Below are 72,089 nucleotides of genomic sequence, written 5' to 3' on the forward strand. Positions count from 1 at the left end.
ACCAGGGTCATGAACCCAAATGAAAAATAATATAAAATAAACCACTTCCTCTCCTGCCACTAACAATGCAACAATTAATAATAATTTAAAAACGCAAACCGCTAAAAGTAAACTCTTTCTTTTTTTTCCCCTCAGGCTTCATCCACTCATGGGCATCAAGAGAACAAACTACATACAAAAGCACAAGAAGAGCACCAAATCCCACCTAATCAAAATTAGCTTTTTAAAGAAGCACTTATTCTGAGTACCAAATCCTTTTCCCACCCCTCCACTCAACCATTAATTTAAAGTTGAAGTAATGTGTCCCCTTTATTTATCTTTTTTTCTCAACCAACGTTCAATTTTAGATTGTGATCTAGAGATACCGCTAATTATAGCACTTGTAATTATAACCAATGCTGAATGGTTGATTAACTTAACAAGGTGGATTCATTTTCACTTGTTATTTCTGTGTAAACAGTAATCAGTAAACAGTATGATACTACCTTATGGAAGTGTGTGATATTTCTTTGGCATTATGCTGATTTAACAATCATTATGCACAATTAAACCAAGTTATGGGAAGTGCTATCTCAATGACAAGTTTGATGGGCTATATACAAAACGTAATAGCTGACTGTGTAGGGATTAGATGATTGCGAAAGAGGCCAACAAATATAGCTGTAATTATACAAATTCCTGTGTCTTATTTTATCAACGGTGACATGTTTATCACAGCAAGGAGGATATGTATCGCAAATGTACAATGAAGCTTGCACTGTTGTGGGTCATGAGAAAGAGAAAAGAGCGGTCACATGAGAGGTGATGTGGGTTCAGACTTCAGCATCGTGGGATAAGGTACCATAATCAAGAGAACAAACTACATAAAAATGGTAACATGACCCTTTCCTCTTTGTTTTATTGCGCACTGGTAATAATTATATATTTTGGAAAAGTTACACAAGAAGAGCAAAGAATGGAGAAAAAATTGAAACAGTCATTTCAAAGGTTGATGTTGGGAATATGTACATGGTAAGGTTAGGCATTAAAAAAAAAACAACTACATACACATAGCAAGTGAAGAAACTCTTGAATTGCTCCCGGGAATCCAGAGAATAAACTACATACAAAAGCACAAATAAACTAAACTTTGAGTAATCAATTACATGTGAGTATACCAATCTAGGTCCACAACACGTAGCAAGTGAAGAAACTCTTGAATTGCTCCTGGGAAGCACAACCTACCAAACACGTTCCACCACTATTCAAAATCATTCCTACAAATTTTCACTCAAATTTATACCCAAAAATAAATAAATAAATAAAATTGATACCTTTCGAAAATCACGCGATTGTGCGGAATCAAAAATCGGCCAAACCTTATCGAAATCCTGAAAGATCCAAAACGGAAAAAAAGAATTACAAAATCACAGATCAATGGATGAATGATGAAATTGGGGAATTCGACAAGAAATTGTATTCGAAAGGTACCAAAATGTGGTAGCAGTAGCAGAAACCAGCACCGCAACTCCTCCACACCGAAAAGGTAAAGGATCGTAAAAGGGAATTAGATTGGGAACTCACACCGGAACGATGCACCATCGGCGGCGACGACAGTTGCGACCACGACGTCGGTGGTTGAAACAGCAGCAGCGAGGTGGTGGAAATTGGAATACGCTTGGGACTTTAGTTTTGGTTTAGCCGTTTAGGAAATTGGAAGGCCAGTTCTGATTTTAATGCTTCCTTTCAATTTTTCTTTTAATTTTTTAATATAAAAAATTGGTAATCCGGAGTCAACCTGTTTGATCTATTCGATTTTCTTTGTGTTATATTGGGTTGACAACTCATTTTTGTCAATTTAACCCGACTATTTTTTGCGAATTATGAATATGACGAATTGACTTATTTTTGTCATCTTTATATTATTTTTTATTTTTTCTTTCCTCCGATACTCATAGGCATAGTTGATACATCACTCTATTTACGTGCCCGTTTGGGTTAGGGGTGGCAAAAATGAGCCAACCCGCCATAAATGAGCCGGGTTGGGTTGGCCTAAATGAGCTACGAACCCGAGCCAACCCGACCCGCGCCAACCCGGACAAAAACGAGCCAGCTCGCGAGTCAAACAAGCAAGCTCGCGGGTTGGGTTGGTTTTTGTTTTTTTTTTTTAAAAAAAGCAATATCAAAAATTGCCCTAGCCGTACCCATCAACGCCATCGTTCTCACTTCTCACTTTCTTTCATCAGTCGTCACTTTCTTTTCTTTCATCGTTCCCATCCCTTTTTTTTCCTTTGCTCAGGTAAACGACCTTTCACTACCATGTTCTTTCACTACCATCGATGCATTGGTCCTAGATTCGCAGGGGAAAGGGGAAAAAACACCAAACATTGGTCCTAACTTCTAAGCTCTTTATCTGGGTTATTTTATTTGAAAGATATTCGGTTTTGTCTCTGAACTCATGTTTAGATTCATAACTTAATTTTGATTTATATACTACTTATGAGTGCTCTCTCTAGTTGATGTTGATTTTGAAATTGTGTACATGGCTATGATAGAATAGAATGCATATATGGATAACTTTGTGAAATAGTGTATGTCGTTGGTGACAAATCTATTCATTTTCATAAATTCATAATCCTAGGGTCTTGTAACTTTGTGTGTGTGTATAATTAGCTTAAAAGAATTTTCTGATAGTTACTTCTATTGAAATTAAGGTAGCTAGTGACAACGTATAGTATTGATGCACAAGAAGTGTATGTCGGAATGGTAACAAAATACTTAGAACTTTCTTCTTAACTAAAATTAGTAACTAAAAAGTTCTGCTCAATCCTGGACCTGTCTTTTCATTTTAAAATGAGCTTAAAAATCCATTGCATTTTTTTTAGTTTATGCACAAGGTATCAAATTATGGGATGAGTGATATAATGGGGCCAGTTCATATCAAGGAGCTGCCAAGTTCTGTAATGAAGTCAAGTATTGATGCAGAAGCTGAGAAGCAAGTGCTTTGAACCTATATCCTTTATATCGTTTGGTTAATGGATATTCATGTTCGGGTTATGTTATTTCCCCTTTTAGAAAAGTTAAAAATCTGTTTTGGATTTCAATTTCTTTACTTGTTCTGCAGGTTGTGAAACTTCTTAGAGAAGCATATGATCGGGTGAAAACCCTTCTAATGAAGGTTTGTCAAAATCAAGTTTTGATGTTTGATCTGTCACTTCTAGCACATTCTAGAAGATCTATCATATCCTCCTTAAAATCGAGCTTTGGCAGTGTTGATAATTTTGTGCAGTGTTGAAAAACAAATAAGATTAGTTCCACAAAAATCAATTTTTTTGAGCCAACTCGCGAGCTAACCCACTGGCAATATTTCGAGCTAACCAACTCTTGAGCCAGCCCACTGGCATCATTTTGAGCTAACCCGTGAGCTTTTTTTGAACCAACCCACGAGCTTTTTTCCGAGCCAACCCACGAGCTGATTATCAAGCCAACCCGCGAGCCAACCCTAACCCGGCTCGGGTCGGGCTGGGTTGAGTTTTCTGGCTATTTTTTTTTTCGAGCCAACCTTAACCCGACCCATTTTTTTCGGGTTGAATGCGGGTTGGGCCGTGTCGAGCCGGGTTGGCCCGTTTTGCCAACCCTAGTTTGGGCTATGTCTTTATCCTCATTCTTTTTTTTCTTCTACCCTTTATTTTTTGTTTATTTATTTTGTATCTTCTTTCTACCCATTTTCATTATAACTCCCCCACTAGTCCTTTTGATAAAAAACTTACACAATTTATTCATTTTATTCAATAATAATATAATGGTTATTAAATTTATCTTATACCTGAATTTAGGGGGGTTCATCAACCAATCCAAATCGATTCAAACCGCGGTGACCGAACCAAAAAACTGATAATCGAAAATTGAAAAACCGAAAACCGAAAAAAAACCGCAAATTTTAATTGGATTAGATCGGATTTCGGATTGGTTAATGAAAACTGATCCAATCCAAACTGACCCAATATACAAATTCCCCTCTACCTACTTAGGTCTTTCCCCAATCATAACCCAAAATTTCTAAACCCAAGACCCATTAACCCATCAACTAAACCTAAGAAAAAACTTAGTTACATCTCATCAACAAAATTTCATCTATGAAGAGCTTCATATCTCATTGTAAAAAAAAAATTATATTATCGTTTCCTAATGCTTTTGTATTTCAAAAAAAATAAAATTACAAAGTCAATATATACAAAAGATGTTATTTGCAGAATAATAATGAAACAAATTTTAAGATTTTCAAAAAACCGAAAACCGACCCAATCCAAAAAAAAAATCTGATTGGATCGGATCGGATTTGAAAAAAATCCAAACTGAATGGATTATTACATGATCAAATCGAATGGATTGGATCGGATGATTTTTGCTTCCAAAATCGATCCAATCCAAACCGCGAACACCCCTACTTGAATTAGATGATTTGATAAAAAAAAACTTCATTTTATTCAACAATAATTTACACACAATTTAAATTACCTTCTCTACCGTTCTTTCTCAAATAAGACAAAGTTTCATGTTTATCGAAAAAAATAAAAATAAAAGACAAAGTTTAATATATTCCCAAATATTGAAAAGAATATAGACATAAAATATAATAATCTCTTAATTTATATAACATTGTTTATTTTAAATAAAGCATAAGCATAAGCATCCCGAACTAAAGCATGAGCACCGCAAAGGCCAGGTCTGGATTTTAGCCGTCGAGCTTAGTGACCCTGCCTCAGTTCCGGGATCTCTTTCATTAGGGGATCCGATTCACCCAATCGAGCTCAGTGACGAGTCTTCTAACTCATCTGATTCTGAGCTTGGCTAGATATTACACAGGGATATGAAATTCCCAAAAAAAATTAAGTTTGGGTACGAGTATGGCTAGATATGTATAAAATTATTAAAAAAATTATATTTATCACACACAAAAACTTCAAATGAGATTATTATGGTTTATTAAACGATAATAAATTACTTTCATATTTGTATGAAATGAGATTATAATAAATAAGTTTTTGTTTATTTTTTATACAGGTATGTTCTAATCTGATATGATCTGTTAAATTATGTAAGGGTTTGCTAGAATCTGTCGTAAAAGATGTATTAGGATATGCCATATTATAATTGGTTATTATAGGTTATGTTAAGTTATGTAGGTTATGTCCACTAGGTTATAATGTATTGATTATGTTAAGTTGATGCGGCTAAGTTTAGTTATGCTATTATGTTCGGTATTATTAAGTTAGTTGGTAAGTTAAAATGGGTTATGTTTTGTTAAGTTGAAAGTGATGTTGTAAGTTGTACGCAGTTGATGCGTTCTTTATTATTTGGTTATGTTAAGATTATTCAGATATTTATATTTAGTAAAGACATGTTAAGTTTGATATGTAAAGTTAAGCTAAGTAAGATATGTTAGTTATGTTTAGCTCCGTAAGGACTTTTGTTCTAGGAGTTTATGTACGGGCGACCCGAGGAAGGATTTTAGGCTCCCGGATGTCTTATATGAATTATGTTTATAGATATGCAAAGGTTATGTATGAAATTATCCGTGGGAAGACTTAAGCTCCCACATGTTGTTATAAATTCTTATTAGATGTTATATGCATGTTGTGAACTTTATGATATTGTAGACTATATTGTGTTATCTGAATTTACATGCAAGAAATGAACTCATGGGTGGAGACTTCTCCACAAACCTTGAGTTTACTGAGATAGTTGAATCTCACCCCGTCTGGGGACTTACATTTCAGCTGCTTCATCAGCAGTAGAAGATTCTGCAAAGGACAAGGGAGTGTTTCGGACCAGAGTGCTAGGACAAGTATCTGATGTATAGACGTATATCTTTTATTTTTGTTATCTTTTTGAGGATGATTGTATATACTTTGGTAGCATGATGTAAGAACATGTACTTGTATATTATATTTTTTTGGATCTGATAGATGTGTTGATATGTTGGAGAGACATATCTATAAGTGATGGGTATTTTGATATGGATACATGGATATGTTCATGTTTTTATTATGTTGAGATGTTGACAGAAATGGCACGGAGCCATCTTCTGCATTATGTTTGGAATGGACTTTGCTGTATTTCAGGTACAGGATACTATTGTGGGTGTAATATCCCAGAAAAATAATAGTAATTTATAATAACAATAAATTAATAATAATAATAAATTATAAATTAGTAGTAATAATATATATATATGTATATATATATATATATATATATTATTAGGACTAATGATAAACTGTGATTAATTGATTAATCATTTATGCATTAATGTTTGATTGGTAATCTGATTGGATTAGGATGAGTTAATAATCTTTATTTGATTAGATATGATGAGTCAACAATATTTTGAGCTATAAGAAAATTAAAAAGAAAAAGAAAATAATTGTACGAAGCCCAGACCATATCTGAGCCCAGAACTCCAATTATATATAAAGGCCTAGTCTAACCAAACCAAATCACTTCTAACCCTAAGCAATTCTCCTTTTCTCCTCTACTATTCTCTTCTTACTTCAAAATTTTATTGTTTTATTTATTTTTATTTTATTATTTTTCTTTGGTTATCAATCGCTTTTCTGCTCAAATTATTATTTTCCTTTGGTTACCAATCGCTTCTGTACTCAAATCATCAGGTAATCCTAATTCCTAGACAGTCACATGATAGCTTGATATGAATCTTGTTTGATGTAATCCTGATGTTTAGGACACCATAAATTTGTTTTATATAAAATTATTATATAAATTTTATAAGGTGTGTCATAATCCTTTAGGTTTAATAGATTAATTTTATAAGATATTTTGTTTAATGTTATCTTGACCTTTAGGAAATAATACATTATATATAATCATTACTTTTAATTAATCATAAGGTAATTATATATGAATATTATTGGGAACTTTATTGGGTTTTAATCCCTAGAAAGTTTTGGGAATAATTTTAATGCTTTGATGGTGATAAGTGGAGAAGATAGACAACAAATTATATATAGTATAAATTTTACCTTTGATAAAATGATGAAAAATTGATTATGTGCGATATGAATCTTATCGAATAATTATGGATATTATAATTTTGATACCCTAGAATTAATGAGTAATTGATATGATGATTGGATATGAGCTTTACTCTGATAGATGTTGGATATTTGAATTATGATATTCTTGGATAATTGAATTTGGAAATTTTACTCTTAGTTATATTGATGTACGAAAACTATTTGCAAAATTTTCCAATTATGAGAATTGTGACAAGATTGAATTGATTGTGAGAGATTGTAATAAATAATGGTGAGAAGATAACTTTGGGATGATACCTCTTAAAGTGATGAATACAACTTTTGGGCTTTATGCCTGTAATATTACATGATGTGACAATGATGTTTCCGTTCTTTCCAAAGTGGTATCTGGCAACAGGGTTTCCCGGGGTACTAGTAGCAACTTTGGAAAGAGGTGTGCACGTTAGGATTTGATATTTTGATATGGCCAATATTGATTATACGTGGCTGGCAATAGGGTTTAGCAACAGGGTTTCTAAACCCTTTGGTTAAATTGATGTACGAAAACTATTTTGAAAATTTTCCAATTATGAGAATTGTGACAAGATTGAATTGACTGTGTGAGATTGTAATAAATAATGGTGGGAGGATAGTTTTGGGATGGTACCTCTTAAAGTGATGAACAAAACATTTGGGCTTTATGCCTTTGATATTACATGATGTGACAATGATGTTTTCATTCTTTCCAAAGTGGTATCTGGCAATAAGGTTTCGCAGGGTACTAGTAACAACTTTGGAAAGAGGTGTGCACGCTAGGATTTGATATTTTTATATTGCCAATTTTGATTATACGTGGCTAGTAATAGGGTTTAGCAACATGGTTTCTCGGGTCTACCATGGTTCTCTTCCCACTAAATGAACTTAATAAAGATTATGAATAATATTTGTTTCGATGTGAATATATATATATATTGAAGTTGATAATTTGATGTGATTATGATGGGAATATATATGATGAATATTGAAGTTGATATTTGATGTGATTATGATGGGAATATATTATATATATGATGAAGTTGACATTTGATTCAATTATTATATAATTATATATTTAATTTGATTATTATATTTGAATTTTATAAATTGTGTTTTGATTAGGATTACTAACATTGTTGACTTTTGTGTTTGTGTTTATTTGGCTGCAATGATCTTTCGGAGGAGCAGATTTTGAGTGATACAGGTTACAAAAGATGGGGCTAACAGTGGGAAGTGAGGATAACTACTCAGAGATTTTTAGCTAATCCTAAATTTTACCTTTAAGATATAGTCTCTGATTTTATTGTAATATTATGAATGTAAAAAGAGCCTTGCACTTGTCCCTGTTACAGGTGCAATGGTAACATTTCCCCAAATTAGTTGTAGATTAACTTCCGCAATGTAACACCCCGTGTATACCCATATTGATATCATATTAAAGTATTAAGTGTAGCTCAATTAAATGCAGAAGCTAAAATATATTAATCTTGCAGACATGCAAGATAACTTTTTCTTTAGTAACATAGCAATATAAAATCCATCTATATCCTTATGTAATTGCAAAACCACAAATAAAATCCTGAAATGCCTCCAATATCATAATAAATACTAAGTCATGAAGCTACATCATGTAGTCATGACCAACGTCCATATCTCATGGCGTATACAAAACATACATATCCAACGAAATAACAATATCAAATAAGGCATGGACAACCCCATGCTCATAAAAAACTTAACATAAGCATAATAGTCATATCTTAGGTACAATAATCATGTCCAAATGATATAAATAAAGCATGCATATAAATCAATTCTGCTCCGACCTCTTACCTCGGGAAGCATCCATCTCACGGACGACTACACCTGAAAATGTACCCCACACGGGGTGAGATCTCTAAATAGAAATCTCAGTAAGCAAGGGTTCTCGAAGAGTTCCTTCGCCCCAAGCTCACTTCGGTATAACAGTTCAAAGATAGTAGTTCAACGGTAATAATATAATCACATGATGCAGCAATATATATATATCATGCATGTGTGCTAATAAGTCTACTGGCCAGAGAACGGTATGATTTACACACGTCTGCTACATACATAAGAAGTATAAGGCTCTTGCCTTATACCCACACTCAGGGAATACAGTCTTGTGCAGCTCCACACTAGACTCATGTATTAGCCATCTTGTGTGTAATACACCACATAACATACATATATAAGAGTGCATCATTTCATCGTCTCAAATAACAGATAAGCACATATACCATATAAAACTACCATCCCTCGGAGTATGGTGAAATAAATGGGGATTAACCCTGAAAACACGAAACTTACCTATCAAGTAGTATACTCAAGATCCAAACAGCAGCTCACAGATCACCAAACAGCAGAATCACAGTCTTTTTTATGCCAAAAATATTATCAATATAAATATCCTAAAATTTCAAGTCAAATGGACTACGTTTTCTTTTTCATTTAGTGCTGCAAGTTTCTTCTAAAGCACTTAAGCACCAAACTGCGTTCACTCTTTTTAAAACGTTAATTGTAACTCTTTACCGAAAATTCTAAGATTTTAATATGTTAAACTATACATCTCCATCTTTACAAAGACATATTATATGTCTCATTTGGAGTTGTATAACTCCGGTTATGTTTTTCGCAAAGTTCCTATAACAAACTGAATTTCCAGCAATAGGGTTGCGAGTTCAAACATAAACTGTGACCAATCCACTCATCCAATGGATCTGACAATTTATAGGGTTGTAGCCCTATGTGTTAGATTCACATAGGTCCAAACCTCACTCAATTTAGAGCTCAATATATCAAGGTATTGTGATTTTACTAAACTAGGTCGCTGTTGTCTCCCAAAGTATTTAATTACTCCATTTTTCCAGAAAGTATTCGAATACTGCCCGAAAAGTATTCAAATACTTCTTCGACAGAATGCAGAAAATTGAGTTTTTAAGGTATAAATGACTTTAAATGATCTCCCAAACTTGTTTAGTCATTTAATTAACTTACCAACTTTTAAACAGAAAAACAACTTCAAGACTCAACATTTAACCTGAATCATGCTTTCTATCATGAAGAACAAAGTGAAGATCATTCTTTTCACATGGAACACAAGAAGAATGTTTGATGTATACCTTAGGCTCACTAAAACAGAGAAAGAAAAGGATTTTAAATGCTTAAACTCCACTCTTTACCACTGCCAAGTGATGTGCACGAATTGGGGTCATCAAGGTTGGTTCTTTTTTTCGCAAAGGCTTCAAACAAGGTGTGGAGATACGCCAACTCCCCCAAAATGAAATGGAACCTTTTAAATCCCCCAAGGCAGCAACCAAGGTGCTATTTTTCTCCCCACAATTCGAACTTTGTGGTGTTTACAAGATTAGAGATGAAGGAATGATGGTTTGTGGGTGTTAGATGTTTGCCTCAAGAGAGAAAGATGCAATATTGAGAGAAGATGAGTGTGGCTTCCATTGAAGAGTGTGTAGAGTTTCTAGGATTTCTAAAAGAGTAAAATGAGGCATAAGGTTCAGCAAGAAGGATTTTAGTCACTTTAGATGGTCTCACTAACCCAATTGTGCATTAATACACTTAAAACACTCGGTATTAATACTTTTACTTCTATTAATTATTTTTCTACCACACTTCATATTCTTAACCTAGACATAGTCGGTATTAGTTCTGACATCACTGCTTACTATTTTCATGTCAAATTTGATATTTTTAACCTAGATATTTTATAGGAATATTTATATTTTTATTATAATTTTTCAGAATACTTCACCAGTATGCATTTATACTGTAAAACAAAACCGGTATTTGAACTTTTCATCAAAAAGAGACTTAAGCATTATTCAACCTTCTAGATAATTATTTTACCATACTTATTCATAATCTTTATTAACTTCATGCTCAGGCATCAATAGTGTTATTTAATTAATTATTTAGCGGTGCGGGTTCTTACACGCAACATTTATTAGATTCAAATAAAATATAAAAATGTGAATTTTGGAAATTTATTTATTTTAAAAATTGTTAGAAATTTGGGGGTGTTACGGTGGGACTTGATCTTGCTTAAGTGTAATAACAGCTGTTATGCTGTCCATGAGATTCTATTCAAAATGATACAGGATTTCCTATTTGGATAGTTGTTGACTGTTAAGTGCGGTCATGGGTAAATTAAGTATGAGGTCGGTGCAGTTATGAGATTGTACAGATAATTATAATTGGTATAGGAATTAATAAGGCAATATGTAAAGATGAAGGAAAAGTTTATTCACATGTTCACATGCTATGAGAGTGATTCCTTCAAGGAAAGTCTTCTGCTTAAGCATATATTTTATGCTGTGTTTATTACCATATGTATGACCAGTTATAGATTGGGATCTTACAAACTGCATACTCAAGGTTAGACCTTTTAAAAGTAAATTTGTGAATTGTTTTTTTGAAATAAGTTTATTTTTAGGCTTAAACCTCACTTATTTTACTAAATAGGTTATGCTAGGCTACAGGTCACCAAACTTATTACACTCTAGCCACTAGTTAAATAAAATATAAGGGGTTGTATTTTCTCCTGTAATATAAAAGAAATATTTTTTTCTTGCAAATACAACCAAGTGGGCCCCACTATTTTAAGAAAAAAGATATTGACACGAAAAATCGAACTCTCATTAGCAATAGAGGAATCTTTTTTTTTTTTTAAATAACAGTAGAGGAATCTTGTTCCTGCAACACAAGACTTATTTATCCCATAATATAAATACAAAAATGAACGAGTATATAAATATTTTACATTAATATATATTAAAAATAAGGGTTTAATGTTTCTTATGTTGTAGAAGATAAATTTGATTTATCTCTTATAAATATATAAAAGCGTGTGAGTCTCATGTTGGTCCATGTGAAGAGAAAGGAGAGAAAGAAAAAATACATGTCCCACATATTTTTATATATGTATATGAGATAAATTTATGTCATATAATATGAGAAACATTAAATCCTAAAAATATACTCTCGTAGTAAAAACTCATGTGATATGAAATCAAAACTAAACTATTTAGTGCAATTTTTAAAAGGGGTTTATATTATAGGAGAAGTTTCAAGCTTGCGGCAGAGACAATAGAAAGTGAGCTTCACATTTTTAAAACAAAAAGGAAAATAAACAGGCAATCAAGTCGATGAGTTTATAATACGAGGTTAAACCTTTCTCTTATAAAAAAATGCAAAATCACTTCTTATGCAGCTGAAAAAATAAAAATTTTTGCTAATGAAGTTTATTATTTAATTAAAAAAAGAAAAAAAGAAAAGCATGACTCCCCGTGAATCTGTTGCAAAAATTTTGATCTTCTATTAAATGAGAAGTTGAAACCCCTAAAAAAAGAGAGAGTATAAAACCCGGCAAAAAAATTAAAATAATGTAATTAATTAAAATAATTACGCATTTAATGCTGTTTTGTTAAAAATTACACATCTGTTGCACAATGAGACGCCCTCTTTGGGCGTCACATGTGACGCCCCAGTGAGGCGTCTCTCTCCTAGAGAAGACGCCCCAGTGGGGCGTCACATGTGACGCCCAAAGAGGGCGTCTCATGTGCAACCTATATATACCCCACTTTCTTTTTTTTCACTCCTTACTCATTTACCTCTCCAACCTCTCTCTAACCTCTCTCTAACCGCGGTTCGTAGCGAAGCTCTGCCAACGTAGGTAAGGTCATAATACCTCATATGTATACATTTAAATTACAGTGCTAGTTAGTAATACATGTTATGATTGATTGTATATTAGAGACTTGGAACATTAGGATAGTCACTTAGAAATTTTATGTCATGCTATGAATGTTGTAATGATATAGTAATATTATTATTACGTAGTTATTATTATTACTGATTTTTAATTATGTATTAGGGTTTAGCATATTAATTAGTGATTTATAAATAGTGTTAGAGACTTTGTAAATTTCGTATGTATGATGTTATTAATGCGGGAGTGCATAACTTTGTAGTTAGTTAAGGATAATGGCTGAGTCATCATCTTCTTCGGGATCTGATTCGGATGTAGAGCCCACCGATCCCAGCATGTGGATCATACCTGGACCCTATAGGTGGGAGGTCCTTCGTCAGAGGACGCAGAAAGGTCATATTGCACGAACGTGGTGGCCTGTTGCATCTACCTGGTTCTTCTTGACCAATTCAACAACATGTTTGGAGTGACGATGAGCTGATTGAAGTTGTGCAAGAGCATTTGTTCCTCTCTCAACAAAATATGCAACCAATCTGCTATATGTATGCTTAACCAATGCTGTTATAGGCATATTTCTGGCCCCCTTCAAAACCCTATTGACAGATTCAGCCAAATTTGTTGTCATATGACCGTACCTCCGTCCTTCAATATCGTAGGCACGCGACCACTTTTCCTTAGGAATCGCATATATCCACTCAGCAATTTGAGGACTACTTTCACAGAAACTCGCAAGATTCCTTTCAAAATCAACCATTGCTGGAGTATAACCTGCACAAATTGGACATAAACGAATTAAACATAAATTGACAGTCATAATGGAAAGAAATAATTAAGCATTCAGTCAATGAGTATACCTAAATTCTTTAACATCCGCTTCAAATCTTCATTTCGAAACTTTTGATTGAAGTTGCTTGCAATATGACGAATACAGAATACGTGATACGCATTTGGCGGCTGCCAAGTAGGGTTATTTTCCACAGCAGATATTATGCTTCGATGCCGATCGGATATTAAACATATGTTTGACATCGTAGTCACATGAGCACGAATATTAACGAGAAAATAATCCCATGCTTCCAAAGTTTCGCCTTCTACGATGGCAAATGCGATCGGTAAACATTCATTATTACCATCTTGGGTTGTGGCCACCAACAATTTCCCTTTGTACTTTCCACATAAATGTGTTCCATCAATTTGGATGACGGGTTTGGCAAATTTGAACGCCTCACAACACTGTCTAAACGTCCAAAAAATGCGATGAAAAACCTTTTTTCCAGAAACTAAGCTCTGCTCGGCATAAAGATCATTAGTTTGTATATGATAAAATGAACCTGGAGAAAAGAGAAGCATGTATTCGCACCACCTTGGTAAAAAAGCATACGATTCCTCCCAATCACCGTACAGAAATGCCATCGCTTTCTGCTTCGCATACCACGCCTTTCTGTACGAAACTTGAAAGCCATATTTAGCAGTTATTCTTTCTTGCACCAAAGAGATTGACACAGATGGTTCAGACTTTATCATCCCTGCATTGAAGAGGATATCAGTGCCTCGATAACATCGAACGAATTTAATTAAACATTTGTGGTCAATCACACATTTAAAATACAAAAAGGTACCTATCACGAGATCTGCAATAACGTCCGCATCAAGCTGTCTATGACCCTGGGAAATGTGCTCATTCACACATTCGTGTTTTCCACCCCATCTCGTTATTTTCCAATTTTCACGAAACACCGGTTTGATCGCCCTTACGCGCCACGGACAACCTTGATCGTACGCACAACATTTCATGGACAACTTTGCAGGCGTGCTCTCAATTACAATGGCTTCTTGATGCTCCCTAATAAGGTTGTGCTTAAGTGCCATTTGGACATCTTTTTTTGTCGCAAATTCTTGATTGACAAATAACATGTCACCCAGTTGCCACGGACCTTGTATTGAAGCCGATCCAGACACCGAACCATCAGTACATGATTCTTGTTCGCTCTGATAACTCCAATCAATGTAAGAATAATGCGGAATTCCTTCCCAAAAAGGAATAACATCTGTGTCACCTGGAATTGCGGGTTATAATTTTTTAATACGAACTTACTACTAATTCAGGCAACATTAAATCAGTTATTTATTCACGCAGTATACAAATGGGAACAATTACCTTCTTGTGGAATACCAAACGGAGCAGACGCAACGTCATTCAACTGCGGCATTTGCGCGACGACTGGTTGATGGAATATTGGAATTTCAGACGCACCCATCTCACGAGATTCATCTCCTTCTGAAGCACTAGCATCCTCCGCCAGAAGATGTTCTTCCATTGCCATATTTTCATTGTCATCATCGTCATCTTCGTCGTGCATTTCCCAAGTCGGATCATTTTCATCTCCCTCAGAAAAGATACCAACTGGAGACGCATGAGCGGCATGAGAAGCTGGAAGACGGGGAGAATTTAAATAAACTGACCTCACCGGTATGGGAGCATTCTCCGTTGCAACGATGTCGACATACAACTCTAGAAAATCTGTCCTTGACTGGTTGCAAAATTCTTCCATTGTCATCTCCAAGTCTTCATCGTCAAGCACTTTCTAACTAATGTATTTATCACCTTGCCACACCCTTGTCGTGATCTCAGTGATACATTGGTTGTCTTGAAGACTTAACTTCTGCCGAATTCTCTGATGCAATTCGCCAATGGTTGTGTTGCGTTGGATACGTGTCGGCCTTTTTTCACCTTCGAATATGACACCTCGTCGACCTTCTACCTTCCTACCATTGTAATATAACACAACACGAACAGAATCAGGATTTGAACTCATTTTTAAATAGAATTACAACTAAAATTCAAATATTAAATTAAAGATAAAGGAATGTTGGTGGAGAAGAGAGATATGGAGAGTGAGAGAAGAGGTGTGAATTGAATGGAGGGGGTGAGGAAATATATAGAGCACACATGTGACGCTAGTTTTGGGCGTCACATGTGACGCCCCATTGGGGCGTCTCTCCCATGGATAAGACGCCCCAATGGGCGTCACATTGTGCAGTAGATGTGTAATTTTTTACGAAACAACATTATATGCGTAATTATTTTATTTAAATACAATATTTTAATTTTTTTTGCCTATAAAACCCTTTTTAAAACGTGAAAATAGGGGATGATTGACATTATTGTGGAAGATGTGACCTGTAATCTGCTCACATCAGTGTCGTTATTTGTACGAATGAAATATTCAATATTTAATATACTACTTTTGGTCTTTGTTGTCTGGTGATGGAAGAAGGATTACAATTCCTTTATTAAAATAAGAGCGAGCTATGGTCCACCGAATCTTGTTTCTAGATATTGGATCTTATATTTTGACCTTTATCCAAAGAGCAGCGCTAATCACATGAATAATTTGAATAAACGGTTTGCAAGTAGATTTGGGAAGATGGATAGAGAAATATTATTGTAGAAAGTGACTCTAAATTAGTTATTGTTCTGCTCACTAGTGATGGTGATGCAGTCCGCGAGAATCATCTACTTTCTTGATTACAGACATGAATTCAAAAGGATTGACGAGTTCATCTGATCTGCTGTGAATGTTAATTCTGATGATTTTTGTGTTTTTAACCTTTTATGAATGTTAATTCTGATGATTTTTGTGTTTTTAATTCCCCCTTGGAACTGATCTGCTGTTTGATGCAAATTTAACTTCTATTTGTAGAACTCGTCGTATTTCAGTTATTTAATTTGTGCTGTGGTGTGTTTTACCCAGCTTAAAAAAAAAAATGTACATGCATATAAATCACAAGGCTTCTTATTTAAATCAATTCCAAGATATGCTTTTAACAACTCCCACCTTCATGGTGGATTTGAAGTTTCGAATTACACAAAAATAATTTGAAAAAGTATGATAAAAGCGTTGGAGAAAAGGATGTAATTTTGTCATTATGGATAGATTGTAAGAACAGAAATGGCCAACAAAAAGTGATGCTTGACCATTTGAAATAAATATAGTACTTTAATAACCAAATATAGGAGTGGCAAATCATTATGGGTGGTTACTAAAAACAGAAATGGCCAAAAAAAAAGGATGCCAGCACGCACAAAGAGGTGCACCAATTCAAATAAATGAAGTACTTTCATTAACAAATCAAATCGTAATTTAGTTATAGTCTGGTGTTGGGTTGGCATAATGTGTTTACGAGTTGAGTCCAATCGTCTCATATCAAGGTTTAATTTGTGGATGAAATCATTTAACCTGAACACGACACGAATTTATTTACGGGGTAAAATTTTCAAGTAAAATTTTCAAATTCGGACACGACTAGCCGCACGTATTGACACACAAAAGTTTAAAAGTGTTTTTCTATTTTTTTTTTATAAAAAAATAACAAGAAAATTTGATTGAAATTTACAAGTTGATACAATGGGTAATGTCAAAATCAACAAAATTTCAACTTATTTTATTTTATTTTTGACAATATTGTTTTTGCAAATTGACATACAAATAAGGGTGTAAATAGACTAGACTTTGGCTTAAATAGGCCAGACCTGTATAAAAAATATTGGGTTTGACTTGGCCTGTTAGTTTATGTAGACCTCAAATTACAAGTCTGGTGTGACCTTATTTAAAAAATAAAAGTCTGGGCCTAGACCTGTTAGCCTGTTTAAGCCTATTAAACATTCAACAATTAAAAGAATAAAAAAATAATATTACTTTATTATTCAAAATTATTAAAATAATAATTTTATTTATTTATTTAAAATAAATAATATGATAGAGGCCGATCTATAGGCTTATAGGCCCGACATAATACAAAAAAAATCTATGGCCTGTTTTCTAAATAGGTTTTTTAAAAATCTATGTCTGTTCTATTTTACTATTTGTAATAGACCAAGTCTGACGTAATACAGGCTAAGTTGTAGGTCCCTGTAAGCCGACCTAACCCATTTACATCCCTGCACACAAGTCACACATGTCAACTCATAACACAACACAATATGATAATAATTCTTATCATTTTCTAAATCCAGACCGACCTATTTGAACTCTCAAGTTGACACGTCGCACATTTTAGTATATTATGTGCCTGTTTGGATCCTCTTTTTTTTAAGCTACAAGCTACTTATAAGCATAAGCTAGGCCAAACAGGTTTTGGGAAAAGCTCTTATAACGAAAAGCTCTTTTTTTTATAATGAAGAAAAAAGTTGAAAATTAAAAGCTCCTAGGAGGAGCTTTTTTTTAAGCTCTTATATGTTTTTCTTGAATTGTGTGCTTTTTTTAAAAAATAAAGAGTGATAAAGATAGAAAGAGATAATTTTCTTGAAATATGTGCTTTTAAGTAATTTTTAAGCTAAAACTTTTATGTAATTTCCAAACAGCTTTTAGCTTATTTTTTTAAGCTCTTTTTTTTAGCTTTAGCTTATAAGTAGCTTCTAGCTTAAAAATAAGAGGATCCAAACAGGCTCTATATCATGGGGAAGGATATTATAACAATTAAGTTGTGTTACTACTATGTTACTACCAATCAATCTCACCGTTAGATCGATTATGTTGATCCAACGATTATATTTATTTCCATCATTGTATGGTTATGATTTCTCATATTCAAAGTGAAAACATTAAATATAAGAAATTATAACCATACAAAGATGGAAATAAATATAAAGTATTAAATTTGGAAAATTATTACCATACAAAGATGGAAATAAATATAACCGTTGGATCAACATAATTTAACGGAGAGATTGATTAGTAGTAACATAGTAGTAACACGACTTGATTGTTACAATGTCCTTCCCCTTGTATCATAGGTCGACTCGTGGCTTACGTCACATTTTGCCACCTCTAATTTGGTATAAATATCTATCCTTAGACACCTTCTTTCCCAAACCAACCATCAGAGTTGAAGCAGAAGAGGCATTGATAAAACATCCATTTCATTAGAACAAGCTAAGAGGATGTCAATTGCATCTTCAACACTCAATTGCTACAACCGAGATACCAAATTGTCCTTACATCGACATACAGCAGATTTTCACCCTGACATTTGGAGGGATTATTTCATTCAATACGCTTCAGAATCTACAGTATATATATTGCCACTTAATGATTTATATTCCTCTTGCATGCAATGAACATATTCCTCTAACTGATCATTCCTTGCTCTTAATTCATTAGGCTGTTTAACTTCTTGATTGATAAGAATAGAGTATTTGTACCAAGTTTTGTTCATCGTTAATACATTCTAATGAGTATTGTCCTTAGCAGTTCGTTTTAAATTAAGTACGTTGAACATAGTTTTCTTCAAAACATGCAGGAACTTGATCATAAAACCGTGCCACAAGTTGAAGCAATGAAAAAAGAAGTGAGCAAGATACTTGTCTCAAAGGCTGAGAAGCCCTTAGCAAAAGTCGACATGATTGATTCAATCTGTCGTCTGGGTGTGAATTATCATTTTGAACGTGAGATTGAAGAAGTGTTGCAACAAATTCACAAGAACTATGTTGAAAATGGAGAAATAAATCTTGAAGAGAACCTTCGCTCTCATGCTGTGCTATTTAGGTTACTGAGGCAGCATGGATTCCGCGTTTCACCTGGTATGTATAAGCCTCAGTTTATCTACTTCGATTTCCTTTTATTTGTCTTCAATCACCTTATAGTTAGGGCCTAGTTGTGTTTTTTTATTTTCACAAACATTTTTTTCTTCAAATTAGAAGTGCTTTCCATTTTGTACGTGTCTCCGGATGCAACTTTTGAAAAAAAATAAAAGTGAGAAAAAATTTAAAATTATTTTTTTTAAAAAAGTTTTAAGATTTAATTTTATGCTTTTGAAAAAAAGTAAAAAACACTATTTTTGCTTAAAATTTTGTTTTTTTTTATCAATCCAGTTTGATTTGGTTGGAGTACTCTCAAACTTATATTTGAGACTGTTCTTCCAATACCATTTTGTGTATTCACAGGACTTGAATTGGATACCTTTGATTAAAAGGTTCTTTTAAATAGTGATTTAAAAGCAAAATAGGTCCACCTTTTGAAAAACAAAATTTAAGAACATTATGCATAAAAAGTTATTTTTTCCATTTTTGTTTTTAAGTACATCCAAATGGGGGTGCGTAAATTGAACGCTAGTGAAAAATTGGCCACAACAAAACCATAACGTAAGTACTTTCGCTTTGTATCATTTAATGTTCATCTCGTCAAATATTTGATTACTACTATCATCTTGCACTTTAATTACATTTTTGATACCACGACTGAAATCGTACACATTATTTCATTTCTGACTACTTGCTCTCTGAACTTTTTTTTATTTCATTTTTTTCAAAATTTTATTATCTGTAATGGCCTTACAATCTCGTGGTTGTTGAATAAAACACTAGATATCTTCAACAAGTTCAAGGATGTGCAAGGAAACTTTAGTGAAAAACTTACCACCGACATTGAGGGAATGTTAAGCTTGTATGAAGCCTCACATGTCAGGGTTCATGGAGAGGACATTTTGGACGAAGCATTGGCTTTCACTTCCACTCACCTTGAGTCCATTGTTACCCAACTTAGCCCTTCTCTTGCAACAAGTGTCAATCATAGCCTGAAGCAGGCTCTCCATAAGAACTTGCCTAGGCTAGAAGCACGACGCTACATACCTATCTACCAGCAAGATCCTTCGCACAATGAAATTCTACTCACTTTAGCTATATTAGACTTCAATATTCTGCAAAACCTTCATCAAAGGGAATTTGGCTACATATGCAAGTAAGGTCTTAACCATAAACTTCCTATATAAAAAGGAGAAAAAAAAATATTAATTTGGTTTCAATGAATGGTCCCTGTAATTGCTATTATTGTTTTTGGTATTTATAGGTGGTGGAAGGAGTTTGACGTCCCTAGAAATCTACCATATGTACGAGATAGGGTTGTGGAATGTTGCTTCTGGATTTTGGCGGTATATTATGAGCCACAATATTCTCAAGCAAGAAAAATAATGATGAAAGTAATCGCCTTGTTAACAATCATTGATGATACATATGATGCATATGGAACAATTGATGAATTAGAGCTATTGACTGAGGCAATTGAAAGGTTGATTAGCACATCATCAATACATAATTTTCCCTCTCTTTTCTCTGTCCCTTTTTGTAAAGAATAAAAAAATGTGCCAGTGATTGTAATGAAAGTGATTTTCAGGTGGGATATTAGCTGCTTGGATGATGGTCTCCCAGAATGCATAAAATTATCTTACAGGTCACTTTTGAAGTTTTTTGAAGAAATAGAGCAAGAAATGAGGACGGAAGGAAGGGCATACAGCGTTGAATATACCATAAAAGAAGTATGAAACTGTTTTCTTTTCCTTTTTTTTTCTAATTTCTTTTTTCTTGCCTTTTTATTGACTATTAACGAGGCATGAGTTACAATTTTGTTTCTATTTATTAATTTTTTTTACAGTAATACATTAGTTGATTTCACTGGAGTTAGGCCAACATTTTGGAAATAGCTTCAGTCAACTATTGAACTAACTTATAATTTTAATTTTGATAAAAAAAATTGATGTTTGATTAAATTCAGAAGTTTAGAAATATTTTCTCACCCTTATGGCTTGAAAAAAGAAAAAAGAAAAACGTCTCATCCTTATTTTATGAAGGTACAGAATTTTTCATGATTGTGCAAAACTCAATTCATATTAAATGGTCAAAGCAAATTTAAATTGTCTCTTAAACAATAACTTTCTTACTCTTATTAATTTGAAAACGTTTTGACTATAGTATAAACTATAAAGCAACGCTCTTGTTTTGGACCACCCTCACATCTTCATGCCAGGAATAGGCTCTTAGAAGCCCAATTAAGGGATCATTTCCCTGCCTTTCTATATTGAGAATTATATATCTTACGGTAAGATTATATTTACAAACTTTTTATTTACAAATTCTTACAGACTATACTAAGTATGATCCGTCATATTTCAATCAAGAGTGTATGAGCGGTCATACTTAGTGTAATTTGTAAAAAAAGTTTGTAAACGGATCCTTCGACTATATCTTATTGTAGAAGATTTCTCATCCACCAAATGGTGGTAACTCAGTTGATAGTAAAAGGGTCTTAGTTCGATCCCCTCATGCCATCTTTTGGAAGGATTTAAATATCTTCACCATGCACTCCGAATTAATCTTATAACCGACTCAAAGAGTCGAAGTTTGTGGAGAGACCGGGAGGTGTAGGGGTGATAAACGAGGCAGAGGCCTTTGACCGGGCTCATAAAGACTTGAGCTTACATGTTTAAATTGGTTGTTAAAATCAAACTAATTGGTCTTGTATAAAAGCTCGTTTAATAAAAAAACTTCAGACTTCAATTCAAAAGCTGGCCTTAAAGCCTCTCATGCTGGCTAGCTAGTATACTAACTTTTATTTTTTTAATATTTTTTATACTACTCATAATAGTTTTATCTCTCTCTCCTCATGCCATTTCATCTCATTTTATTGGTTAAATGAACTTTTTGAATGATTTTATTCTATATTATGCTTTTTAGATATACATTAAATTTATGAATCTTTGTAAAATTATTAGTGCTTTTGATCGTATATTTTATTTGAAATTTTTTTTGCTATCTTATTTTTTAAAACAGATTAAACTAGACTTTTATTTTTTATAAATAAGCTAGTTCACACGTCGATAATTATATTCAAAACAGATAACACAGACTTAGCCTTTTAATACCAAAGCTCAGCCCGTTAACACCCTTAGGGGACATCCAACTCACCTCGAAGAGATAATTAAAGTTGAGTTAACTAAAAAAAAAAGAACAAGAAGAAGATTTCTCATCCCCTTTAGTTCTCACCACATTACACGTAGTGAATCTCATATTCATTCATAGCAGTGTGATAGTGGACAAATAATTATGACTCATCTCTCGTCATTAGGGAATATTTTTCTTGTATATATCTTTACGTGTTTATTCATTGAAGAGGCATCTTGCATTCATTATTGTTCAAAGAGCTTTGGTACATACCACTCCCTGTATAAAGTCATCATGTTCGTACATATTTTTCCTAGAGATATACACACGGTAACTTCTTAGAGAACTTTGGTTCATACCACTCCATCTAAGAGCAGAGCACCTCCTTAATGACATACTTCACCTATTAAAGAATACACATCTAATTCTACTACACAACAAATCTCATTTCAAATTTTATTATGCGGTGATCGGGATTTTTAAAGTAAATACGGAGTTTGTCTGAACTATATCTGACCAAAATCCTTTTACTAAATATGCTAAAAACCAAACATGAAGGAAAAAAAACTTGACATTAAATGGGATTAAGACTCTAACGCAAAGGACAAAGACAAATATTTTGTAACTAATAAGTCTCTGAATAATTTTATCATATAATGCATGGTGATGGCAGCTCAAAAAGGCGGTCCAAGCCTACATGACTGAGGCAAGATGGCTCAACAGCAACTATGTTCCAACAACAGAGGAGTATACGCGCATATCAACGATGTCAACCTGTTACTTATTGCTCACAACAACTTCTTACATTGGCATGGGAGACATAGCCACAGAAGACATCTTCAAATGGGTAACAAATCAGCCCAAAATTGTTTATGCTTCTTGTCTTCTTTGCAGGCTAATGGATGACATTGTCTCCAACAAGGTATATATTATAATATATGTATATCATGTCATTGATTTTAAGAATTCTTCTCTTCTATGTCTTTTTTTTTGTTTTTTTGTTTTTGTTTTTCATATGATATAAATATAGGGTTTTGTTTTTCTCAAAGGTTGCATGAGAAAACAAACCCTTCCTACACACACCATAAAAAAGTGTGCCACCCATTTTTTTTTAAATAGGTGGATCCCACACTTGATGTATCTATGACATTGAAATTAGAATTCTCCTACAACATAAGATTTATTTGTCCAATAAATATATGACTAATATTTTTCATGTTATACGACATAATTTTATCTTCTACACACATATAAAAGTATGTGGGACCCATATTTTCTTTTTTTCTCTCTTCTTTTCACTTGGACACACCACTTTTTTATATGTGTTTAGGAGATAAAATTATCTCCTACAACATTAATCACTATAAATATTTGCTCAATTATTTCTCGATGTGTAGTTTGAACAGAAAAGAGGACATGTTTCATCATTCTTGGAATGCTATATGAGGGAATATGGTGAGTCCAGGGAAGCGGCCATTGAAGATTGCCGAAAGAGAGTTACGAACGCTTGGAAGGATATAAATGAAGAATGCCTAAGGCCAACCAAAGTTCCAATGCCTTTTCTGACGCGCGTTCTCAACCTATCACGTTTTATGGATGTGATTTACAAAGATGAAGATAACTTCACGCATGCTGGAGGAGTAATGAAGACATACATTAAAGCTTTGCTTGTAGATCCGGTGCCAATATGAGCATGAACTTCGGTCCTTTTATATGCTTTGTATTTCTAATTTAAATAAAAAAATAAAATAAAATGTCCACCTGTGGGATTAGCTTTCGCTGAATGTAAAATTGTGTAGAATTTTCAAGTTTGATGTGATTCACCTATTAAGTAAAGTTTGAAGTTGATTTTCATTTTATTTATTGCCAAATCTCTCCATTATAATGTTAGCGACTATTTATAAATTATTAATGTCTCCATTTTACTTGTTGATATGCGTTCATCTAAAAGAAGCAATGAATTAATTATAAATAGTTGAAAAATGGTCATAAATATTATAAATACTTATTATTCCTTTTCAATCATTCTCTCACTCAAATTCTATATTTTGACAGCAGGAAACATCAAAACGAAGAAAAAAAAGAGAAGTTGAAGTTCTCCAGCTAGCGCGTTTTGCTCTAAGCATGGCACAAATCGCGCCATTTTGACCTTGTGCTTCTGTATCTCTGCGCATTTTGCGCGGAGCATGGCGCAAATCGTGCCATTTGGAAGTTTCATCTCTGTTTCTCCGCGCAATTTGCGTGGCAGCTGGTGAAAATTGCGTGGGCGATACTTTTTATTTTTAATCTGATGCGAATTACACAAAAAAGAGGGCCCAATTGGAGGGCAATTGAAAGTAGGTTTTCCCAAAACCTAATAAAAGAATCAGAAACAGAGGAAAGAGCCACTTTTGACGACAAGGAAAAGAAAGATAACAAAGAGAGTGAGAATTCTTGAGAGCTTCTTGGAGTTTCAGAGATTCGAACGATCAAAACTGAAGATCTTCATCTTCTTTCTCTTCTTTAGGTTCTGAAATTTATTTTCTTTTATATTGATTTTGTCAGACATGAATATGTCTGGCTAGTTTATATTATTGTGGTAAGGTTCACAACCCTTGATGTGAACCCCTTGTAGTTTGGTTAATTTTTATGTTTAATTATTCCAATTGCATTTATTTTATCTTGTTCTTCATATTATAATTCTTCTAGAACCGATCATTCTATTAGGATTGCAAGGGTCAGGGTTTTCAATAGGGATATTGAGATTCTAGTTCCTCACAAAGGGTAAAATACGATTCATGTATGCACTAGGGATAGTCTATCTGAATCGCAAACGTGAAAGATTTATTGATTCTAAGGTTTAACTTGAAAAGAAATTTCTAAGAGATTAGGATTCTAATAGAGTTAATAAGGTTAAAGTCACTAAGGAATTAGGGTTTAACTAATCATATAAAAGATGATGAATCGTTTGATCAATTGAATAAGTAAACGTAAATGTAATCCAAGTTGCAAGGTGGGGATCATAAATGTGTTTGTCTTCTCTTTACCGCAATATTTTCTCAAATATTTTCTCTATCTTTAATCTTTTGTTCTTGAGTTTCTAAAAGAACCTTTGAATTGATTACATTTTCTTGAATTGTTCTCATTATTTAACAAACCAAAATTTTCTTTAAACCATCTTTATTAATCCAACAAGAGAGGAATAGTTATAATAAATTCAGTGCCTTAATCCTCGTGGAGGCGATACTCTACTTACCCCTTTTATTACTTGGAACGATCGGTACACTTGCCGATTGCGCAACAAGTTTTTGGCGCCGTTGCCGGGTATTAATATGCCAAGTTTATTAATAACTTTTGATTTTCTTGATTGGATTTTGTGTTACTAATCTGTTTGCTTTAGTTTATGCGTGGTAGAGTTGATCCTGAAACTTTGATCTACGATCCAGAGATAGAATGAACTGCAAGAAGGATAAGACAAATTACCAAGCAGAAATTTCTACTTCATCTTTTGAGGTAGAATCAGAGATGGCAGAAGCCAATCCACCACCGGAAGAAGAGTTGATGGAGTCAATCTTGGCTCCATTGTTTACAAGGCCAAACTCCAGCATTGTCAGGCCACCGATTGATGCCAACAACTATGACATCCATCCATCACTGATCACATTGGTGTATAAACTCAGTTTAGTGGGGAAGACTATGAAGATCCTCATGACTTCATGGACAGATTTTTAAGAATCTGTGATACAACCAAGCTCCACGGAGTATCAGATGACACAATCAAACTTCGGTTGTTTCCGTTTTCTGTGACCGGGAAAACTCTCAGATGGTTGGATCGACAAGCTCCCAACAACATCAGAACGTGGGATGAGTTGGCAGCTAAATTCTTTGTTGAGCATTTTTCTATGGAAAAGTACAACAAGTTGGTAAATGAAATTACCAACTTCACTTAACAATCGGGAAAGAAGTGATGCCTTTAGGAGTCATACAAGTGAATTTATTCATGAAGCAAAAACGTCCTTCAAGAATCAAGATGCATCCATCAGAAACTTGGAGACTCAAATTGGCCAACTTTCAAGACAACTAGCTGAGAGGAGTCAAGAAAGGAGAAATGCAGTGTCAAAGGAGCAATGCAATGTCATCACTACAAGGAATGAGGAGCTAGAAAAAGAGGAAGTTGAAGTTTCTACAAGAAAGGATGAACAAGCTCAAAAGGATAAAGAAGAAGCAAAGGAACAACCTCCTGCATTTCAAAAGAAGCAATGGGATTTCTCACGTTTTGAGAAACCTCCATATCCAATGAGGCCCAAGCAAAATGAGCAAAGGAAGCAATTGTCAAAACTTTTAGATATTTTTAAGAAATTGCAGATTAATATGCCTTTTGCAGAAACTCTGGAGCAAATGCCTTCATATGCCAAATTCCTGAAGGAAACATTATCTAAGAAGAGGAAGCTCATAGTGGATGAACTGATTACACTAACAGAGGAGTGCAGTGCAATCTTACAGAAAAACATGCCTCCAAAGTTGAAGGATCCAGGAAGCTTCAGTATTCCATATATGCACCATTGGCAAGACGACTATAGAGAGAGTCTTATGCGATCTTGGTGCTAGCATTAATGTGATGCCATTAACCCTGATGAAGAAGCTGGGAATTAATGAAGTGAAGCCAACTAGGATGAATGTTCAACTGGCCGACCGCTCAACAAAGCAAGCATATGATATTGTGGAAGATGTGCTAGTCAAGGTAGACAAATTTCTAATTCCTGTCGATTTTGTTATTCTTGACATTGATGAAGATGCCAGTGTGCCTATGATCTTCGGGAGGCCATTCTTAGCAACCTCAGGAGCATTAATCGATGTACCTAAGGGTGAGTTGATAATGCGCGTGGATAGAGAGCAAGCAATATTCAAGGTACTTATAAATGAAGCTCCTTAATTGCCTACTTCTCAACCTAAGAATCAAGTCAACTACATTGCAGAGAAAAAGGCTGAGGAAGGGAACAAGAAGGAAGTCCATCAGCGGCATGCAGAACACAAGCCAAATGTTAAGATGGAAAAGCCCAAAAGCTAGAAAAAGCATGTGAAAACTAAGTTTAAAATTCCTGAAAGCCCTCCTCCTTATCCACATGCATATGAGTATAACCATGGCAGGACAAATTCTGAGCAAGGGTATGGTGCCATCACTGAGCCCGAGTTACCAACCACCATGATCACATAGAGTATGTAACACCCCGTCTTAACCCGGTTTGTTAACATGTCATCGTATTAAGCCACACTTAATTAAATGAATACGAAATATCTTTTTCTTTTCAACTATGGCGTCATTATCATTACCAACTTGGTTACTTAATCATTTTCATAAAAACATCGCCTGTATATATATATTGCAAAGACATCTAAGTGAAATACCTCATTAATTAAATATCATAAGTATGTCTCTAGTCACAGAACTACAACACGTAGACCGGACAACCTAGTAGTTTATACAACACAGGTAAAGGTACTAACATCAAAGCGGCATGGACAAACCCTATGCTCGCCAAATAAGGCAACAAGCCCCAACAACAGTCTCAACTCAATAATCATAATGACAGAAAACATAAACAGCATCAAAGTCCATCATGTCAGAATACAGCATAATAACATGATAACAACATAATCTAACTCAGCTCCGGCCTCCTGCCGCTAGAGGAATCAACCCCCGCATTACCTGAACCTGAAATGTGTGCCCCAAACGTGAGGTGAGATTCATCATCTCCCAAAGTCCAGCACACACAAGGAGACAAAAATGGCACACCTCCAAGGTTCTTTCTCACCAAAAATGGCTTCTTGAAGCCTCCAATGGCATGAACAAAGGCTCACACCAACTCATCCCCTCAACACCTCACTAGTAGTATCTAAACTCAGAACACAAGGCTTTTCTCCCACACAAGTCTCAACCACACCCAACTATAGTGTTTTGATGAAGAAAGGGTAAAGAAAGGTGGTTACTTTGGAGGTTTCTAAGAGAAGTTGAAGGTGACAAGAAGGACAGGCTGATCATCAGCCACAATGCCTCACGTAGAGTTAATAGTATGGCCTAGGGTTGTGTGCAAAAGTTGCATTTATAGTCACTTAGGAATTAAACACACAATATTAGCGCTAATAGCTACGCTTAGAATTTTAATCCCAAAATTTGGAATCTGAACCTACTCATTTTTCTAAGATTTATCATATTTTTATTTTATTTTTCGCAATACCTTTTCGGTACGCGCTTTTCCATAGCCAGTATCAGTTCTGGCACCATTTCTCATTATTTTAACTTGAAATTTGTTTTACAAGCCCTATATATTATTCTAGGAATTATCATGCACTTATTATAATTTTTCGGGATACTTTTTCGGTACGCATTTATACCGAGTAGCAGAACCGGTATCTGCACTTTTCGTCAGAAAAGCGACTTTCAGCATTATTACCCACTTACTATAATTATTTAAGCCTCATAATAATTATTAGGGTCAATTATGGGATCATTTCCTAATTTCTCATAATTAATTAATTAACTTCCTTAATTAACGGTGCGGGTTCTTACATTCACCCCACATTTTTAAGGATTTTGTCCTCAAAATCACAAGATACATGTCTCTAAAGTCGGGATACTGCCGGAAAAGCTCGTCCTCTCGCTCCCAGGTACACTCTTCAGGAGTTGTTCCCGTCCATTGCACTTTGACCATCAGAATGGTCTTGCTCCTCAGCTGCTTCTCGTCACGATCGAGAATCTTGAGTGGTCCGACGGGAGTTTTCAAGTTCTCTCGAACCTTCACATCATCCGGTTGCACCACGTGCGAAGGATCCACTACATACTTGCGAAGCTAAGACACGTGAAACACGTCGTGGATGTTGGCTAGGTTCGGAGGCAAGGCAAGCCGGTAGGCTACAGGTCCTACTCTACCAAGGATCTGGTATGGCCCAAAATATCGCGGGCTTAGGTTCCTCACTCTGAGTGCCCGTCCAACACCGGTGACAGGTGAAAGTTTCACAAACACGTGCTCACCCTCACTGAACTCCAGTGGACGATGCTTGATGATAAACCCTTGGTTTACCATATTTTTAGGCTTAATTATGATTGATATATGTTGTGAATTGCATGAAAATTAGGGTTTTATACTGTAATGTTACAGTAATTGAATATCTTGCTAACATGTTATCATAATACGTATTTTAAGGGATTTTTGACACCAATTATGGCTCTTTGGAGCCAAAAGAAGACATCAAGTTGAGTTGGAGCCTCAAGGAAGCAAGATTTCAAGTGTGTACCAGCTGTAAGAGGATGTTTTAGCGCCCTGGAAGCACGTTTAAACGCTCAAGATGAAGAAAATAGCCAAAATCCACTGGAGGAGAGCGTTTTAGCGCTCAACAAAGCGCTAAAACGCCCTGACAGACACAAGTTCCCTTCGAAGAGGGCGTTTTGGCACCCTACAACACACCAAAACGCCCAGAGGCAGACAGCAATACACATCAAGCACGTTTTAGCGCGCAAACAGCACGCTAAAATGTCTATACGCGGTCAAAGCAACTCCAGAAAAAGATTTGATTAAGATATGCAACGAATTCAATAGGATACAAAGAAGAAACACATCAATCTTGATTGAGATAAGATATAACTCCAATAAGAAGATGTGATCAAAGATCACAACAAGATTTAAAGCTCAAAATCGTCAACCAATCTCCAAGATATCAAATGCCAAAAGGAAACAAAGATGAAATCAACCACAAATCTGATATGGATTCATTGGAGATTTAATGAAGAATACAACCCCAAAAAGCTATAAATAAAGAGCTTGGGGTCAAGACTCATTCACCAATTCAGAAACCAATTGACAATTACAAAGAGCTTGAAGGAGGAATCCTGTTGCGGAGCGCTGGAACACTAAGGAACCAAGTCAACATCACACCAATGGAGGCTTGGGGTTCATCTTTTCTTTATTATTTCTTTTCAATTCAGTATGCAAGAGTAGTTTTTATGTAGTTAAGGGTAGATGGAACCCAATTGAATCTTTATGTTTATGAATTAAATTGTCTTTGAATCCTGTTCTTTTTACAATTGAATAAATTATCTGTTTTTAATGCTTTCTATGAGTTTGTTCCTTATAGAATGATTTTGGGGAATTGTATGACAATTGAGATGTTGGTGCATGAACCCTGACTAGATAATTTATCATAATTCTTGTGATCTAGGAATAGGAATATGAATAGACATAGGGTAATTATGCAATCTTGATATTCTTGATCTTAATGCATGTTTTCTTGGGGAATAATCGGGGAAATAGAGTTCGTTCAAGATTACATAGATTTATGGTAACAAGGAATTGAGCCCTAATTAACTTAGAAAAAATTGATTGGCAATATATTAGGAAACAGATTCTTGGCAGTTTAATTCATAACATATTGAGGATATTGGGGGAAGTTGAAACCTTAACTACGCTTGTTTTAAATCTTAATCAAACATCATCTCCATTCATCCTTTTAATTCTGAATTTTCATATTGCATGGCTTTACTTGTTTTTAAATTTAAGTTCTTTGAACCACAACTCTTTTCATCTAAATTCTCTAAAACCAAACCTTTGATTATCCAACTAAAAAGCAATTAGCGAACTAGTGCTTGAAAATTCTGATCCTCGTGGGAACGATCTTGTACTCCGGTACACTTTATTACTTTCACGATCGGTGCACTTGCCGAGTTGCTAACAAGTTTCTGGCGCCGTTGCCGAGGATCGAATTTTTCAACATTAGAAGTAACTAATTACCTTTTAGATTGGACGTTTTTTTTCTACACTTTAAACATTCTTCAAAAATATTTCCTTCATAAAAAAAATTCTGCATCAATTTTCTGCATATTTTAATTTTCTACATTCTTTGTTTATTTATTTATTTATTTTTTATTTTTCTGTTTTCATTTTTTTTTTTGCACTTTCTATTTTTTCTGCACATCTTTTCAATCTTAGTTTATGCTAGGTACTCTTAACCCGCGAATCTTGCAGTTTGATCCTGAGATAGAAAAGACAGAAAGGAAACTTAAGAAGGACGCAAAAGCAAAGAAAGCGAAAGAAGCAAAAGAAACCTCAAGTCCAACGGAACCTAAGGAGGAACCGATGACGGAAGATTGTGACTACATGAGAACAATTGAAAAGCCATCAGCAGAGGCCAATGGAATCTGGTATGATTAGGAGAATCAGAATCAACATCCAGGGTTGAGTTACAAATCTAACTATCAGCTCAATCCTCCCCTTCCAGTGCAACCACATACCCTACAACAAAGTAACACTTCTGAGTGGGAGAAAGCTTTTGCACAGTTGTGCAAGACCACTTCTGATTATATTCAAGGTGCAAATGCTTTCAGAGAGGACGCATCTGCTTTCATGCAAGAGACTAGATCAGCACACCGAAATCAAGAAGCTTCCATAAGAAATCTGGAAATTCAGATTGGCCAGTTGTCAAAGCAATCTTCTGAGAGAGCTTAGGGTACTTTTCCAAGCAACACAGTTGTCATTCCAAAGGAGCATTGCAATGCTATCACCACTAGGAGTGGTACAGTGATTCAGCCTATAGAGGAGCAGCCCAAAGAAAAGAAGAAGGATGGAGAAGAATCAGATGAAGAAAAGAAGGAAGAAAAGGAAAAGGATACAATTGAAGTTGACAAAAGCAATCCTGAAAAAGCCGAAAAGAAACTATTCAAGTGGGAGAAGAATAAAGCTCTAGAAAGACAGAACAAGCCATTAGATCTCTCCCCATATGCTCGAATCCCTTATCCTAAGAGATTAAAGAAAGAGATTCAGAAGCAGCAGTGTTCAAAGTTTCTAGACATATTCAGGAGGTTGCAGATCAACATTCCTTTTGCCGAAGCTTTAGAGAACATGCCAAACTACGCAAGGTTCATGAAGGATCTATTATCCAGGAAGCGTAAGTTGCAGGAATGTGAGACGGTGAATCTGACGGAGGAATGTAATGCGATCATCAAAAAGAAGTTACCTACCAAAGTCAAGGATCCAGGGAGCTTCAGCATTCCATGCACTATAAGCAAAGTGGAAGTGGACAATGTTTTATGTGATCTTGGAGCTAGCATCAATGTCATGTCACTCTCCATGATGAAGAAGCTGGGATTACTGAAGTGAAGCCCACTAAGACGATAGTGCAACTGGCTGACCGCTCTTCAAAGCAAGCTTATGACATCATTGAGGACATATTGGTTAAGGTAGACAAATTCATCATTCCTGTCGATTTTGTCATCCTTGATATAGAGGAAGATGCCGCAATTCCAATGATCTTTGGAAGACCCTTCTTGGCAACTTCTGGAGCGCTGATTGATGTACTTAAAGGTGAGATAATCTTAGGGGTAGACGAAGAGCAAGCAACTTTCAAATTCTTTGACAAAGAAGTCCCTTCCTTCGTAGCTCAACCGGAAGATCAAGTCTACTATATTGGTGAAAAGAAAGGTGAAGAAAAATACAATGACGAGTCTTCTCAAGAAAGTAAGCCAAAGGTTAAAATGGAGAAGCCCAGGAGCAAGGGAAAGCATGTAAAAGTCAAGTTCAAAGTTCCTGAGACTACTTTACCTCATCCATATGCAGAAGAGCACTATGGTTGGACACAATTTCTAAATGATAGAGCTTGGTCATCACCAAACTCAAACTTTGAGCCACCGTGATCATAAGTCAGGTACGTTAGGCTCGTGAAGTAAAACAAGCGCTAGGGGGAGGCAACCCACCATTTTACTATTTTTAGTTTTGATTAATGTTATTTTTTTTAGTTTTTTTCAATTAAGAAAAATACAAAAAGATAGGAGAAGGTGTTGAGACTAATGGTTATCATTGAGTGAATTTTACATGTGAAAAGAATGGAACAAAAAACAAAAGAGCGACTAGTTGTTTTTATTTCTTGACGCATTTTCTTTTTAGATTTAAATCTGTTGCTGAGGACAACAACATTTAAATCTGGGAATGGGGAACGCGCGATTCATCTAAGTACAATTGAGTAAGCCGGAGGAACATCATGAGCATACACAGAACATCTGGCTAAAACAGGGAACTATCTCAAATCCTTTCTCCTTTCCTTTAGCTTAATTCATTTTGAATTGATTTTTTTTTATATATTTAGTTTGTTTTGAAAAACCCCAAGCCAATGTTTTTTGTGAAAATTCTGAAAATTTTGAAAGTTTTCTCAGTGTTTTTAATTGGAAAAATGGCGGGAATTTTAAATTAGTGATTGATTCAGAGCATGATGATGCACTTATACATATTCAAATTTTTATGAACATCATTGCAATAAGTGACATGATTCATTGAATATATTGTTTGGTATTGAAGTTGTTTGAGAAAAAGAACAGGATAATTACTGTGCATTCATAGCTGTGAGGTTTTGAGCCTATACAGAAAATTTTTATTGAGTGTGCATTCCATTGTTGAGATACTCTAGAACTTGCTTTGTTTCTTGATTGAAATGGTCTGTGGTTTATTCTGTAGAGATGATAGAGGCATGTTCTTTCTCTAACTAGATGGCCAAATAGCTAACCTTGATGATATTCCTTAGTGAAACCCCCTTGAGCCTAGACTTTTTATTCATGAAGAACCCTTGAATGTAAATAGCCACATCCCCAATTGAATCCTCACCTTAATAGAAGATTAATTTCAGATTTCAAGTAAGGAGCGGATATGAGTTTTAACTACACAAGTGTTCAATGGAATGAAGAAGTACAAGAAAAAGGGCAAAGTCCAAGGAAGAAAGAAGAAAAGTTGGTTAGAACAAAGAAGAGCAAGAAAAATGCTCAAAACAAAGAAAGGAAAAGAAGTGAAAAGCAAGAAAATATGCTTAGAAAGAAAACGACAAAAGAAAATGGTTCAATAAAGCAGAACAAAGAACTGGAAAGAAGAAGAAAAGCTTTACAGCCGGAAGAAATGCACAACACTTGTTCCGTTCCTTAATCTGAATATTGATCTTAAACTTTTTCCCCAAATTCTTTCCCTCCCTTTCACCAAGCCACGTTACAACCTTGCGAAAGACCTCTTGATCTGCTTGATTTAGCATAAGAACTGTGGAGAGCGAGAAAATAAGCGAGCCTATGGTAGTGTTGATTCAGTGGAATAAGAGAGAAACACCAACCCTCTAGACAGTTGAGCGCGAGTGAATTGAACTCCTAGTGAGGGAGTGTCTCAGGAAGTTTCCCCTGTTCTTGATCTTAAGGAATTTCATTAAAAGTTTTACTGATGAATTATTAATCTTAATGCTTTGATGTATCATCCTTTTCTTAAGTCTGAATGCTCTGTAGTCATTTCTTTGATTAATTCTTGCTTATGAATTTCATGCAATTGAAAATCTTGATTGAATTACATTAAGTTTATTCTAGTGCATTTGTTGAGGACAACAATGTTCAAATCTGGGAATGGTTGATAAACTCTTGGTTTACCATGTTTTTAGGCTTAATTATGATTGATATATGTTGTGAATTGCATGGAAATTAGGATTTTATACTGTAAAGTTAAAGTAATTGAATATCTTGCTAACATGTTATCATAATACATATTTTAAGGGATTTTTGACACCTATTATGGCTCTTTGAAACCAAAAGAAGACATCAAGTTGAGTTGGAGCCTCAAGGAAGCAAAATTTCAAGTGTGTACCAGCTGTAAGAGGACGTTTTAGTGCCCTGGAAGCACGTTTAAACGCTCAAGATGAAGAAAATAGCCAAAATCCACTGGAGGAGAGCGTTTTAGCGCCCAAAAGAACGCTAAAACACCCTGACAGACACAAGTTCGCTTCGAAGAGGGCGTTTTGGCGCCCTACAGCACGCCAAAACACCTAGAGGCAGACAACAATACACATCAAGCACGTTTTAGCGCGCAAACAGGATGCTAAAACGTCCATACGCGGTCAAAGCAACTCCAGGAAAAGATTTGATCAAGATATGCAACGAATTCTATAGGATACAAAGAAGAAACACATCAACCTTGATTGAGATAAGATATAACTCCAATAAGAAGATGTGATCAAAGATCACAACAAGATTTAAAGCTCAAAATCGTCAACCAATCCCCAAGATATCAAATGCAAAAAGGAAACAAAGTTGAAATCAACCACAAATGTGATATGGATTCATTGGAGATTTAATGAAGAATACAACCCCAAAAAGCTATAAATAAAGAGCTTGGGGTCAAGACTCATTCACCAATTCAGAAACCAATTGACAATTACAAAGAGCTTGAAGGAAGAATCATGTTGCGGAGCGCTGGAACACTTAGGAACCAAGTCAACATCACACCAATGGAGGCTTGGGGTTCTCTTTTCTTTATTATTTCTTTTCAATTTAGTATGCTATAGTAGTTTTTTATGTAGTTAAGGGTAGATGGAACTCAATTGAATCTTTATGTTTATGAATTAAATTGTCTCAGAATCCTGTTCTCTTTATAATTGAATAAATTATCTATTTTTAATGCTTTCTATGAGTTTGTTTCTTATAGAATGATTTTGGAGAATTGGATGGCAATAGGGATGTTGGTGCATGAACCCTGACTTGATAATTTATCATAATTCTTGTGATCTAGGAATAGGAATAGGAATAGACATAGGGTAATTATGCAATCTTAAAATTCTTGATCTTAATGCATGTTTTCTTGGGGAATAATCGGGGAACTAAAGTTCTTTCAAGTTTACATAGATTCATGGTAACAAGGAATTGAGCCGTAATTAACTTAGAGAGAATTGATTGGCAATATATTAAGAAACGGATTCTTGGCAGTTTAATTCATAATATATTGAGGATATTAGGGGAAGTCGAAACCTTTACTACGCTTGTTTTAAGTCTTAAACAAACATCATTTTCATTTATTCTTTTAATTCTGAATTTTCATATTGCATGCCTTTACTTGTTTTTAAATTTAAGTTCTTTGAACCACAACTCTTTTCATCTAAATTCTCTCAAACCAAACCTTTGATTGTCCAACTAAAACACAATTAGCGAACTAGTGCTTGAAAATTCTGATCCTCGTGGGAACGATCTCGTACTCCGGTACACTTTATTACTTTCACGATCGGTGCACTTGCCGAGTCGCTAACACTTGATATCGTAGTAACTCTTCTGGCGATTCTGCGCCTGCTTCAACTTTCCCTGATCATATGGATCTGCAGGGTGGTATCTTGGACAAAGTCCAAGCCAAACAACTCACGATGTCCAACCTCAGACCAGCAGGTAGGAGTCCGACACCTCCTACCATACAATGCCTCGTAGGGTGCCATGGCCAGGCTAGCATGGAAACTGTTGTTGTACGAAAATTCAACCAATGGCAGGTACCTATCCCATGCTGAACCCTGCTCCAAGGTGCAAGGCCTCAACATGTCCTCCAACGTCTGGATAGTCCGCTCAGTCTGTACGTCAGTCTGAGGGTGATAGGCTGTACTCAACCTCAACTGTGTACCAAAAGCCTCCTGCAACGCCTCCCAGAACCGAGATGTGAACTTCGGGTCCCTATCACTGATGATACTCTCGGGCACCCCGTGAAGCCTCACAATCTCGCGAACATACAGTTTGGCCAACTGCTCTGTAGTGAAGCTCACCTTCACTGGAAGAACATGGGCAAACTTTGTCAACCTGTCCACAATGACCCACATAGAGTCGCAGCCAGCCTGAGTCTTCGGCAAACCAACCACGAAGTCCATGGAAATGCTCTCCCATTTCCATTCCGGAATCTCTAGAGGTTGAAGCTTACCAGACGGCTTCTGGTGTTCTATTTTCACCTTCTGGCAAATCAAACATTTAGACACATAAACAACTATGTCCTTCTTCATTCCCGGCCACTAGAAATTCCTCTTCAAGTCTTGGTACATCTTAGTCGCACTAGGGTGAACCGTAAACTGGCCCTTATGGGCCTCTACTATAACCTCTTCGGTCAAAGGACCTCGAGGAACCACAATACTTTTCTGAAAGGTCAACAATCCATCCTCGTTCCAAGACACACCGTCCTGGTTCCTCACATAATCTAGGCACTCTCTGCACTTGCGCCTCTTTGATCTTTTCCATGAGCTCATTCTCCACTCGTACGGTTTCCATTTCGAGAAGTGCACCCCCAAACAAAGAGGTCACTGTCAGATCTCAAAACTTCTCAATGATATCGTAATCACCCATGGTCAAACTAGATAGACTCACGGATTTCCGACTTAAAGCATCAGCTACCACATTGGCCTTGCCAGGATGGTACTTCAACTCAAAGTTATAGTCCTTCAGATATTCCATCCATCTCTGTTGTCTCATGTTCAGCTCCTTCTGATCAAACAGATATTTCAAGCTCTTGTGGTCACTAAACTTCATCCCAAACAGATAATGCCTCCAAATCTTGAAAGCAAACACAATAGCAGCCAACTCCAAATCATGAGTCGGGTAGTTCTTCTCATGAGGGTTCAACTGCCTCGAAGCATAGGCAATCACCTTGCCCAACTGCATCAACACACAACCGAGCCCCTTTTGGAGGCATCAGTGTAAAGCTCGACTTCCTCAGCAGGATCAGGAAGGACCAACACAGGTGCAATAGTCAGTCTCTCCTTCAACTCCTGGAAACATTCCTCACATTCGTGAGTCCACACAAAAGGAGTCTCCTTCCGGGTAAGGCGAGTCATTGGGAGAACCAGCATGGAAAATCCCTTGATGAACCTTCGGTAGTACCCTGCCAAACCCAGAAAGCTCCTCACATCAGTTACCGTCTTGGGCCTCTCCCAATCTAACACGACCTCAATCTTGTTCGGATCCACTGCAACTCCTTCTGCAGAAATGACATGCCCAAGAAACTTCACAAATTTGAGCCAAAACTCACACTTAGAAGGTTTAGCATAAAACTTTTTCTCCTTTAGCACTTGCAAAACAATCATCAGATGCTCAACATGCTCCTCCTCCGTCTTGGAGTAAATCAAGATATCGTCAATGAAGACGATCACAAACTGATCCAGGTACGGCTGGAAAATACTGTTCATGTAATCCATGAACACAGCGGGTGCATTGGTGAGTCCAAACGGAATCACCAAATACTCAAAGTGATCGTATCGTGAACGAAAAGCGGTCTTCAGGACATCCTCTGATTTCACCCGAATCTGATGGTATCGGGACCGGAGATCGATCTTCGAATACACACAAGCACCCTTCAGTTGATCCAACAGATCATCAATGCGCTGGAAAGGGATACTTGTTCTTGATTGTCACTTTGTTCAACTGCCTGTAGTCGGGGCACAATCGCATAGTCCCGTCTTTCTTTTTCACAAAAATGACCGGTGCTCCCCATGGAGATACACTCAGTCGAATGAAGCCCTTTCCTGCAAGGTCCTCAATGTGCTTCTTCAGCTCCGCCAACTCTGGTGGCGACATCCGATATAGAGCCAACGACACGGGCCCCACACCAGGTAATAAATCAATGGAGAACTCTATCTCCCGCTGTGGCGGAAACTCAGGAATATCCTTAGGAAACACCTCGAGGAACTCCCTCACCACAAGAATGCCAGTGATATCCTCCTGTGTCCCACTCACCAAACCTCCCAACATGACAAATCCAAATGCCCCAGCTCTCAAGGCTCTCCTAGCCTGCAGCAAAGAAATGTATGGAGAGGAACTAGCTGTGGAATCACACGTAGACATCACCACTCTCTTGGCACAACAACAATCAATCAATGCACAGTTTCTGGACAACCAATCCATGCCCATAATAATCTCCAAGTTGGCCATCAGCAATCCTATTAGGTCCACCGAAAAGTCACGACCATCCCACTGAAACACGACATCTCGATGTACAGTGGAGGTATCACACTTTTCTCTGGTGGCGGTGGTAACCCGCAACGGTGGAGAAAGCACAGACATGGGTAACTCAAGCCCCACAGCAATCGAGGTAGCAATGAATGAATGCGTAGCCCTAGAGCCAAACAAAACATCCACAGATGATGCCCCAATGGTAACAGTTCCTTTGACTAGGTTCGGAGCTCGGTCCGACTGCTGCCGATCTAGTGTATAAACTCGCCCCATGGCAGGTGGCACATCTGATGCCGCTGTAGGTGGACGGGGAACCATCTGCAATGGAACTACACGAACTGCTGCAGCTCTTGCCGTCGGCGACAGACAATCTCTAGCATAGTGGCCCTCTTTGCCACACTGGAAACATATGGTCTGACCAGTAGCACATGGCCCCAAATGAACCTTCCCACATTCTGAGCATCTGGGAGGAGGAGGTCTCACGGTACTCCCCTGAGTCGCAGTCCTCTTGAACTGATTTGGCGCTTGTCTAGCCGCCAACTGCTTTCCTTTGCCCTGACCAACAAACTTTCTGTCCTTCCATGAAGTGGAACTACCAGTTCCCTTCACATCCGCAATCTTGGCCCTCTTGGCCTTACTCGTGATACAGACATCCTCGATGTCCTTACACTGCTGCACCAAAGTATCGAAGTCCCTCGCTGCAGCTCCAGCAATATGCTCAACAATCACCTCACTAAGTCCTTTGCATAACTTAGCAGCCAAAAAGGTCGGAGTGGGCACAGCCATCCGAAAGTATGCAAACTTCACCAGCTCATTAAACTTGGCCAGGTACTCGTCAATCGACATCGAGCCCTGAACCAATCTATCAAATTCCCCCTACTTCCTTTCCTGTGCATCATAGGGGAAATATCTGCCCAAGAAGCACTCCTCGAAGAATAGCCACGTCATGACATGACCCTGCAGCACATAATCCTGAGAGGTGTTCATCCACCACTCTTGTGCATCTCCCTCCAGCATGTACGTGGAGAACATCAGCTTCTGCGGGTCCGAACACTGCATGACCCGAAATATCTTATTCAATTCCTATAGCCATCTCGCAGCAGCCATGGGATCCAGTGCCCCGTCAAAGGAAGGTGGCTTATGCTTACGGAAAGCATTCTGTAACATCCCGCATAATTGGAAAATTACATAACTTGCAATTAGGGATGTGAGGTATGCTTGAAATTCGAATTCCATGTAAACATTTAAAGTGGATTTAATAAAATTAGGCAAATTATTCTGATGGCAATTATAAGTGACTACATGTGCATTTTTAAGAATTCAAAACATTAGTTAAAAAAAAAGGGGATGGTATTGAGTTTAATTACAATATAAATATAGAAGCCCTAGTTACTAACTAGTGGGAACATGAAATAATGGTTACTAGTATGTTACATGAGATAAGTACTCTTTATGAAAACTCTAGTCACAACCTATAGCTACATGGAATAATATGAACTAGGTAAATTATTGGGTCTAATTTCCTTCACGGGCCACGGCCCAATCTTGTAAATTGGGGTTAAGACAGCCCAATATCCCTCAACTCATAATCCTTAGATGATCCCAAAAACCAAAATCGGCATGTATGTCTCACCATTGGTCAAGAGACAATCTCTTATCCACCTATTCTCTCTCCCTATGCGCAAACTTGAAGGAACTACAAGCTGAACTCCTATCCCATTATTTTGAATCAAACTCAGCCACTTTACTCTAATGTTTTCTATGCGCACAACAAAAGGGAAAAGGAACCTATCTGGTTGCTTACTTATTCTGGTCAAGAAGATGAATCAGTCACCCCTTTTTCACAAGGCCGCGAGCCCCTTAAGAGAGTGAGCATCACCTAAGTTCCTTTGTCCTCTCCTACTCCAAGCACCGTTCATGCAAAGAGACTTTCCCCTTTGGTCCCAATTCTTGTAAGCCGAAATCTCTCCTACCACCATCATATTAAGTTCAAACTTTTTCTTACATGCAAGCCTCCAAGTCAGTGGTCCTCGTCTAGTCCTTCGGCCGACATTCCCTCATAGTTGAAGCCTTTGGACCTTCACCACTTATCACCTTCTCGGTCACCAGTTGGAAGAGGTGTGGTGTTGTCTCTTCATCTCTGTTTTCTCATTCCTCTTTTCGGTTTCTTTAAGAATTTCTCTTGCATGTAGCTGAGGAGTCGACTCTTTGCAAGGGAGGCCATCGAACTTAAGTTCTGACCCATATCTTCCCTTACATGCAAGAACCAGTGAGTATCTCCTCATCTTGCCACTCTTTGACTTTTACGCATGAGTGTATGTGTGGTCTATTTCCTTATGTTTCCTCTGTTTCAGTTTGGGCAATAAGAGCATGAGGATCCTAATACGAAATTGGTGTCTACTCCTTGACTGAATGGCGAGTTTGGATACACATGTAAAGAGGTAAGGACCGAACCTTAAACGCCATTTACTCATCTCTGTTGGACTGTTTTTGTGTACTCTAGGAAGATGTATTTTCTGGTCATTCCTCATCATCCTTCCTGATCAGCCGTACAGCCTTGAATGTATTGCATGCAAACACACAAAACCCGAATTGTGCACTTGAAAGTAGCCTCCTTGATTCTTGTTGGACTCCTACTTGAATTAGAAAAAGTTAATAGGTTTTGCATGTGCTTAGAAGAATGCAAACAACATGCTGAAGATTATATGAATCATGTCTAAGTGGCATTGGTAGTGTTTTGTAAATGAAATTTATAAGCATCTAGTTGATGAACCAACCTTGTATGTGCTAAGAACTATTTTAGGCAGCATGATAGATCTCATTATCACCCTCCTAGGTCTTGTAGAACGTGTATGTAATTAAATAAATTTACAGCTCTTAGGTGATGGTGGTACAAACCGAATCTGCATGCATAGAACACCTTGAGTGTTGTCACTAGATAACCTTGGGTAATGCACTCTCAAGTCAGAAAATGTACTTAGTTAGGAGTCCTGAAATTCGATTATAAATCTAGTACTAAGGAGAATGGAAATTGTGAGTAATGGGTAAGAGATATAAAATAAAAATCCTAGCACCTAATTTATAACTATATACCGAATATGCATGTGTAAATTACTTTGGATTATGTCACTTGAGAACATGTGGTAATGCAACCTTAAGTCAGTATATTAATTTCATTTAAGAACCATGAAACCAATGGTGAATCAAGGATCTAGGAGAAAGGAAATGCTATGTAATGTATATGAAAGATGTGTAATCAATTCTGACTTGATATATATACTTCTTTAGGTGCGCAAGGTCCTGAATAATTGGACTGTTTGATGATATTTGGAATGTGTGATTAAAAAGCTAAAGTGTCAAGGTAAGTGTTTGGTGGTGAGACCTATTGTGACTATTAGCTAGTGTATGGAATTGTGAATTATTGCTCACATGTGCCTTGGATTCGCATTCAATTATATGTTATATGCATTCTGCCTATGAACTTGACATGATGGAAATTCTGCTATGAGAAGTAATTGTTATTGGGCAGTTTGGTATTAAAAGTACATGAAGTATATGCTATTATGATGATGATCTAGTCATGCATATGTGCATCATAATTCATCTGTTTCTTTTCGTGTGTGCGAAGCATATCATGGCATACAACATTGTGCATCCAGTTTGGAAACCGAATTATATAATATAAGTAAGCATATGATTGAGCACGCATCTTATAGGCATCCCTCCGGTACCAGGGTATGGGACACTTGGCTTCTGTCCGCATAGGTCACAGTTGGAATTCACCTTTGAGGGAGCCAATATGGAATCTCCACTATGTATGTTAGTACGTGCACTGCAGTGCTATGAACGTACATTACCATGGCGTTATATACGCACTATGATGACTATGGTGTTATATACGCACCATGATTAGTACTTTGGCGTTATATACGCACCATGATTATATGTTAGCATCTGTCCGGAAAATTAAATGTTGATGCGACTGTTTTGAAATTTTGTGCCTAGTTTAATATTGTTGCTTTACTGGTTTTACCGCCGCACTTCTGGGATTTTTCTCACCCCTTTGGGGGCTCAATTTTATAAATTGCAGGAGTACGAAAGAGAATTTGATGATGATGTACTTGTATTGGGGATATTCTGTTTACATGCTGCTGTTGGAAATTTTACTGTCTGTTGTTGATTTTGCTGAATGCGCATGAAATATTTGACGTTGGTGTAATATTTGGGAGATTGGAAAAATGTTGGATCATATATTATTTGGCTTTAATTTGGGATTTATGTATTGTTTGTAAACTACGTAATGTTGAACTCTTGCGAAAACAATTTTTGTCTGTTTTTAAATTCGGATTTCTGAAACTGATTTTGCGAGCACCTTGCGAGTTCTGTTTCTGGGGCTACAGATCTCTGTTTGAGGTATAATTTATATGTGCTTAAAGTCCCAGGTCTCTAGTTTAAGATTATATAAACCTTACAATGAAATTCTGAAAGCTCAATTTATTATGATTTTTGCAAGTCAGGTCGTTTTGGAACATTGCACTGATTTGTCTTATACTTTGAGAGTTCAGTTTCGGGAGCTAGACACCTCCGAATGAAACAATTTTTATATGCACGTAAAGTTCCGGATGTCTAGTTTCCTGTATCTAAAAATATTTTTTTAAGCTGTTGAACTCAAATTTATACGATTTTTTACAAGGCAGCAAGGTTTTTCAGGAAAGCCATTATTTCAGCAAGCCATGCATTTTGTAAAGTTGCACTCTGATTTCAGTAAACTCCCGGATTTCAAACTAATAGTTAATTAGTAACTCGAAAGCGCAGTGCTGTATTTATATAAAAATTCGTTATGACTCTAATCCGCTTAGCAGACAACTCTTTTGGGTGCACACAGGGGAGTGTGTCACACGTTCAGTCGACGATCTAAAGTATTGCGGTCCTCAGCAGGCACCACATAGGGCTCCATCACCCCGGTAGTATGACCAGTGCCCTCAACATGGCTCTGGCTCTCCTCCTGCAGACTAGGTGGAGGTGAAGGCGGTGGTGGCGGTGGAGGTGGTGGTGGAGGGAACTGACCCTCAGCGCGGCCATCCCTCATCTCCTCCAACATGACCCTCATCATGGTCATATTCGCCAGCCTGTTCGCCTCGAGAACATCTTCAGTGGCTTTCCGGTTCGCCTCTCGCACGGCGTCCATCATTGCCTGATTGGCCAATCTAGTGGCCTCCTGATCGGCTAACCTCGCCGCCTGTATCTTAGCCAATGCAGTCAGGACTGGATCTGTTCGATCCCCATTTGTCTCTTGGTTTCTCTGGGACCTTACCATGACTCTGCACAAGTTACACAAGAATGGGTTGATCAAGCCCACGCTATGTGGTCACACATGCTTCATTATAATAATAACCCATTAGAGTAAACACACAAGACGAACACACGTCCTAAGTTATTGCAATACATACAGGCTTTTCCCTAGAAAATGCTCTGATACCATAAAATGTAACACCTCGTGTTAACCCGGTTTGTTAACATGTCATGGTATTAAGCCACGCTTAATTAAATGAATGCAGAATATCTTTTTCTTTTCAATTATGACATCATTATCATTACCAACTTGGTTACTTAATCATTTTCATAAAAACATCGCCTGTATATATATATATTGCAAAGACATCTAAGTGAAATACCTCATTAATTAAATATCATAAGTATTTCTCTAGTCACGAAACTACAACACGTAGACCGGACAACCTAATAGTTTATACAACACAGGTAAATGTACTAACATCAAAGCGGCATGGACAAACCCCATGCTCACCAAATAAGGCAACAAGCCCCAACAGCAGTCTCAACTCAATAATCATAATGACAGAAAATATAAACAACATCCAAGTCCATCATGTCAGAATACAACATAATAACATGGTAACAGCATAATCTAACTCAGCTCCGGCCTCCTGCCGCTAGAGGAATCAACCCCCGCAGTACCTGAACCTAAAATGTGTGCCCCAAACGTGGGGTGAGATCTCTAAACATAAATCTCAGTAAGACAAGGTGCCTCAAGGATCTCCCTCCCCAAGCTCACTTACATGTGCAATATAAGTTCAAAAGGCAGCTTAACAGTATAAGTTCTCAAAATAGTGCAATGCAGCATATAATCATGTCATGTGTGTTATAACATTTCTACTGATCAGAGAAGTGCAAGAATCCATCTAAACCCACACAGTACTAGCCATTCGATGTACCCGTCCATAGGATCGCCCTTTGGCCTCCCGTATCATAAGCAATTGCACTTAACAGCTCATTAGCATTTCAGAAAACAGTACATGAAACACATCATGCATACAACCAACTCCCTATGGGAAAATGGTGGAACCAACAGTGGCTAAACCGAGGACACGAAAGCTTAACTTACAAGCTAACAACCCAAGCCAAGAGTCCGACCAAAGCTCAAAGTCCAAACATAGCAGAATCACAATATGATTTGGACCAGCAATCATATCAATAACATAGCTCATAAGCATAAACATAAAGACAACGCTACTCTTTTACGTTTTACGTCTTTAGGCTTCTCACAAAGCCACAAGCCCTTAATCACTTGATTCTGACTTAGTTTAATTATTACAGAAGTTCAACTTCTTCAAAATAGGGTCCACAAACCCATCACATCATTCTGCATGAACAATACCTTACTGTTCTTCGAAAACCCAGAATATCCGGATATTTGTCGGGGGCAGATATGCATATCCGGATATCTATATTCGGATATCAGAAGACCCCATATCCAGATATCAATATCTAGATATCATATCCGGATATTTTGCGACAGAATGCAGTTCTGCATTTCGCGAGATATCCTTCCCAAAGGTGACTCATTTCATGCATACAGAAGCCCAAACATGCGATTTAAGGTGTGTTTAACATTACCCAACCTTAAGTTAGCAACTTTAGTTCATTAAAGCTTCAAGGTTCCATTTTTAATCATTAAACTCATGATCAAAGGTTGTACAACTTACCCAAGGTTCAAAATAGATATGGATGATGCTCTTGGAGCTCACTTGAAGCTCCCAAAGTCCAACACACACAAAGACACGCAAATGACACACCACCAAGGTTCTTTCTCACCAAAAATGGCTTCTTGAAGCCTCTAATGACATGAACAAAGGCTCACACATGGTACACATCAACTCAGACCCTCAACACCTCACTAACAGCATCTAAACTCAGAACACAAGGTTTTTCTCCCACACAAGTCTCAACCACAGCCAACCATAATGTTTTGATGAAGAAATGGTAGAGAAAGGTGGTTACTTTGGAGGTTTCTAAGAGAAGTTGAAGGTGACAAGAAGGAGAGGTTGATCATCAGCCACAATGCCTCACGTAGAGTTAATAGTATGGCCTAGGGTTGTGTGCAAAAGTTGCATTTATAGTCACTTAGGAATTAAACACACAATATTAGCGCTAATAGCTACGCTTAGTATTTTAATCCCAAACTTTGGAATCTGAACCTGCTCATTTTTCTAAAATTTATCATATTTTTATCTTATTTTTTTGCAACACCTTTCCGGTACGCGATTTTCCATAGCCAGTATCAGTTCTGGCACCATTTCTCATTATTTTAACTTGAAATTTGTTTTACATGTCCTATATATTATTTTAGGAATTATCATGCACTTATTATAATTTTCCAGGATACTTTTTTGGTACACATTTATACCAAGTAGCAGAACCGGTATCTGCACTTTTCGTCAGAAAAGCGACTTTCAGCATTATTACCCACTTACTATACTTATTTAAGCCTCATAATAATTATTAGGGTAAATTATAGAATCATTTCCTAATTTCTCATAATTAATTAATTAACTTCCTTAATTAACGGTGCGGGTTCTTACAGAGTACGTCAGGCTAATGACGTTAAACAAGCGCTTGTTGGGAGGCAACCCAATGGATTTATGCCTTTACTTTATTTTGCTGCATTTAGTTTTTGTTTATTTTATTTTATCCATGGAGATGTATATTTGATGAATTTCTTATGCTGCTACTTGTTATTATTACGTGCTCTTTATTTCTGATGTGTAGTCCATTGCTGAGGACAATAATCTTTTAAATCTGGGAATTGGGACCGCATACGCTTTATCTGAGGTATCACATACAGAGGAACAACAAAAAGGTTCAACAGAAAATCAGAGAATTCATGTCTACTTAGGGGAGTTATTTTAACCTTTCTAGTTTATTTTTATTTTTCTAGTTTTATTTTCTGTTAGAACTAATAATAATTGTTATGTGAAAGCACATTTCAGATTTAGATGTGCTAACTCAGTCAATTCCTTGGTTAAAAATAAGGAAGCTTGCATGATATAGATTACAGTTGTAACACCCCGTGTATACCCGGTCTGTTATCATATTATCGTATTAAGCAGCGCTTAATTAAAATGCGGAATAAACTTTTTCTTTTCAATTATGACGTCATTATTATTAACCAAGTTGATTACTTAATCACTTTCAAAGTGTTTCCTGTATGTAATTGCAAATAAACAGCTATCTACACTGAATAACCTCATACTATAAATAAGTGAGTATTCGGATCTACAACACGTAGTCCGGACAATATCCTGATACATTATACAACTCAGATAAACTCAAAAGTAAATACCCTTTTTAGTCCCTGGAAATTTTCACAAGGCACAATTTAGTCCCTAGGTAAAAAAAAGTCACATTTCAGTGTCTAATTTTTGAAAAAAAAAGGGACACATTTGTCCTTCTGTTACTGGGAATGTGACGGCCCACTTGACGGAGGCCAGCTGGAACATTAAGTGGTTAAGTCACTAACGTCACAGCCATGTGGAGGAGAAAGGAACAACGTCGTCTTACATCGGAGGGTTGTATCAGGTGTGTAGAAGGGGACGACGTCGTTTGATGAAGATAGACTTCTTGAACCTTTGTTGTTGACTCAGTTAACACAGTCAGACAACAAGTAACTTGTCCATACCCGCCATTTCCTCCGTCATTTCCTCAGCTCGTGAGCTTCGTTTTCGGTGAAGGTTGGTGACCTACGGTGCTTTGTTGCTGTACGTGTCTTCTGCAGTTGCAAGCTTTTGGAAGTAGTGTGGTTTAGGGTGAAGATCCTTAAAACGGTTGTGACTGTGGTGACATTCGTGCAAGGTACGTGAGAGAAACCCTTTCTTTATTATCTGTGGTCCCTCTATCCTTTTTGGTCATTGTGTTTTTGCTTAATGTGGTCCCCCATGTGCGGTTTTGGGCAAGAGATGGTTATGGTTTTTTTATGTGGTCCCCTTTGGTAGAATATTTTTGGAACTTGTTGCATGTGGCCCCCCTATTGTTATTTTAAGTTGCTATGTGTAGTGATTAAAAAAAAAAACCCATTTTTTAGCAATGCAGCCATTTAAAATAACCGTGACTGTTACAATATTATAGTAATATTGATAATAATTGATTGGTTGTATGATACTGTAAAATAATATTAAGGTAGTGTAAAAAATGATTATGTTCTATTTTCTATGCAGATGGATGAATATATAGTGATAAGATATCATCATAGGGGTGTGTTGGTTAGGAATGATGAAGGGAATCTGAATTATGTGAATGGCATAATGGATGATTTACCTGAAATGGATTCAGACTATGTAAACCTTCGTGACCTTGAAGCTCTGTTCAAGGGGTATGGTTACCACAAATGTAGGCAGATGTGGTGGTTGAAGCCTGGTGAGAGTGATTTAGAGGTTGGGTTGCATCTTCTTGAAAAGGATTCAGATGTTTTGCAAATGGTCAAGGCTGCCTTAAGTAATGGGAACAAAATAGACATATATTTTGATGGTTGCATTGCAGTTCCTGAGATTTTGGCTGGGCCTGCAGAAGGGTCTCCTCCTGAAAGTGCTGATGAGGACGGGTTCTTAGGTGATTTAGTCGGAAGTTCGTGTGAGTTCAATTCTTTTTCTGCTTATGAAAGCGAAGAGCGAGAGGGCAATGGATTGTCATCATATTCGTACGACAGTGTAGAAGATGAGCCTTACAAGCCTCCGCCACCGGGTGTTGATGACGAAACAGAGGATGAATTTGATGAATTGGATGAAGAGGAGGAGCCAATAATTGCTTTGAAAAAAAAAGGTGAAAGGAAAGAAGGAAAAAAAGGCAGTTAACAAGAGTGATATGGAAGAAAACTTGGAAGAGGATGAGGAGAGTATGTCATTTGAAGATCAGTGCTATGGTTACAATTCTGAAGAATTGAAGACTCCTCCTTCAAGTGGGGATGATGAGGTTGAGAGGGAAGTGTTTCCCAAGTTTAATGAGGAGCAGGCCTTTGGTCAAGTACAGCTTGAGCTTGGAATGGAGTTTGGCAGCTTGGAGCACTTTAAACAGGAGGATGGCTGCCCATCAAAGAATTCTTGGTACAATTAGGGGTAAAATTGCCCCAGCACAACAGAAGAAGCTGGATCAATTGAAGGTGTTAAGCAACTCCTGGACACTAATTTGGACAGGGAACTTGGAGCAAGATTTATACGAAGTGACTGGAAAAGGTGAAAGGGTTGGAAACAATCTAACCTACAAGTCTTGTGCATGTAATGTGCGGCAGCTCACTGGATTGCCGTGTGAGCATGCAATTGCTGCAATATGTCACAAGAATGAACCAGCAGAGCTTTATGTCCATCAATGGCTGACAGTGGATGCTTTGCATGCCACTTATACACATACCTTGAACGCTGTCAATTCTGATCAGTATTGGCATGCATCATCTGAGCCTAAACCCATTCCCCCACCACTGAAAAGGCCAATTGGTCGTCCCAAAAAGCATAGGAAGAAGGATCAAACTGACGAGCATAATAGCAAAACCAAAAAATTAAAGAGGACACGTGCTGCAACGTGTGCTAAATGTGGGCAGTCTGGTCACTATGCCAAGACCTGTAAGGGACCAGCTGCAAGCAAGAGAGGGAGGAGAGCAGCATCACCTTCACATGCAGTTAATGTCAACATAGCAGCAAGACATGAAGAGGAGATCCCTCTGAGTCAAGGAGGACCTTCAAGGCAGTCCCAGGTAGCTGAGGAAGCCATTAGGGGCAACAACCCACCACTTACTGCCCCACCACCAGCACAACAATTGTCAACTGAAACTGTCAATGCAACAAGCAGTGGCACAAGGAGCAGGCTTATGGAATTCATGTCCACACCTGGGTTTAGGCCACCAAGACCAGCTTGAATGAAGATGATCAATTTTTTGTATAGGGGTTCAGTTTTTGTTGTATAGGCAACAATGGTCCTTAATACCAAATTTTTTGAATTGTATGAACTGTCAGTTGTACCCCCATTATTTTTTTGTAGTCAAGGCCTTTAGGTGAAGTACTTGCTTTTTTTTGAATCACAATATGACTCTGTATGGGTGTATTTTGAAGCAAAAAAAAAACAATAGGGGAATAGTTTGAAGGATGTTTTAAAGCCGTATTATGAGGAAAATATATACATTATTATGAGGACTACAAGTTCTCTGTAACATCCCATATAATTAGGAAAATATATACATTATTATGAGGAATATGGAAGCATGTGTTAAATCCGTATTATATGTGAATAATCTTAGGGTGGAATTAAATTGGGGTAGGAAAAGTATTATAGTTGCAATTTTGTGGGGGAATATGCTTTAGGCATTCAAAACCATAGTTAAAAGAATAGGATTAATGTAATCATAACGTATTAAAATGTTAGTTAAAATTTAGTAGTCATATGAAATAAAAATTAGTAGGGTCTCCTATGTGTTAAGTGAAATTTCGAAACATTAAATTTGGGCCTTTGTTCCATTGAGGGCCGCAGCCTAGAGCCTTAAAGAAGGGCTTACGATCAGCCCAAAACCCTTCCTCCACCGTACCTAATCTTTACTTACCCTAAGAGGATCATGATCAATCCCTCATTGGCCAAAATGCACCACTTGGCAAAACCCCATCCTTGTTCCCCCTCACATGTGCGCATAGGGTATGTCAAAATTCTGATTTCTTGCTTTTGTGGACACAACAAGTCAGCCACATTGCCTCCTCAAGCGGCCAATGAAGAGAGAGCAATCCACCTGCATGTTTTCCTATTGGACTAGAATCCCCACATGGCAAACTCCCTCATCCTGACCCCTTGTGATGCGCATGGAATGAATAGAAGGGAAGCTGATTTTTTTTTTTGCTATGGTATCCAAACTGAAACAACCTTTTACATGCACCCAATGAGAAACTTGTAGTCAGCTTGCATGTCTTTTAATTGGGAAAAAACCTCGCCCACTTTGCACCCATTTGTGCGCATGAAATGAGAGAGTGAGTCTAGTATTTCTTATCCTTGTTGCTCTTTTTAATCAGCCTCAAACCCCCATTCTTTCATCCCTCATGCGCTGATTGTGTAGGATAAGTAGGTTGAAGATTTAACTTGTGTAACAGAAATAAACGTAACACCACCCCTCTCCTCTCATTCTTCCATGACTGTGAGTGAAGGAACACCAAAAGAAACAAAAGATTGTACACTACTCTCACCTCTTTTCCTATAAATCGTGGACCCCTAGTGACCTACCATCATCCAAGCATCCATCTTCTTCTTCTCCCTATTCGGCCGAAGCTCATCCTACAAGGAGGTATAGAAAATTCTCTTCTTCATTGTCTCTCTCTTTACCACATTTGGTTGATGAAGATGTCCTCTTGCATGTAGGTTTTAACTCAAGCTAATCCTCCACCCATTGTGCGCATAAGTCAACGTCTAGGAGGGCTAGACTTGCTGTTTTCGTGGAGCATAGGAAGTTGGGGTGTTGCTCCTTGTCCTCTTCGTGGTTCTTGGTGTGTTTGCAAGAGGTAAATCTTAATTTAGAACTCCCTCTCCCTCTCCTCTGTTTAGGGTTGCAAGCATGTTTAAGGAGTTAGTTTCTTCAAATCCTATCTCTTTGTTTCTGCCCTATTGTGCCTCAAGCTTTATACGAATTAAAATAAATAGACAGCAAGTTTTAGGCCCCCATTAGCGCACCTTGGTAGTAGTGGAGTTAGTATGTGAATGAAATATTCTGAACACCTTGTTACTGTTAGAAAACCGAATCTGCATAGGGTGAGACCTTAGAAATTTTTGCTGCACATGTTGTTTAAAATTTATAAGAGGATAGAAAATAAATTCTTTTGGAAGACCATCGAAACCGATTATGAACCTTGGGAAAAACTTGGATGAAGTCAGAAAATTTATTTCCTTAAGAGAACCATGGAAACCGAACCTGTACACATTGTGAACCTTGGAAAAAATTAAAATTTGCTAACCGTTGATGGAATAAATTAAGGACAGTAAAATAAGTGGCTTTAGAAGCAACATAATTCGACCAAGGCACTAAGATTAGAAGCCTCGAAATTATTTGTGAGTTATAGGAAAAATTATGTGAAATTCTGATTTGGTGCAATGGTATATTAGGTACGCGAAACCCTTAAGACCGTGGACTATTTCGCTGTTGTTTGGTAATTTATTTGTGGCACGCGAGGTATGTGTTAGGTGGCATTACCTTTTGTGACTGCTAGCTAGTTATGGGATTGTGAATTGTTGCTCTCATGTGCTTTGAATTAACATATTATTCTATGTTTGCTGTATTATGCCTTGGATATGATATGCTAGATATTCTATTTTGGAAAATACTTGTCGTTCAGCATCCTGATATTGGAAATCCATGAGATATCTGTTATTACTTATTCATGCACGCACATATCATAATTTTATCTGTTTGTTCTGCGTGCGGACCATGACATAACTTACATGCATAAATTTCATGCTTATTTCTGAACCAAAAATATTTATGAAAAGTAAGCATACGTTTGAGCACGCATCATGTAGGCATCCCTCCGGTACAAGGGAATAGAACCGTGGCTCAGTTCGAATAGGTCCAATGGAATTCACCTTTGGAGCCCTATGGAATCTCCACTGCGTTTGTTAGTAGTACGTGCACCGTAGTGCTATGAACGTACACCTTTGGCGTTATATACGCACTATGATTATGTTTAGTATTTATCGGATTTATTTGATGATGCGACTGTTTTGTAATTCTGTATCTGGTTAGTACTGTTGCATTACTAGTTTTGCTATCACACTACTGGGATCTTTCTCACCCCTCTTGGGGCTCAATTTTTATAAAATTGCAGGAGGACGAAAAAGCATATGATGACGTTATTATTTTGGATAGTTGCTATTGATTGCTGCTGTTTGGAATTCCTGCTGTTGTCTATTTTATTTGTTGGAAGCTAGCTGACCTTATTATATTGATGTAATATTTTGGGGAACATGGACTACTGTTGGGACATGCTTAATCAGCTGTTTTAAGGTTTTACGGTCAGTTTGTTGTTTTAACGTTTTAAATGCTGTTTACAGAACTATTTAGCAAGCACCTCGCGAGCTATGTTTCGTGGGGCTACAGCCCTCCGAATCGCTTATAATTTATATGCACGTGAAGCCCCACGTGTCTAGTTTCAGATTATATAAACTTTACAATGGAATTTTTGATTACTTGATTTTATACGATTTTCACAAGGCAGCAAGGTCTGTCAGAAAAATTAATGTTTCAGCAAGTAATGTAATTTTTGTCTAAATGTCACACGGGTTATTTTTAGATCAGATTTGAATACGAAAAAATTTTAGTAGGCTTAAAACCAAATTTTCAGAACTTACTCGTTAGCATTTCGACTCTAATCCGCTTAGCAGACAACTCCCTTGGATGCATACAGGGGAGGGTGTCACACTAAATGGTATCAGAGCAGTTTTGGTTCATGGTGTCTGTTTGCTTGTTGAATTGTTTGCTGCTTGCTGAATTGTCTGCTGATTGTACTTGACTGTTAAATTATTTGTTGTTTGCTGTATGATAAAATGTTTAATATTTTGAGATATATATTAATTGTTTTAACTATACTGTTAGAATTATACAATGATAGGGACAGATGCATTATTAACTTAGCTGACTTGAACTCGAGTACCTACTTGGAATTGCTGTCATGAATAGCTTGCAGTGAGTCTCATCAGCTCATTTCGTGGTATTGTGAGTGCAGAAACATGGCAGGTACCCGTGGTTCTACTCAGGGAAGATCTAGTAATGCACCTGATGACCTTATCACTACCGTTGGGGGGTTGGCCACTTTTGTCCAGAACATGAGTTAAGAGTGGAGAGAATATCGGCATCAGAATCCGAACCAACCCCAGATGCAGGACAATGCTGAGGAAATTGCTAGGCGGAGGTTGAATGACTTCTGAAACTTTTAGCCACCTACATTTGAAGGTGGGGATAATCTTGATGGCTGCAGATGATCGAGCATATATTTGAACGTATGGGATTTCCGGAAGCTCAGAAGGCTGACTATGCCTCATACCAGCTGATTGGTGAAGCTTCGACTTGGTGGACCAGTGCGAGGGCTTTGCTTCGAGCCCAAAATGTTGATCTGACTTGGGCGGTGTTCAGACGGGTTTTCCTCGACAAGTATTTCCCAAAGGCCATGAGAAGAATGAAACACACTGAGCTGCTGTCACTACGGCCGGATAATATGACTGTCAATGAATATATTGCTAAATTTGGGCAGCTGATGGAATATGCCAATTTTGATCGAAACATCTACGATGAAGAGTGGCAAGTGGAGAAATATGAAAGTGGACTGCACCCAGAGATTCACAAGCTCATGCTGACTACAGCTAATCGTACCCTACCAGAATTAATTAATCAGAGTCGTCAAGCGGAAGAAATTATCAATGAAGCGAAGAATCTGTCTAAGCAGCCAATGCAATCCCAAGGAGAATGTAAATTGGGCCGGTTCTTCAGAAAGATTACCAGAATGAATAGAGGCAAGGGTCCGCAGTTTCAATCTCGGACTGGAAACTTCAAGAGAAATAATGCTCCTGGCCAATCATCAGCAGGACGACAGGGTTCCAATGCTTGTGCTACATGTGGGAAGAATCATCCTGGAATCTGTCGACGTGGAAACAACTTATGCTACGGGTGTGGACAGTCGGGACACTTTGTTTCTGATTGCCCACAAAATTTTAATCGACCTCTTACTCAAGGTCGGGTGTTCACCCTTGATGCAAATGAAGCTCAGAAGTATCCGAATTTGATCCGAGGTAATGTAATTCTGAACGGTTATCCTCTTTCTGTTATCTTTGATTCTGGAGCATCAGGTTCTTTTATGGAGAAACACCCTGCTATGAGAATAGGCATCACCCCAGCTCCGTTACCTTATGAGTTACAAATCAGTACTCCTACTAGAGGATCTTGTACTGCATCAGAGATCTGCAGAGGTGTTATTTTGCAATTTGAAGGGAACATTTATACTGTGAATTTAGTGGTTCTACCGGTGTTCAATTTTGAGGTGATTATCGATATGGACTGGTTGACGGAGGACAGAATAACATTGGACTGTCAAGCAGGGAAAGTCATAGTTCCTTCGAAAGATGGTAATTTTCAACCTTTTGCTACTATTTCTTTATTACAAGTTAAAAAAGAGCTCCTTCGGGGAGCTGAAGGTTATCTATTGTTGATTGAGTCTGAGACTTCAGTTGACAACCAAATTCAGAATGTTCCTATTGTAAATCAATTCGAGAAGGTGTTCCTAGATGAAATTCCTCGATTACCTCCTCATCGGGAAATAGAATTCCCCATTGAACTTATTCCCGGAGTTGAACCTATTTCCATTTCCTTGTAACGCATGGCCCCTTTGGAACTTCAGGAGCTGAAGAAGCAAATCGAAGAGCTGTTGTCAAAAGAATTCATTAGACCCAGTAATTCTCCATGGGGTGCTCCAGCTATTCTTATAAAGAAGAAGGATGGTAGTCTGCGTTTGTGTGTGGATTACCGTCAACTGAACAAAGTGACAGTGAAAAATAAGTATCTGCTTCCTAGAATCGATGATTTGATGGACCAACTGAGAGGTGCCAGAGTGTTTTCCTAAATAGATTTGTGATCGGAATACCATCAGATCCGGGTCAAACCGGAGGACATTCCGAAAAAAACTTTTAGGACTCGATAAGGGCACTATGAATATCAGGTGATTTCGTTCGGACTAACAAATGCTCCGGCGGTATCCAGGGACTATATAAATCGCATCTTCCGCCCATTCCTGGATCAGTTTGTTATTGTGTTTATCGATGACATTCTGATTTATTCCCTCAATGTAGAACTGCACGCGGAACATTTGAGGATCGTTTCACAGATCCTTAAGGAGAAGAAATTGTATGCAAAGTGGTCGAAGTGTGAGTTCTGGCTTAATGAAGTCCAGTTTCTGGGCCATATAATTTCAGCATAAGGCATTGCTGTGGATCCCAGCAAAGTTGAAGCAGTAATGAATTGGGAACGACCCAAGATCGTCACTGAAGTGCGGAGTTTCTTGGGTCTGGCAGGTTATTATCGTAGGTTTATCCAGAATTTCTCTCAGTTTGTACAGCCTCTCACTCGTCTCACTCGGAAGGATATGCCTTTTGAGTGGACCGACACTTGTGAAGAATGTTTCATGGAGCTGAATAGTAGATTGACAAGTGCTCCGGTACTTACTATTCTGGACCCAGCAAGAAAGTTTGAAGTGTACTGTGATACGTCTTTGAGGGGACTTGGATGCGTACTGATGCAAGATAGTATGGTAGTAGCTTATGCCTCTCGGCAATTAAAGTCTCATGAGGAAAATTATCCTACTCATGACCTGGAGTTACCAGCCATAGTGTTCGAGCTAAAAATCTGGAGACATTATCTGTATGGCCCACAGTTTGATGTTTTTCAGTGATCACAAGAGTCTGAAGTACTTGTTCGATCAGAAGGAGTTAAACATGAGGCAGCAACGGTGGATGGAATTCTTGAAAGATTACGAGTTTGAACTTAAATACAACCCAGGCAAGGCAAATGTGGTAGCTGACGCATTGAGTCGCAAGACTCTACACACTGCAACTCTGATGATGGAAGAACTTAAACTATTTGAGGCTTTTCGAGATATGAATTTCTCTGTTGTCAAAAGAAGGCGTAGTATAAGGTTGGGCAGTGTAAAAATAGAGAATGAGTTACTTCGTAGAATCAAGAGGGCTCAGAGGGATGAGGAACTAGTTTATAATTTGGCTGGTTTCCAAGATGTAGTATGGGATGAAAATGAAATGTTGAGATTCCATGGTCGGTTAGTAGTACCGAATGAAGAACTGAAGCAGGAAGTTTTGCAAGAGGCCCATAAAGGTAATTATGTTGTTCATCCTGGATCCACTAAAATGTATCATGATTTGAAGACTTCTTTTTGGTGGCCGGGTATGAAACGTGATATTGCGGAGTATGTAGCTCAGTGCCTAACATGTCAGAAGGTGAAGTATGAACATCAAAAACCTTCGGGACTTCTTCAACATCTGGAGATTCCCGAATGGAAATGGGACAGCATTGCCATGGACTTTGTAGTCGGACTTCCTCGGACGCTAGAAGGATTTGATGCCATCTGGGTAATTGTTGATCGGTTGACAAAATCAGCCCATTTCTTGAGCATCTGGACGACGTATAATACAGAAAAGCTTGGCAGGATTTATCTTCGAGAGATTGTGAAGCTACATGGAGTTCCCATCAGTATTGTCAGTGATCGTGATCCCAAGTTCACCTCTAAGTTCTGGGAGTCTTTTCCGCGGGCTCTCGGAATCCATTTGAGGTTGAGCACTGCTTATCATCCACAAACCGATGGCCAGACGGAATGCACTATTCCGGTTCTAGAGGATATGTTGCGGGCATGTATCTTAGATCAAGGAGGCAGTTGGGACAAATATATTCCTTTGGTAGAGTTTGCGTACAATAACAGTTATCAGTCCAGCATCCGAATGGGACAATATGAAGCATTGTACGGGAGGAAATGTAGATCCCCGTTATGTTGGGTTGAAGTTGGTGAGCGGAGTATTTTGGGGCCTGATATGATTCAAAGAAAATATGCAGCGGGCCCAGGCGAGACAGAAAATTTATTACGACAATCGTCATAAGCCCTTATCTTTTGAAGTGGGAGATCACGTGTTTTTGAGAATCACACCCACATCTGGACTCGGCAGGAGAATGGGAGTTAAGAAGTTGAGTCCGCGGTACTTGGGACCATATCTTATCTTGGATAGGATTGGAGAATCAGCTTATCGGTTGGCGTTACTGCATAATTTGTCAGGGATTCATAATGTATTTCATGTGTCACAACTGAGGAGATACCTCTCTGATCAATCCCTTGCGTTACAACCAGAAGAAGTGGAGTTAGGGGAAAACTTGATGTAACCTGTTCAACCGTTCCAAATTTTCGAGAGGTCTGTTAAACAACTCCGATCCAAGGAGATACCGTTGGTGAAAGTGTTGTGGAACAATAAATCGGCATATGAAGCCACTTGGGAGCGTGAAGCCGACATTCGAAATCGATATCCAGAACTTGTTAATTAGTAAGTAAATTTAATTTTGCGGACAAAATTTGCATTTTGGTAGGGAGAGTGTAACATCCCACATAATTAGGAAAACATATACATTACTATGAGGAATATGGAAGCATGTGTTAAATCCGTATATATGTGAATAATCTTAGGGTGTAATTAAATTGGGGTAGGAAAAGTATTATAGTTGCAATTATGTGGGGGAATATGCTTTAGGCATTCAAAACCTTAGTTAAAAGAATAGGATTAATGTAATCATAACGTATTAAAATGTTAGTTAAAATTTAGTAGTCATATGAAATAAAAATTAGTAGGGTCTCCCATGTGTTAAGCGAAATTTCGAAACATTAAATTTGGGCCTTTGTTCCATTGAGGGCTGCGGCCTTGAGCCTTAAAGAAGGGCATATGATCAGCCCAAAACCCTTCCTCCACCTTAACTAATCTTTACTTACCCTAAGAGGATCATGATCAATCCCTCATTGGCCAAAATGCACCACTTGGCAAAACCCCATCCTTGTTTCCCCTCACATGTGCGCATAGGGTATGTCAAAATTCTGATTTCTTGCTTTTGTGGACACAGCAAGTCAGCCACATTGCCTCCTCAAGCGGCCAATGAAGAGAGAGCAATCCACCTGCATGTTTTCCTATTGGACTAGAATCCCCACATGGCAAACTCCCTCATCCTGACCCCTTGTGATGCGCATGGAATGAATAGAAGGGAAGCTGATTTTTTTTTTTTGCTATGGTATCCAAACTGAAACAACCTTTTACATGCACCCAATGAGAAACTTGTAGTCAGCTTGCATGTCTTTTAATTGGGAAAAAACCTCACCCACTTTGCACCCATTTTTGCGCATGAAATGAGAGAGTGAGTCTAGTATTTCTTATCCTTGTTGCTCTTTATAATCAGCCTCAAACCCCCATTCTTTCATCCCCCATGCGCTGATTGTGTAGGATAAGTAGGTTGAAGATTTAACTTGTGTAACAGAAATAAACGTAACAACACCCCTCTCCTCTCATTCTTCCATGACTGTGAGTGAAGGAACACCAAAAGAAACACAAGATTGTACACTAGTCTCACCTCTTTTCCTATAAATCGTGGACCCCTAGAGAACTACCATCATCCAAGCATCCATCTCCTTCTTCTCCCTATTCGGCCGAAGCCCATCCTACAAGGAGGTATAGAAAATTCTCTTCTTCATTGTCTCTCTCTCTACCACGTTTGGTTGTTGAAGATGTCCTCTTGCATGTAGGTTTTGACTTAAGCTAATCCTCCACCCCCTTGTGCGCACAAGTCACCGTCTAGGAGGGCTAGACTTGCTGTTTTCGTGGAGCATAGGAAGTTGGGGTGTTGCTCCTTGTCCTCTTCGTGGTTCTTGGTGTATTTGCAAGAGGTAAATCTGAATTTAGAACTCCCTCTCCCTCTCTTCTGTTTCGGGTTTGCAAGAGGTATGTGTTAGGTGGCATTACCTTTTGTGACTGCTACCTAGTTACGGGATTGTGAATTGTTGCTCTCATGTGCTTTGAATTAACATACTATTCTATGTTCGTTGTATTATGCCTTGGATATGATATGTTGGATATTCTGTTTTGGAAAATACTTGTCTTTCAGCATCCTGATATTGGAAATCCATGAGATATATGTTATTACTTATTCATGAAAGTCAAAATTGGCTGCACAAAGGTCTCACCTTGATGCGCCTACATGAGGGTAAAAACAAAAAAAAATGGTCTTTGATGCGGAAGCATAGACAATCTATGCGCCTCATGTTTTAGGATCTGCCCGTTAAACATGTAGGGTTTAAAATTCATACCTTTTCACTTGAAGGTGTCAAAGTGGATGACTCCCTCTAACAGTAATCCACACGACTACCTCTTGGTTGCTTCTGAGAAACGCTTTCTCCCGGAACCCTCCCTTTCCTTGGAAGCTCGCTAGGCTGCGGCAAGGTGGAGGCTTTCAAGTGTTTTTGTTTATTTTTCTCAAGACTGTAATGTTGTCTTGAGGTTAGGCGAGAGGACCAATAAATGGAGGAAGAGAGATGAAGAGAAAGAGGGGCGGCCAAAATTAGGATTTTAGTCCAGAGAGACGCTGTATAACTTGATCTGAAGAAAAAGACGTTACTTTAACGTGGTTCAGCAAATCCCTTAATCAGCATTAAGAGATGGACGTTACATTTACGTTTCCTCATCAAATCCCTTAATCAGCATTAAGAGATGGACGTTACATTAACATTTCCTCATCAAATCCCTTAATCAGCATTAAGAGACAGACGTTACATTAAATATAATTTTATTTAAATTCATAATTCAAATAAAATAGAAATAATAAATCTCTATCTAATCATATTAGATACAGATAAGGATAATTCAAAACTATCCTTAATTACCTAACCTCTTGAATTTAAATAAAATAAAATTCGATTTTATCCTAACCCGCAATTTAAATTTGAATTCAAATTCGAAATTCGAAAATTCAAAATTCAAATTCAAATTTCGAATTGCGCCAAAAACTTATTTTGGCCAAGTCAACTATTTGACTTGCTAGGATTCATGGCCCAATACCATATTGGGCTTACTAACATATTTGGGCTTATTAATAGAAAAATTAATCTTTCACTAATAGTCCAAAGGCGCATGATGATATTGGACTTGGAGTTCAACTCCAACCCAATTACACCTATAGTCTTGAAAAACCCAATAACACTTATTGGTCCAAACTTGCTAAATATAAGCAATCAAGAATAACCTTAGTGTGTGACCCATTAGGCTCAATTAGTCACTGATATAAATAAACTTGAACCAATTAAACTATTTTAACATGCCCAATTTATCTAATGACCACATAAGATTCTAGCAATGCTCTGCAGCCCCAGAACTAATTGAGTTGATCAAGTGATCTACCTTTCTAATTTGGATACCGTGCCAGCATCATCCCTCACAACGTCATTCACATTTAGTCGAGAGCAAGGATAGAGTATCATCTCTCTTTATTGACTAAATATAATATTTCACAGCAACTAGGAATCTTCTTCCATTGACTCTAAGATAGATCATGACTGTTCATGATCTCTTACTATGCATAGATTCCCGAGTCAACTAGAAGTCATCCAAGCCCTACCGGTCTTGTGAATGACTAATCCCTTATAGGGGATTGTGAAGTCCTTTCGGCATGTTCATATATACTCATGTATTCGAGTCATACCCAAGAGTACACTGTTCTCCCCATTTTTTAGGCGGATAAAGTTGTACAATCAAAGTATAACTCTAGGACATAGTATTTGATGACATCCTTAAGTCTAGGACGATCTGCACTACCAAACGATGAGAGACTTTACAAATCCAATGATACTCTCTATAATGAATCCTTGTGGAGTCTCTCGGTAGGTCAGTTCAGTGCTATCTGTTCTCTAACAGATCCACCTACGTCATCACCTAAAGCATCACCATGCCTGCATTCCATGAGGTTCCTACCTCGTATCTTTATACAAGTAAATGATGTCGTACTAGTCTTATTGAGATCACCAATACCCTTTCTTGGTGATTCAAGACCAGGAACAGATTTTAGATAATAGACATACAGTGTCCTCGAGTCCTCATGATCATGATCCCTATCATAGATCCCCGAGTGAACACATGTTCTATTCATAGGGTCTTTATCTTTATTCACCTATTAACAATAAAATATTGGCGAGACATAAATATGATAAAGATAAAGTTTGCTCAAATTTATAAATCATGAAATACCACTTCGAAAAAGGTGTTCATATGATAAAACAGATTGTCTCTTGGAAACCTATATACTAACAATCTCCCACTTGGCCTAGAGCCAATCAGGTCGACGTGTCAAACCTAAAGACTCATAATGACTATCATGTTTTCTCTGAGAGAGACCCTTCGTCAGAGAATCGGCCAAATTATCATTAGTGGGGACGTAGTCCATCTTTATTTCCAGTCTTTCAATAATCTCCCGGATGAGGTGATACTTGCGGAGCACATGCTTGGATCTCTGATGAGACCTGGGTTCCTTGCCTTGGGCTATTGCACCAGTGTTGTCACAATACAAAGATATTGGATCAAAAATGCTCGGAACTACTTCAAGTTCTGCAATGAACTTCTTGATCCAAACTGCCTCCTTAGCCACTTCTGAAGCCGCTATGTATTCTGCCTCTGTAGTAGAGTCTGTCGTGGTCTCTTGCTTGGAACTCTTCCAAGAAACTGCTCCACCATTTAAGGTGTAGATGAAGCCTGACTGAGATTTACAGTCGTCTTTATCACTCTGGAAGCTAGCATCAGTGAACCCCTTCACTTTCAGCTCATTACTGCCACCATAAACCAGAAACAAATCCTTAGTCCTTCTCAAGTACTTAAGGATTGTCTTCACGGCCGTCCAGTGACTCTCTCCAGGGTCAGACTGGTATCGGCTCATAATGCTTAAAGCATAAGAGACGTCTGGTCTTATACATTGCATGGCATACATGATGGATCCAATTACTGATGCATATGAAATCCTCTCCATGCGTTCCCTTTCGGCAGGTGTCTTAGGACACATGATGAATGCCATGACCGACAAGAAGAAAACCCCTTTTCGACCCGTCCATGCTAAACCTCTTTAGCATCTTGTCTATGTACGTGGATTGGGATAATCCCAGCAATCTCTTGGATCTATCTCTATAGATCTTAATACCTAGTATGTAGGCTGCCTCTCCCATATCCTTCATGGTGAAGTTCTCTGACAACCAAACCTTTGTGGACTGTAACATGGGAATGTCATTTCCAATGAGCAATATGTCATCTACATATAGCACAAGGAAAACAACAGCACTCCCACTAACCTTCTTGTAGACACATGGTTCATCTTCATTCTTGATAAAGTCGTTACCCTTAACAACTTCATCAAAACGAAGATTCCAGCTCCTGGAAGCTTGCTTAAGCCCATATATTGACTTCTGAAGTTTGCATACCATATGCTCTTGGCCTTTGGACTCAAAACCATCAGGTTGTGTCATATACACTTCCTCCTACAAGAAACCATTCAAGAAGGCGGTTTTGACATCCATTTGCCAAACTTCATAATCATAATATGCGGCTATCGCTTGCATGATCCTAATAGATTTGATCATGGCAACAGCCGAGAAAGTTTCCTTATAGTCAATTCCTTGTCTTTTGAAAGTTCGAATTGGCCTTGAAGGCCGTAGCATGTGAGAGGGAAAAACAAAAAAAATTTCCCGCAAGCGGAATACACATGCATGTCAATATACATACTTTAAGACGTATGTCATACCTTGTTCGTGAAAACTGAAGATGATCAAGGTAGGTCTGAAGGGTTCAGACCCTCTAACGTTGATCCACACCACCCGCGTCTAGATACAGGAACTCCTTCCAGTAAAGCCGCCGATTGATCACCACAATAAGGTTTGCTATGCGCTCAATGTGTGATGAAAGGAAACTATGTAAAAGTGTTTAGAAGAGTTAAGTTTTCAGAGAGAAAACCTCACAAAAGTGGCGCAGGAATAAGGAGAGAATGGCTTGGCTTTTCACAAAACCCTAGGAGGAACTTATATGCTATTAGGCGCACAAGAAGTGATCAAGAGAGTCATGATGCAATCAGATTTTTAATCCTCAAAATCCCTTCAAAAGGGCGCACCAACAAGGAGAAATAAGAGGATTTGCTGCAAATCAAATCTTGTCAAATCTTGCCAACAACATCCTATCATATATTTATGATATTAGGTTCAAAGCCTAATCCAATATCTGATCATAAATCATCATATAATCAGCTATATGGTGCGCCCCATATAGCCTAAATAATGACCAGATACATTTGAGTAGTTGCATTCAAACTTGAATCAAATCACTCAAATATTCTCCCAACATATCGTATCTTCTGGAGCTGATTCTGATGACTAACCAACAACCAAATCAGTGCCCCAAATCTTCTTAGATTATGTTCAAAAGATTTCCTCTTGATATGTTCCAACAAGATCTCATCTTATCCTTTTGTTATGAAACAACTTTTCATAGCCAATTCAAATTCAAATTTCAAACATTTGAATTCAAACTTTCAAACACTTAAATTTTAAATTCAAATTCAAATTCAAATTCTAAATTCAAATTCAAATTTCAAATTTCAAAATTCAAATTTCAAATTTCAAAATTCAAATTCAAATTTCAAATTTCAAAATTAAAATTTCAAATTCGAATTTCAAAATTCAAATTCAAAATTCAAAATTCAAAATTCAAATTTCAAATTTCAAATTTCAAATTCAAAATTCAAAATTTAAACATTTGATAATTAATTTAACTAATTAAATTAATTAGTAATGACTTGGACTATCCAAGCCCATTACAATGATCCATGCGCCCTCCACCTCTTCAGGTGGAGTTCCAAACAACTTCTTGGGCTAATAACTATTATTAGGCCCAATACCTTTAATGCTAGAGCATCTAGACAATTAGGTGTTTGCGTGTGACCCATTAGGTCCAACATAGCCACTGACATAAATGAGCCTGGGCCCAATAAGCTCACAACCCACCTAATGACAACACAGAGCACTAGCAATGCTTTGTTGCCCCAGAACTAGTTAGATTAATGATTTGATCATCCTATTAAACATATTTGGTTGCCGTATGTTTATCCCATCGTCTCGGTTACCTTCCCATAAAACCTAGGGTAAAGAAACGTATCATCCCTTGCGGTTTAGGGTTAGCTTTTTATGAAATAGGGAGTCTTCAATTTACTGACTCTAAAGACAGATCATCTTATGATCTCTTTTACTATACATACATTCCCGAGTCACTGTAAATGTCATCCTGATTTCTCCGGTTTAAGGATAACCTAATCTCTTACAGAGATTTGACGAATTCTTTTAGCTTATTACCCTAGCCTTGTGCCGTATCAGGACAAGCCCAAGAGCATACCTATGAGTCTCCATGTTTCAGGAAGACGAGGTATACAATCAAGGCATGCCTTCTAGAACACAGTCTAAGTGATAACTTCTGGTCTACAGAAAGACATACCCAAATATATAGAGATTACTCTAATGATACTATCTGTGAGATTTCCTCATAGAGTCTCTTTGTGGGTCCGTTTAGTGCAAGCTATACCCTTATAGGTCCACCCACGACTTTATCTAAGACATCTCCATATCTGTAGCACATGAGGTCTATACCTTGTATCCATATACAAGTAGATAAGTCGTGCTAGTCTTACTCGAGATTACTGACCCCATTCTCAGTATCTCTAGACTAGGAACATAAAATTAGGAATAAACATCTGGTATTCTTGAATCCTCATGATTGTGATCTCATCACAGATACTCAAGAGATACCTATTTTATTCCACGAGATTTATCAAGTTATTCATAATATATTAACATTAATATCGAGATAGAATTATGAAACAAGATAAAGAGTGCTTTTATTTATTTGCGACAATATTAAAAAGGTCTACATCTATGTCCTTATTTAATCATAAGATTGTCTCTAGGACACCCAAATACTAACAAGCTCCCACTTGGCCTAGAGCCAATCAGACCTAAGTCGTATACCCAAAGCCTCATAATGACTATCATGTTTTCTCTGAGAAACAGTCTTTGTCAGAGAATCGGCCAGGTTATCATCTGTGGGAACATAATCCATCTTTACATCCATTCTATCAATGATTTCTCTAATCAGGTGATATCTGCGGAGCACGTGCTTAGATCTTTGATGAGACCTAGGTTCCTTTGACTGTGCAATGGCTCCAGTGTTGTCGCACAGCAACTGTATGGGCTCATCCACGCTTGGAACCACCCTAAGTTCAGATATGAACTTCTTGATCCACACGACCTCCTTAGCCGCTTCTGAAGCAGCTATATATTCAACTTCTGTCGTTGAATATGTTGTTGTCTCCTGCTTGGTTGCTGTCATTAAAGATGGTGACGAGGCAAGTAACCAGCCCGCTAAGGTGATCGTGGTGTCCAAAGAACCTCCTGCTGCCAAAACTCAATGAAGGTCCGGGATGCCAGTTATCTTTGTAATTTTTAGTTTTATTTGGGGCTTTTGAAGCCCTTTTTTGATTTGTAATGAATATTACCGGTTTTACCCCGATTTTAATTTTCTCTTTGAGACTTTTTTCACATCATCATATTTCGCTTTACCATTTGACGTCTTGCATTTTATATTTTTTGAATTACCGTATATGCATTTATCTAGGTATTCGATTTTCATAGACTGCCATGGTTGCCTGATCATTCATTGAATACCTCTAAAGATTTAGTATTTCTTGGCATTCTGACAAACTGGCTTGTGCCTTTGTCATCTAAGTTTATAACTTAGGCAATTTTCACGTATTTCAAACCTTGTCCGAGCTGTTTCCATCTGGGATGGGTTACAACCGGGGTAGATTTTACTTTCTTAACCCATGCATTTTGCGAGTTCCATGTGAAGTTTTATCTGAGTTTATCCCATCCTTAACGGCGATTGTTACAACTTAAATAAATTTCATTTTCTAAACTCGTGCATTTTACGAGCTTTATATTATTGACCTAGCCAAGGTCCAAGCATTGTATGGATTCCGCTTTCTGTCATTTTCCATGACGCATATTTGTTTTGACTTAACCATTTTGGTAAGTCTGTATTAATAATGGGTCTTGTCTTTACTGACTTAACCATTTGTCATAATTTGAATTTTGTAATCCAGTTTTATCTAAGGTAAAGACAACATTGTCACCTGTTCCACTTTGGTTTTTGGACCAAAATAAGGAGCATTTCGACTTGATCAGAGTCATCGTGACAAATTGTACTTGTACCTCGGATTTTGTATTGATGCATCAAAAATAGATAAGGATAAATCTTTAAAAGAAAAATTCCTCGTTTATTGATATCAAATTGTCAACTACATGAATTTGCCGGCATATTCGGCTTTAGTTATATCCCTAAGAGAGGAAAATACTTCGTCTAAGAAAACTTCAAATAAATTGAAATATTGCAAAACTTAGAAGGTGGATCCCGAATTTAGCTGTAATATATCTTCAGCTTATCCGCATTCCAGGTTCTTTTAATTCCTTTGCCTTCTATTGTTTCTAGGACATAAGCTCCTTTTCCGAGCTTTTCTTTAACTCGGTATGGACCTTCCCAGTTTGCAGCTAGCTTTCCGTCTTTGACGTTTTTATTGCCAATATCTGCCCTCCTGAGTACCAAGTCATTTTTCTCAAAGATTCTTGGTCTCACTTTTTTGTTATATCTGGCTGCTATCTGTTGTTTAGCCATCATATCTCGACAGTGAGCTGTAACTCTGGCTTCGTCAACAAGATCTAACTCAATAGTGAGTAGTTTGTTATTTTGTTGCTCGCCTTGTTTGATACTATACATCCTTCTCCAAGAGGGTTCTTCAATTTTCACCGGGATCATGGCTTCGCATCCATATGTCAGTCTAAAAGGGGTTTACGCCGTTGCAGTTTGGATACTCGTCCGGTATCCCCAGAGGACGAAGTATAGCTGCTGAACCCAGCTTTCTTTGGCGTCGAACATCCGTTTCTTGAGACCGTCAACATTTACCTTGTTCGCTGCTTCAGCTTCCCCATTTGACTGTGGGTGCTCAACGGATGCGAAGCGATGTTTAACTTGTAAGTCTTTCATCAATTCCTGGAATCTTTTATCAGCGAACTGTGTTCCATTGTCAGTTATCACCTCGGCCGGTATTCCAAATCTGGAGACAATATTCCGTTCAAAGAAGCTTTGTACTCTTGCCGATGTGATCGTGGTGATTGGTTCTGCTTCTATCCACTTGGTGAAGTAATCCACAGCTACAATCAACCACTTTAATTGTCCTTCAGCAGTTTTGAAGGGTCCCAGCAAATCTATTCCCCATTTGAAAAAGGGCCATGGAGCCGAGAAATATTTCAGTTCTTCTGGTGGTGAAAAGATTAGCTTAGCATGCTTCTGACAACTGTCGCATCTCTTGACATGCTCTTTAGAGTCTGCCTCCATAGTCGGCCAATAATAACTAGCTCAGAGGGCTTTTCTAGCCAAAGCTCTACTCCCTATATGATGGCCATTGATTCCTCCATGTATCTCAGCCAGCACATAGTTTACTTCTTCCGAGTTCAAACATTTCAGCATGGGGATGTGTAACCCCTTTCTAAACAGCTGGTCGTTCACAATTGTGTATTGTGCCGTATCTCAGACCAGCTTCCTGGATTCTAGTTGATCCTCTGGAAATATTCCTTTCTCAAGGTATGCCATTATGGGTTGCCCCTAGTCATTTTCCGAGGTGATGATCATCACGCAACTCGACAAAGTTATGCTTTGTTGTATCACTGTTCCGTGGTTACCTGGATTTTTGGTACTCACCAATTTAGACAAGATATCAGCTCAACAATTTTCCCCTCGAGGAATGTGAGTAACTTGAACTTCCTCGAAATCGGCCATTATCTCTTGAACCTTGTTCAGGTATTTCATCAATAGAGGGCCTTTGGCCTGATACTTTTCTTCTATCTGCGAAGTCACCAGTTGTAAATCACTGAAGGTTTTTACCTTCTTGGCTCCGTGCTCTTTAGCCTGCACTAATCCGGCTATCAAAGCTTCATACTCTGCTTGATTGTTTGAAATTTGGAAGCCCAAGTTCAAGGAGTGTTCTATTGTCACTCCTTCTAGACTTTCGAGTATGATTCCAGCTCCACTTCCTCTGTCGTTGGAGGATCCATCTATATAAACCTTTCAGGTACTCCCAGATTCCTTTTGTTCTGGGTTCACCGGTGTTAGTTCCATTATAAAGTCGACCAAAGCTTGTGATTTGATGGCCTTTCTACTTTCATATGTTATGTCGTACTCACTGAGCTTAATTGTCCAGTTAGTCATTCTTCCTACCACGTCCGGCTTGTGCAACACCTGCCGTATTATCTGATTAGTCCAGACTATTATCTGATGTCCCTGAAAATATAGCCGCAATCTCCTAGCCGTGATCAGCAAAGCGAAGGCCATTTTTTCTAGCTTTTGATATCTGACCTCCGCACCTTGTAAGGCTCTACTGATAAAGTAAATCAGCTCTTGGCCTTTATTGGTTTCATTGATCAGGACAACACTTATTGCCTCTTCCCCCACAGCCAGATACAGGATCAGAGTATCTCCTGGTTCTGGCTTTGACAACACTGGTGGGGTTGCCAAGCATTTCTTGACCTTTTCGAACGCGGCTTGGCATTCTGGATTCCATCCTTCCATTGCTTCCTTCTTTAATAATTTGAAGAATGGGAGGGCATTCTCAGCAGACTTTGGTAAGAACCAAGTTAATGCAGCCAGTCTACCAGTTAATTGCTGAGCCTCCTTTTTATTCTGGGGTACCTTTATATCAAGTACTGTCTTGCACTTGTCAGGGTTTTCTTCAATTCCTCTATGGGTTAAAATGAAACCCAAGAACTTCCCAGCTGGGACTCCAAACGCACATTTTACCGGGTTTAGACAGATGCGATACTTCCTGAGCTTCTGAAAAGTTTGCTCAAGATCTTGGACATGATTTGTCATATCATCAATATATACTTCTACATTTTTTCCAGCTAATCTTCAAACACCTTATTCATCATCCTCTGATAAGTTTCCCCTGAGTTTTTAAGCCCAAATGACATCACATTGTAGCAGTAATTGACTTTTTCAGCAATAAAGGCAGTTTTTTCTTGATCCCGTGGGTACATTGGAATCTGGTTGTAACCAGAGTAAGCATCCATGAAAGACAACAATCGAAATCCAGCCGAATAATCTCACAGCTGGCCTATGTTAGGCATAGGGTAGGAGTCTTTTGGGCAGACCTTATTCAAGCCATATTGTGTATTGTATTTCCCGAATGAACCCGGCATCTAACAACTCTTTCACATGTTCCTCCAGGACTTGTTTCCTCTCTGGTCCTAACTTCCTTTTCTTTTGTGAAACCGGTATGGATCCAGGGAAAACTGCCAAATTGTGGCAGCAGAAGGCGGGATCTATGCCGGGGATTTCTGATATTTCTAGGCAAATACATCTGTGTTGCTTTTGAGGAACCCGACTAATTCTTCTTTGATTTGAGGATCTATGGTCTTACCAATTCGGGTAAATTGACTGGGTTCTTCCCCAAATACGAGGTTTTCTAACTCTCCATCGGGCTCAGGCCTCAGGATTTCTTCTTCTCTCATGTCCAGTTCAACTATAACAACCCTAAATATTGTATCATGATTAATGAAGAATTATGATAATTAATAAACGAGACATTTCAGATGAAATAGTTTATGATTAAGTAAATTAGAAGTATGGGTCCAATGGACCAAAGACGTAAGCATTAGGGATCCAATGAATTCATGGATCAAAGTATAACCCAACAAAGGAAGTTTTAATTCCATTTAATGTGGACAAGTCCAAGTGATACAAAGAAAGCTCTATATGATAAAGTAAAGTCCAATAAGGTAAATGAAACCCAAGTCAAGTTAAAGCCCAAAGTAAGGCCATTACAAAAAAAGAAAAAAAGAAGTACTATATGACTAGGAATTAAATTAGAATTATTTCCCTACAAGCAAGAAGCCCACGGTTTTACTAGAGAAAACAAGCTCTAAGAAGTCAATTTAAAGTGTCATAAAATCATGGAAAAATAGGCACAAATTAGGTCAGGTTAATATGTTAAAGGTCCATAATCTTAAGGAATAAATCATGGTCCAAAATTAAAGGAAATCTTTTCCTTCCAAGCATTTAAAATCCGCGGCCTAGGTGTAGGAAATGAATTTGATTTTATTTGATTTTCAAGCCATTAAATGCAAATCGAATTTCCTTAAGTCAAGCCAGTCAAATTCCTTTAAACAAGGAAGTTAGGATTATGATGATTAGTAGTCAATCACTTTCCCTAAATCAAGCAAATTGATGACAATATGTCAATCAATCAAATAATTCTGTTTCTTAAATCAAGGAAGCAACCTTTATAACGATTAGTCACACCTCATCAATCCCTTAAATCAAGGGAGCAACTTTTAATGACGATTAGTCACACATCATCAATTCCTTAAATCAAGCAATCACTAAATTTCCTTAATCAAGGAAATTGACATCATGTTCTTGTCCCTAAATTAAGCAATCTAACCTATGACAACAAATCACCACCTTACTCTCATTTAATGTGATCGAAACCTACCAGCAATCAAGTAATGGCAAGGCTTCTAGGTTGCCTATTTGAACAAGCTTTAGTCTCTCCTTTTTCCCTCTATAGCCGCGGCACTACCAAAGGAAAGAACAAAGAGTTTAGTTCATTTTGTGAAGTCCATGAATGCTTCGAAATGGTGAGTGTGTTAGTGAGAAATACCTAATTGTTCCAAGATCAAATACAAGCCTGGATCTTAGTCCTTCTTCCTAATAATTCCACCAAAGAACCCTTCATCTCTAAGCAAGAAAATCCCTCTTCTCCTCTCTTTAAGCTTGCGGCCTTGTATGTTCAAGGAGGAAGGAAGTTCATTCAAGAAGATTCAAAGTAGTCAAAGG

The 72,089-nt window shown here is 37.5% G+C and overlaps 2 protein-coding genes and 1 long non-coding RNA gene across 3 annotated transcripts; 2 read left to right on the forward strand and 1 right to left on the reverse strand.

Annotated features, from left to right (window-relative positions):
- Window positions 1-984: 984 nt before the first annotated feature.
- LOC133295471 (uncharacterized) lies at window positions 985-1,700 on the reverse strand. Its single transcript, XR_009749346.1, has 3 exons — window positions 1,471-1,700; window positions 1,314-1,370; window positions 985-1,220 (listed from the first exon to the last, which is right to left on the reverse strand). It is a non-coding gene; the product is annotated as an uncharacterized LOC133295471 (long non-coding RNA).
- A 17,042-nt stretch (window positions 1,701-18,742) lies between these two features.
- LOC133295473 (probable terpene synthase 2) lies at window positions 18,743-24,204 on the forward strand. Its single transcript, XM_061494312.1, has 7 exons — window positions 18,743-18,871; window positions 19,102-19,381; window positions 20,165-20,537; window positions 20,646-20,864; window positions 20,970-21,111; window positions 23,187-23,435; window positions 23,911-24,204. Exons 1-7 carry the CDS (start codon window positions 18,743-18,745, stop codon window positions 24,202-24,204), a joined length of 1,686 nt encoding a protein of 561 aa, XP_061350296.1.
- A 30,346-nt stretch (window positions 24,205-54,550) lies between these two features.
- LOC133295474 (uncharacterized) lies at window positions 54,551-55,915 on the forward strand. The gene has a single exon (XM_061494313.1). The coding sequence runs from the start codon at window positions 54,551-54,553 to the stop codon at window positions 55,913-55,915; it is 1,365 nt and encodes a 454-aa protein (XP_061350297.1).
- The last annotated feature ends 16,174 nt before the right edge of the window (window positions 55,916-72,089 follow it).

This window comes from Gastrolobium bilobum, unplaced genomic scaffold (assembly GCF_033153095.1).
Source record: "Gastrolobium bilobum isolate Gb01-03AN ecotype WA unplaced genomic scaffold, APGP_CSIRO_Gbil_v1 utg21418, whole genome shotgun sequence".
Taxonomy (NCBI): Eukaryota; Viridiplantae; Streptophyta; class Magnoliopsida; order Fabales; family Fabaceae; genus Gastrolobium; species Gastrolobium bilobum.

Excerpts from the sequence above, each read along its gene's own strand:
- LOC133295473 (XM_061494312.1), top strand. The coding sequence starts at position 18,743 with ATGTCAATTGCATCTTCAACACTCAATTGCTACAACCGAGATACCAAA. Across the intron at positions 18,872-19,101 it reads AATACGCTTCAGAATCTACA|GAACTTGATCATAAAACCGT; the intron begins GTATATATATTG and ends CAAAACATGCAG. Across the intron at positions 23,436-23,910 it reads ATGACATTGTCTCCAACAAG|TTTGAACAGAAAAGAGGACA; the intron begins GTATATATTATA and ends CTCGATGTGTAG.
- LOC133295474 (XM_061494313.1), top strand. The coding sequence starts at position 54,551 with ATGGGATTTCCGGAAGCTCAGAAGGCTGACTATGCCTCATACCAGCTG.